At 41.6% G+C, this 72,089-nt stretch overlaps 2 protein-coding genes and 1 long non-coding RNA gene across 9 annotated transcripts; 2 read left to right on the forward strand and 1 right to left on the reverse strand.

Moving 5' to 3' along the window:
- The first annotated feature begins 318 nt into the window (after positions 1–318).
- Positions 319–30,466, forward strand: LOC139582260 (sorting nexin-14-like). Of its 7 annotated transcripts, none has more exons than XM_071412266.1 (29): positions 319–455; positions 679–799; positions 969–1,045; positions 9,858–9,948; positions 10,034–10,077; positions 10,179–10,266; positions 10,464–10,548; positions 10,683–10,839; positions 11,089–11,164; positions 11,316–11,360; positions 11,449–11,529; positions 12,506–12,620; positions 16,740–16,895; positions 17,070–17,194; positions 17,373–17,431; positions 17,843–17,869; positions 18,785–18,914; positions 19,218–19,392; positions 23,289–23,384; positions 23,546–23,646; positions 23,876–23,987; positions 24,276–24,316; positions 24,522–24,641; positions 26,059–26,182; positions 28,603–28,767; positions 29,054–29,149; positions 29,924–30,015; positions 30,115–30,171; positions 30,312–30,466. In XM_071412266.1, the coding sequence occupies exons 1-29, from the start codon at positions 319–321 to the stop codon at positions 30,354–30,356; spliced, it is 2,838 nt and encodes a 945-aa protein (XP_071268367.1). In that variant the 3' UTR covers positions 30,357–30,466. The 7 variants fall into 7 exon arrangements, with proteins under 7 accessions (XP_071268367.1, XP_071268368.1, XP_071268370.1 ...); XM_071412267.1 differs by having other exon boundaries at positions 30,315–30,466; XM_071412269.1 differs by having other exon boundaries at positions 9,870–9,948.
- Positions 28,422–47,439, reverse strand: LOC139582263 (5'-nucleotidase-like). Its single transcript, XM_071412281.1, has 9 exons — positions 47,020–47,439; positions 39,081–39,303; positions 38,406–38,594; positions 37,216–37,413; positions 33,285–33,439; positions 33,084–33,192; positions 32,744–32,893; positions 32,327–32,527; positions 28,422–31,918 (listed from the first exon to the last, which is right to left on the reverse strand). Exons 1-9 carry the CDS (start codon positions 47,350–47,352, stop codon positions 31,752–31,754), a joined length of 1,725 nt encoding a protein of 574 aa, XP_071268382.1. The 5' UTR covers positions 47,353–47,439; the 3' UTR covers positions 28,422–31,751.
- Positions 47,440–51,320: 3,881 nt separating this feature from the next.
- LOC139582366 (uncharacterized) lies at positions 51,321–52,105 on the forward strand. Its single transcript, XR_011676328.1, has 2 exons — positions 51,321–51,433; positions 51,584–52,105. It is a non-coding gene; the product is annotated as an uncharacterized lncRNA (long non-coding RNA).
- The last annotated feature ends 19,984 nt before the right edge of the window (positions 52,106–72,089 follow it).

Consider the following 72,089-nt stretch of genomic DNA (forward strand, 5'->3'; position numbering starts at 1 on the left):
CAATACTTTCTGAAATGGGAAATAACAAAAGTGCTAACCATAATTAAAAGGAAGAACTATCGTTGAAGAAATTAGATAACAATGTGAAACCTGCACAAAGTTATGACATGGTTCGCTGTTTGAAGTACTAGTTGATGGGATTATATTGTGTATTAGTAAATAGCTGAAGTCGCGAGCCTTCCTTGTTAACTTTAGCATACGGATCAAACGTTATATAACGTTAGACCTAGCGAGTACATTTTAGCTGGTGTTATGGGTTACTTGTTTAGGGTGTCCATATAGCTTTTTAATGTTTACTTCAACAGACCCCATTGTAAAATGGAACGTATTCGAGTTTATCTGGAGAATCTGAAGCAAGGACTGCAAATTGATGTCCTGAGGGAAGTTGGACGTCAATACCCTGTCTTTTGCTTTCTTCTGGTTTTCATGTTTTCATCAACTATACTTCTTAATAGGTAGGTTTTGTTGACATACAGTGGATATTTGTTCATGTGGGATATCGAATGTTTTGACTCAGTCATAATGTCACTTGAAGTACCTGTAGTTAAAGTTCTCTTGCTCATTCTGGAGTGTTAGTTCAGCATCCTGTCTAAACTCATAATTTCAGAATGTTTCTTTTTTAGTTCCGGTATTAACCAGACATCTAGCTATATGTGTCTGACCAGGTTTTTCTTCCAGGTATCTCCACATTCTGATGGTGTTTTGGTCCTTCCTGGCTGGAGTGATTACATTCTATTGCTCCCTCGGCACAGAATCCCTCCTGCCCAACATCCTCTTCACCATGAAGCCCAAGAACAAAGTAAGTTGAATGTTAAAAACACTAAAACCAGTAGTTGGAGGGCAATGCAGTGTCACTCCAGTGGTGAAGTGACTCAGTTGCTTAACTTTTCTAACGGTCAGTTCCCATTTGTCAGTGGGATATCCAAAAGTACGTTTTGTAGCTTTAGGATCTCCCTCTATTTCTACAGCAGCAGGAGCAACAGGAGCTGTTTCCATTGGGACACAGCTGTGCAGTGTGTGGGAAAGTAAAGTGCAAACGTCACAGGTATGTCAGCACACCAGTGATTTTAGGGTTGACTCATAACCCGCAGTCCCTGCGCCTGCGTGTTAAGGGTCATTAAATATTGTGTAAGTAAAGGGCGGGTTGCGGCCAGGTTTTATAAAGAGAAAACAATGCATAAAAAATTCATAATGTATCATTATTGTACAATTCATCTCTATAGGCTACATTGAGGTTTTTCTTAATTTATTTTTATTTTTGGTGTTAGGCCCTAAAGCTTAGGTTTATACGCACTTAGGCTTATAACTATGTGCGCCAAATACACTTCAATTGCCAAAACTTTTCTGCCCAAGTTCCCAAAAGCATAACGTTGATCCACTGATGCAAAGAGGACTTTGTCACAGTTTAATTCAATAATGAAAGCTGAGAAATGGAGAGTTGAAAATAAAGAGAAGGGTGGGTCAGAACAATAGCCTAATGTTTTGGACAGTCACAGGACAGGGTCATCAAATATGGCACATGAAAGGAACTGTACTGTTCAGATGGGTTAAATATAATACTAACTGAAATATGGACATTGACTGTAGGTCTATAACCTCTCACATAGCCTAATATAATATTAACCGTAAAATCATACACCAAATGTACATTTTGACTCTGGAGAGAATAAATGCGTGTAACGGCTCTCATGTGGCACATCGACAAAGGACACAGTGCTGTTCTCTTTTAACGGTTTATTCTCCAAAGTTGAACAACTCTTGCACATACATACACAACACTGTGTAAACTTCAGAACAACTGCAAACCCACCTAGCAAAGTTGAACAACTCTGGCTGGATGCTGCGTGATCATGTGCATATATACAGTACCAGTCAAAATGTTGGACACACCTACTCATTCAAGAGTTTTTCTTTATTTTTACTATTTTCTACATTGTAGAATAATAGTGAAGACATCAAAACTAGGAATTAACACATATGTAATCATGTAGTAACCCAAAAAGTGTTAAAACAAATAAAAATATATTTGAGATTCTTCAAAGTATCCACCCTTTGCCTTGATGACAGCTTTGCACACTCTTGGCATTCTCTCAACCAGCTTCACCTGGAATGCTTTTCCAACAGTCTTGAAGGAGTTCCCACATATGCTGAGTACTTCTTGGCTGCTTTTCCTTCACTCTGCGTTCCAACTCATCCCAAACCATCTCAATTGGGTTGAGGTCAGGTGATTGTGGAGGCCAGGTCATCTGATGCAGCACTCCATCACTCTCCTTCTTGGTCAAATAGCCCTTATAAAGCCTGGAGGTGTGTTGGGTCATTGTCTTGTTGAAAAACAAATTATAGTCCCACTAAGCGCAAACCAGATGGGATGACGTATTGCTGCAGAATGCTTTTACCATGCTGGTTAAGTGTGCCTTGAATTTTAAATAAATCACAGAGAGTATCTCCAGCAAAGCACCATTACACCTCCTCCATGCTTCACGGTGGGAACCACACATCTGGAGATCATCCGTTCACCTACTCTGTGTCTCACAAAGACACGGCGGTTGGAACCAAACATCTCAAATGTGGACTTATCAGACCACAGGACAGATTTCCACCGGTCTAGTGTCCATTGCTCGTGTTTCTTGGCCCAAGCAAGTCTCTTTTTCTTATTGGTGTCCTTTAGTAGTGGTTTCTTTGCAGCAATTTGACAATGAAGGCCTGATTCACACAGTCTCCTCTGAATAGTTGATGTTGAGATGTGTCTGTTACTTGAACTCTGTGAAGCATTTATTTGGGCAGGTAACTAATGAACGTATCCTCTGCAGCAGAGGTAACTCTGGGTCTTCCTTTCCTGTGGCGGTCCTCATGAGTGCCAGTTTCATCATAGTGCTTGATGGTTTTTGCGACTGCACTTGAATAAACTTTCAAAGTGCATTGACTGATGTTCATGTCTTAAACTAATGATGGACTGTCGTTTCTCATTGCTTATTTGAGTTGTTCTTGCCATAATATGGACTTGGTCTTTTACCAAAGAGGGCTATCTTCTGTATACCACCCCATACCTTGTTACAACACAACTGATTGGCTCAAATGCATTAAGAAGAAAATAAATTAAAGCTGTCAAGGCAAAGGGTGGCTATTTGAAGAATCTCAAATATAAAATACATTATATTTTGGTTACTACATGATTCCATATCTTATTTCATACTTTTGATGTATTCACTATTATTCTACAATGTAGAAAATAGTAAAAATACAGAAAAACCCTTGACTATTAACCCAACAAGCTTCCCCCAGCTCTTCAAGTGTCTGATGGCTGTAACTGTTTCTCTTACTCTTTCCCTTTTTGAAGGCCTGCGTTGTCTCTCCACATAGAATAGCACACGAGAAAGGGTCCTATCGTTGAGTTGCTCATCACAAAGCTCCTTCTCAGAGTAGGCAGGTAAGGTGTCTTGACCAGGAGATATCAGTTGAGGTAAATGATGCACGTGTTCTAGCTCCTGTTTCCTAGTTGTCATGTGACGAGTATGGCTGATGTATTTGCTGCCAAGGACTAAGAACACATGTAAACAGACATGGAAGTTCTGTGAGCTTACACATTTGGGGCTGCCTTTGAGATCACTTGACCTCCTGAAGGCATCTTGGACTGAAGTGTTTGACACTGCCTGAACGTCACTAAGGAGTTTTTCCATTGGGCTCACAAAGCAGTCTGTTGCGAACAGCTTTGATAAAGGGCACTCGACTTTAGCATTAGCAACCATATTCTGAGGACCTGGCACGTACTTAATGTCAAAATCATAACTGGCTAACTTGGCCACTCTGCGTTGCGCGCAACAGTCCAGCGTCAGCTTGGTCATAATGTGAGTAAATGGATTGTTGTCAGTCCAAACAGTAAAGACATGACCTTTCAACCAGTGACTGAACTTGTCACAGATCGACCACTTCATTGCCAGGAACTCTAACTGCTAAGCTGGGTAGTTCTTCTGAGACAGACAAGGACTTGCTAGCAAATGCAATGGGTCTGGCACAAGTTTCTCCATCTTGCAACTGTGACAGGACAGCACCAATGCCGTCCATGGACGCAGCTGTCGATAACATGAACAGGCGGGAGAAGTCAGGATGTGCCAACACCACCGTGTCTACCAGAGAGGTCTTACATTTTTTGAAGGCCTTCTCATGTTCAGGTGTCCAGTCTGCGACGCTCAACTTTCGACGCTGAGGAGTGCTTTACTTTCTGACGACCCTTGGGTTTTCTCTTTGATCCAGTCAATGAGAAGAGGTTTGGCTATTGCGGAGAAACCAGGCACAAAGTGTTAGTAGTAGTTTACCATGCCAAGGAATGACCTTAACGGTTTCTGTGAAGGAGTCACCATCAAATTCCATCAGATCACCAATGCTTATCTTAGGGATGCTGTCGGCTTTATTAGAATCTGTAGACACACCATTTTCATAAATTATATGACTTGACAGACTTCCTGAGAAAAAGCACTTCTATGGGGCCAACTTCATGTTGTGACCATCTCCAAGGGTTCGAAGGCCGTCTTCTCGTCTGGGCCAAAGACCAACAGATCATCCAAGTAACACAGCAAACACATGAAGTTCTGATCTCCGAAGATACTGGCCATCATGCGCAAGAAGCTTCCAGGGATGTTACAGGAGACCCTGACGTAGACGGTTATATTCAAAGAGCCCCATTGCTGTTGTGAAGGCTGTATACTTCCTGACATCTTCGTGCAGTGGCATGTTATAGAACCCAGAGGTGAGATCCATTGTGCTGAAGAGAGAGTTGCCGCCGAGCGCAGCCAAGAAGTCCATCTAGTGCGGGAGAGGATGTGCATCTTTCAGGGTCTTCTTGTTCAACCAGCGGAGGTCTGTACAGATACGAAGGTCTCAATTTGTCTTCTAGACTAGCACCAGGGGAGATGCTTACTCGCTTGTCGATTTCCAAATTAGATCTTTTTCCCCCTTCTCACTCAAGACCTGGCGCATCTTCTGGTATTGACATGGAGGCACTCTTTGGAACGGAAGCCGGAACTGTCTATTGTCGGTCCTGCGGATTCTGTGAACAAATCCTTTAGCTTCTCTACAATCAAGATGGTGACGTGAAAAGATATCCTCATAGCGCACTACTAGGTCAGCCAGTTGACTCTTGCACTTCTCATACACATCACGGGCTGAGGTCCAAAGCACTCAACTCCAGCAGTCTTAGCTTCTCTTCCGTGGAACGTGTCTCTTGTGGCCCGTCACATCGGACTCAGACGTGGCTTGAGGACAGCTGACCAGGTGGACTACACTGTTCTGGTTCGGTGACTTGTATGTCCTCCATTGCTACACATGGGAAGATGTCTGCAAGCTTTACATTGCGCTTCAGCCACACTGGACAGCCAGACGTGTTGATCAGCTTCAGTGGGACCCATCTGTCTCCCCACACAGGCGTAACAATCCTTGCCAACATGATCCCCCATAGTGCTGAGCGAGACGTAGTAGGTTCTGTCATCACCGCGCTGCCAGGAGACGCAACAGTGGTTTTTGTTTAGCTTTTCCCAAACCAGATACTCGCGACCACGGTCAAGGCAAATGGCTGAGTTACATCTCACTGTTCCTATCTCGTTAGAGATGTTGTCGCCTCTCCAGTGGTTGATTCCAGCTAACATGGTGAGAAACTGCTCAGATTCCATGTCGTCTGTGATGCAGGGGGCCGAGACTGCTTTCCAATAATTGTCACATTGTTTTGATTCACGGAGGATGTGCTTGATCACGTTGGTTTCCAGTATTAGTTCATCATGTTGACCTTCTACTACCAAAGTTGGAACAACCATCTTGCATCCATAGACTTCAATGTTTGTTGAATGCAGACTTAGGCCTCATAAGGCGTCCTCCACAGCCAACAAGTACGACATCTGAGTTAAACTGGCTTTTCACCTACCCCAGCATCTATAAACTTCAGCTTAGCCATCTCACTCATTGTGCACGCCATTGACCCACTGTCAAGCTTAGTACCGAGAGTCACTTTGTTACCAACAGGTGTGTAAAACAGACTTTTGCTTCTTCCTACTATATGTGTGTTCTGGTACACAACATATCCAGTCATGTCATTAGAGTCTTTGGCTGACATGTATAGAGCTTCGGCATTGGGAGTATCTTCATCTTTACCTGTACTGCCTCCCTCAAAACACAGACTGGCTAGTTTTCCTCAGCCGGACTGGACTGTGACAAAAGCCTTGGGCATGCATCTCTCGTGTGACCAGGAGTGAAACGGAGGAAGCACATACACTCTCCCTTGCAATGAGACTGTGTTGAGTGCCTAGTATCATTACACACCCTGCAGGCCTGGTCACTGGTACGATGTTGAGACCTTGGGTTGTGTGCAGGGGGGTTGTGTTCACGGGAACCACTTTTGTCGCTGCACTTTCTCCATCATTAGTTCCAACATGTCCATCTCATCTGGCTGCTGCTGTGCATTGAACCAAGGCAGGAGTTATGGAAGTATTGCAGGAGGATGGGGTAGATTAGATCTAGGTTCTGTTTGATGTCCAACGACTCTTCACTACATCCCTGGCTTTTCCCATTAACCTGCTCATGATCTCTTCTGCTTGATCAGGCACCTCACATCTTTGCTTTTTGAAATAGTCTGTCATATCAACCCAATCCTGAACTGTGTACCCGCGCTCCTAACACGATCAGCTAATGACTGATATATCCCCACTCCCCGACCATGAAACCCACTGGACATTGCATTGCTACCTGTATGTTTGCCAAACCAAACACCCCTCCCCTTGGCAATAGTAGGAGTAATAAAATCTTCAACTATTTCACTATCAGTTGAAGATTTGTGAGCCCTGACACCGCCCTTGGATGAAACAAATTAAATGTCAAAGAAAAAGTTAAAGAAAAATTGACAGAGAAAATAAAAACTGGAAAAAACACAACACTGAAATGACAAAACAGCAGCCCTATGGCATGAAACAAAAAATCTGACCAGAAGAGCACACTTGATCTTCACTTCCCCCGGTGATCTGCGTCAGGCTGATCATGAGGATCATCCGGGTCACGGCACCAGTGTAACGGCTCTTGTATGGCTCATCGACAAAGGGCACAGTGCTGTTCTCTTTCACGGTTTATTCTCCATCAAATTTGAACTCTTTGATGGATCTGCAAATACATTCACAACACTGTGTAAACTTCAGAACAACTGCAAACCCACCTAGCAAAGTTGAACAACTCTGGCTGGATGCTGCGTGATCATGCGCACATATACAGTACCAGTCAAAAGTTTGGACACACCTACTCATTCAAGAGTTCTTCTTTATTTTTACTATTTTCTACATTGTAGAATAATAGTGAAGACATCAAAACTATTAATTAACACATATGGAATCATGTAGTAACCTAAAAAGTGTATTTTATATTTGAGATTCATCAAAGTAGCCACCCTTTGACTTGATGACAGCTTTGCATACTCTTGGCATTCTCTCAACCAGCTTCATGATGTAGTCACCTGGAATGCGTTTCAACTAAAAGTTGTGCCTTGTTAAGTTCATTTGTGGAATTTCTTTCCTCAATGCAGTTGAGCCAATCAGTTGTGTTGTGACAAGGTAGGGGTGGTATACATAAGATAGCCCTTTTTGGTAAAAGACCAAGTCCATATTATGGCAAGAACAGCTCAAATAAGCAAAGAGAAATGACAGTCCATCATTAGTTTAAGACATGAAGGTCAGTCAATGCGGAACATTTCAAGAACTTCAAGTGCAGTTGCAAAAACCATCAAGCGCTATGACGAAACTGGCTCTCATGAGGACCGCCACAGGAAAGGAAGACCCAGAGTTACCTCTGCTGCAGAGGATAAGTTCATTAGAGTTACCAGCCTCAGAAATTGCAGCCCAAATAAATGCTTCACAGAGTTCAAGTAACAGACACATCTCAAAATCAACTGTTCAGAGGAGACTGCGTGAATCAGGCCTTCAAGGTCGAAATGCTCCAAAGAAACTATTACTAAAGACACCAATAAGAAGATGCTTGCTTGGGCCAAGAAACAAGAGCAATGGACATTCGACTGGTGGAAGTCCAGTTTGGAATTTGGAAGTCCAAATTTTGAGATTTTTAGTTCCAACCGCCTTGTCTTTGCGAGACGCGGAGTAGGTGAACGGATGATCTCCAGATGTGTGGTTCCCACCGTGAAGCATGGAGGATGTGGTGTGGGGGTGCTTTGCTGGTGACATTGTCGGTGATTTATTTAGAATTCAAGGCACACTTAACCAGCGTGGCTACCACAGCATTCTGCAGCGATACGTCATCCCATCTGGTTTGGGTTTAGTGGGACTATCATTTGTTTTTCAACAGGACAATGACCCAACACACCTCCAGGCTGTGTAAGAGCTATTTGACCAAGATGGAGAGTGATGGAGTGCTGCATCAGATGACCTGGCCTCCACAATCACCCGACCTCAACCCAATTGGGATGGTTTGGGATGAGTTGGACCACAGAGTGAAGGAAAAGCAGCCAACAAGTGCTCAGCATATCTGGGAACTCCTTCAAGACTGTTGGAAAAGCATTCCCTGTGAAGCTGGTTGAGAGAATGCCAAGAGTGTGCAAAGCTGTCATCAAGGCAAAGGGTAGCTACTTTGAAGAATCTCAGATATAAAATATATTTAGATTTGTTTTAACACTTGTTTGGTTACTACATGATTCTGTATGTGTTGTGATGTCTTCACTAGTATTCTAGTATTAGTATTCTAGTACACTAGTATTCTAAAATAAAGAAAAACACTTGAATGTGTAGGTGTGTCCAAACTTTTGACTTGTACTGTAAGCCTATCTAAATTGGTCTTATAAAAAGAAAATCCCACACCCCTGTCAAAAAATTGTTCCGACATCTCTTACTGTGCAGCACAATTTCTATACTTGTGGGTTAGGGTCGGGAGCAGGGCTCATTTTCACTTTATCACATAGTCTGGCAGTTGCAGATGGGTTATTAGCAATTGTGTGCAGGTGGGGTGAGCAAACGGCTGACACGCGCATCACTACAGCTCACCACTCACGTTTACATTGTGAATGCTTAAGAATAAATCTTGTGTTTAGCAATGAACAGCAGTGGCATTGATGAGTAACATGCCAAGAAGGATTTTTGCCCCATTGGTTAGAGGTGCATCTGGAGTTAATCTGCCATCTAGTGGACACAAGATTACGGTTACATTAACACTATGCGATTGTGAATTGTCAGATTAATATAGCGTAATAGTTTGAATATAACCTTTACATGCTTTGCAAGAAGAACGATTTCCCTAATAATCCTGTTTACATGGACACATCTGAAATCAGGCTACCTGATGGCAGAAAATCGCCAATCAAAATAAGTTCTACCACTGTGACCATGTTATTTTTGGGAAGCATTTCACATTGAGTTCGGACATATAAAGTTTGTTTGTGAGAACTACTTCTAAGACGCATACATTCAGTTGTTCCGAACTCACTTCACTCACGCTTGAGGAAGCTCGCTCAGCTGGTGTTAGCACATGCGCAGATCAAATACACGGCTGGAACGACGATTTTAAGGTGTTTACATGTCCTAATAATTTGAAAGATTGCTCAGAAAACCAGGTGATTTAATTGTATGCTTACTTTGATTTTGACCGTATGCCGATTTAAGATGAGCAGAGTAAGACGTTTACTTGACTTGCGTAATCTGCCTACTGCCATAATCAGTTTATTATTGAATTATTACTTTGCATGTAAACTTATGTGCTGCACAGGACCGACTGACACATTCACACATCGCTATGCCATTAATTGCTTGCAAATTATTGTGTGATAAATATATGACTGAATTGTGATTTGAAATGTAAAAATACAATTTTTAAATCTTGAAATATAGTGTCCTTCACAGACCAACATTACTCCTAGAAAACTATCAGCCATGGTTGGACTTGAAAGTCTACTCAAAAGTGGATGCTTCTATGTCAGAGGTAGAGTAATGGGTCATTTCAAAGATATAATTTTAATTTTGAAAATCACAAATGCAATTAATAATTATTGATATTTGGCCCTTAGTTGCTCGAGTTGGTTCTGGAGAATTTTGTATATCCCTGGTACAGGTGAGTAGTTTCTACCACAGTTTTGAACGATTTAACTTGGGTTTTCTGTCTGGATTTTGGAATGCGTATTTCATTATGCTTTTTATTACTTTACTTTATAGGGACATCACCGATGATGAGGCATGCGTAGATGAACTGAGAATGACTTTTCGTTTCTTTGCATCTGTGTTAGTTCGACGCGCTCAGAAGGTGATATATAGTTCTGTCTATTCATCTCTTTCACCCACATTCTGTTCTCCGAGTAGTAACCTTTGTCAAGAAACCTTAGCATATATTAGAGTTGTTGTATGTCATTTGAATCCACATATTGCTAATGGGTAATACCGTGTTAATGTGCTGTGGCTATTTTTCAGACTCTATGCTAACTGTGTAATTGTTTCACACAGGTTGATGTCCCCTCACTTATTTCTGGCAAAATGATGAAAGCTGCCATGAAGCACATTGAAATCATTGCAAAGGCCAAACAAAAAGGTTTACAATTTGTTTTGTAGATTTGCATGTTTTCATTCTCACAGTAGTATTCTGCACTGCACGATGTTGGTCAATAAAGAAAACAAAATGTGTACTGGCTGTGCAAGGTTTAATACTCTGTGTGTGTGTTCTAGTGAAGAACACTGAAGGTTTGCAGCAGGCTGCTCTGGATGAGTATGGCCCTGACCTGCATGTTGCTCTGCGCAGTCGCAGAGAGGAGCTGCTTTATCTCAGGAAGGTGACGGAGATGCTCTTTGCCTATCTCATGCCACCCAAAGCTACTGACTGCAGGTAGGCCCACCCAACCAGGCAGTCCATGCACCTCTGTCAGTCAAAATCGTATATATTTTATCATTCTTATCACTATCTTGTTATCAAAATGATAGACATTTAACTGTTTATTATTGATCTTAACCACTAAATATACTGAGTGAACATTTTTTCTGTCAGATCTTCCTCAAGGAAAAACGGAGAACTCTACTGTTAAATACATTTGACATAAGGCACTTTATCTGAATCCTATGTCTTCCTGATTGTCAGATCTTTAGCTCTGCTGATGCGAGAGGTCATGGTAGGGTCTGTGTTCCTCCCCACCTTGGACTTCATGGCTGATCCTGTAAGTAGAATGTTGTGTGCTTAGTGATATAGGATATGAATACGAACGGATATAAATGAGCAGAACATATACTTCTGGAATGGTAGCAATTTAACTGAGCGGTGGTTGACATATTCCATCTTATTGATGCATTCCTCCTGTTGCTTTTCAGGATACTGTGAACCACATGGTTCTAATATTTGTTGATGACTCTCCAGTAAGTAAATTGGGCACTTTACCAAACCTCATGTGGAAGCATCATGCTGTAATGCATTTGTGATTTATTCCTCAAATTGTTTCCCCAGCCTGAGCTGGCCATGGATCCACCATCTGCCCTGGTTCCATTCCTGCAGAAATACGCTGACCCTCGTACCAAGAAGACATCTGTAAGTACCGTAATTTCTGGACTATTAAGCGCACCTGAATATAAGCCGCACCCACTGAATTAAAAAAAATATATGTATTTTGTACATAAATACGCCGCACATGTCTATAAGCCGCAGGTGCCTACCGGTACATTGAAACAAATTAACTTTACACAGCCTTTAAACGAAACACGGCTTGTAACAAAAATAAATAGTCTTTTAAACGAAACACGCCTTGTAACAAAAATAAAAAAATAGCAGTAAACAGTAGCCTACCAAGAAAGTCTGCTCTCTGTGTGTTGACCCAGGCTTCAAGCTCATTTTCTAGTTCGGGCCATTTGGTTTTCTTCCCTCTGAAAGCTTTTGTTGTCTTTTTGCACTGAGTCAGTTCCTCACGCTGCTGTTTCCAACGTCTTATCATCGACTCATTAAGGCCAAGCTCCCGTGCAGCAGCTCTAGTTCCTTTTCCAACAACCAGATCGATCGCCTTCAACTTGAAAGCTGCATATATGCATTTCTCCGTGTCTTTGCCATGATGAGGTTGACAAAATGACTACCGTAATCAGAATGATGGGAAGTTTGAGCGCGCTCGATTTACGTCACATTATGTGACGGTGCTCAGTTTTTTGGCGGCATGAATCTTGTGAAAGCGGGAAAAATCCATAAATTAGCCGCGTCATTGTATAAGCCGCGAGGTTCAAAGCGTGGGGAAAAGTAGCGGCTTATAGTTCGGAAATTACGGTACTTAGTACCTTCGGCATTTGGAACAGAAAGCCCTTGTTAGTTATGTATCCATTCCACTGACAATTAATACCTGTACTACTGTACCCTCCTAGTTCTAACAAGCACAATTAGAAAGGTAGTCAGTGAACTAAAACAGAAGACATGACAAAATTAATAAAAATGAAGGCAATAGTTAAAGTATTGGTTTAGAGTTTTGCATGGACAAGCACAGTTTCTGAACTCTGTGGCTGTCCTCCGGCCCGTGGATTCCCAGGTGCTGAAGCTGGAGCTGAAGGAGATCCGGGAGCAACAGGACCTGCTCTTCCGCTTTATGAACTTCCTGAAGCAGGAGGGGGCCGTGCAGGTTCTTCAGTTCTGCCTCACTGTGGGTAAGGACAGCACTACTTTCAGAGATCCTCATACAAGGCTATAAAAGGCATTTTGTTTGCCTCCTACCACGTTCTCACCCCATAAAATATTTTTTGAATTGAGTTGTTTGTCATGAAAGAAATACATTTGTACTGCCATCTTTCCTGCATGCTACTCCCATATTGAGAGGCATGTATATTGAAGACCATAAGTCCATGATGACACAGAATAACCATAGCCAGTGATGTCTAGAGAGTAACAACACTCAACCCCACTTCTCTTTCTTTATTAGTGTGCTTGCTGAAGGCAAGACACTATATTTCTTATTCGACTTCTTCAGGCCCACTTTAGAGCTTAAAAGATGTAAGCTATTAACACGAAACCAGATTGCCCCAGTTTAGATTGTTTGAGAAAATATTTTTGATGGCATTTATACTTTTTTTACTACTGAAACATTTAAATGAGCTCCCAATTAATTTCAATCGCAAATAAACGGCCCATAGACTAAAATGGTTTAAAAAATATATAATAATCTAGACCTATCAACCCTTTTACTGTTTAAGCTATAAACTCCAAACCAACATTGATATGTTCAGACTGACCCTACTTAGATTGCTTGTCAAAAACCTGTTGATACTCTATATACTTTTTGAACTATAACCATTTAAAATGTGTATACATAATCATGGGTTTGAATGAGATTCAAAATGTGCCCCTCTGTATGTGTAGCCCATTTATCTGATGATGTCTGGTCAAAAAGAGTATGATATTGTTGTCGCCTAGGGCTGTTGCGATGACTGTATTACCGCCACATCGGCGGTCACGAGTCAAAAGGCAGTCAAATTCCACGTGACCGTTTAGTCACGGTAATTAGGCTTCTCCAAGTTCTAATGATGCTGATGGTCATTAGTAGCCTACCAAACTTGCTAACTGCCTGGTACTCAGCACTCTATTGTCCCTCTAATCACTCTGACATCAATGCAAACGTGTTTGAAAATCTAATCAAACATTTCAGGAGAGCCCATGAGCTCCTGTTGCACAACATTTCTATAGGCTATGCAATTGCACGAGAAAACAGTGATGGCCTCTATTTTAAAAAGAGGAGCATCCCATCTTTCTATAGGCTAGGCCTACTATATTTATTTCTCAACTTTCCTAATATTAAGCACATTGTTTATCTTTACAACAGGAGTATAGCCTACCTGGCTGGCATTTAAAATGAACCATGGGAAAAGCGCCCTCCATTCGCTACTTAAGTGCATAGATGACATGTATTTTTTACCGCTGCCTCTGTTTCGAGACAGGTGCATGATATTGGGCCATTCTAAATCAAAACACATTTTACACATATATTATTTAGTACATGTAAAGACAAGATTAAGTCAAGAATAGTCTGATGGGTGGCAATATTAGCCTATATATTATCACTTCTGAATGATGCCCAGCATAAGAAACTGCCTTCCCCCCGACTTTTTCTAATCATAGTCGCACACATCCTGTAGCCTAGCCCATAGGCCTATATGTTTGATTAGGTTTGTATCACAACTAAAGTGGCCAAATAACTTCTAAAAATGATGCACATTAATCTGCTTTACAAGGGGTTTAGAGCATACATAAGTAGCGCATTAGTTTCAAGTTTGGGGAAGATCATTTTCACCATAAAAATGCACCTTTATAATAAAAGCATTACATACATAATCACATTTGCGTCACTTTTGATAATGGTTTTTTCCCGCTAATGGAACATAAGCGCTTATAGCCTACTGTCATGTGCGCATTGCTGCGCTTATAATGTGAAGAAATAGCCGGATATTTCTAAATGTTCTGATCTGTTGCGTCAGCCACATTGCTAGTGGTTGTATTAATTTGTGATCTATTGCATCCCACAACTGTCCCAGACTATGTTTGGAATATTTATTTCTCGCACAGAATTGAATATGTCGACTTTTGTACTATGGGGGATAGTAGATTGACATAGGCTAGTGCTTTTACTGTTCGTTAGGCCTACTCATCTTGTTGGCTGACGAAAAGTAAATGTGGACAGTTCTTTCAATATGCACCTCGAAATTGGATAAGGACGTGCGCAGTTGCGTCCCGGATGTGTCGGTCTTCACTTGTAGCCTGTGAGAAAGACCCAATCATGTGATGGAGAGCCATGTGAGTGAGCGGTGCTTAGGAGCGTACAGCAGTCAGGGCACAATGGCCACTGGCCGCAAAAGGCATGTCTTTTTTACGGTGCATTACGGACACAAAGGGGATGCCGGCGTGAAATTCAAGGCATTATCAAGTGCTTGTCTAATTGTGAATGAGAGACTAATGAAGTGTGTACAGCTTGCGCAAAAAAACAAAGCAGAGCTCATGCCTTTCAAGCGACTTTTTTCAAATCATTAGTTGCATCATGCAGCCTTACAATGTATTAAAAATCTAAACATATAGCCCAACATTTGTAGAACAACTAAAGTTACATTAATAACTCTAAATGAAGCATATAGGAGTACCTCATTTATATTAAGCGCTCAACACAGAATAGCCGCATGTGCGCACGCCCTCAAATCGTTTGGGAAAAATATTGATATTTTGTTTAGCTTTGTTTAATTGTATTCTTCATACTATAAAATAATGCCATGGAATTATAAGCAAGTCTTGTTTACTAAATGAACTAGTGTAGCCCACAGCCATTTGGCATAGCCAGTTCAGGACCTAACATAAGGACAACTCAAGAGTATGCTATTCTGTTCTTCTGAAATAGACTAGATGTTCTTCATATCATGCTTCTTTAGACCTATATTACATGGATTTATTAGACTTTATAAGGCTATGTGTGGAAGCCAGGAGATGCTAAATGTGTATGTTAATATACGGTCAATTACTGTGAGCCCGACAGTTATTTGCTTGACAATCACAGGCTGACTGAATTTCGTGACCGCCACAGCTCTGTTGCCGCCCGTAGCATTGAATGCAAGGAATGCCAGCTAGCATTTGTTCTCCCTTGATAATCAATTATACAATAATAGGCAATCAGCTTTGAGCTAAACTGAGTGAGCTCAGCTGTGAATAGAACTATCAAGGGAAGCCAGTTTGGATTTGGCTTCACACCAATCACATCAAGCCAAACTTAATTGGCAGAAAAAAACTTGAATTGTTGCATCTCGTTGTGTTGTCCTCCGGTGGCTAGCTAGCTAGCTGAAATTGGCCCTTTCCTAAATTAGCCATGGACGGAGGTAGGAATTTCGACTTGTGGCTTTACTTACTTCTCTGTACTGGCCAGTGATTATAATCCAACCATAAATTCAAACATTGTGCCTGAGAGGATGGAAGTTCAATATGTAGTAGGCTAATCGTTGCCCATGAAGTCAGACTACCCAGCAAGCATTTTAGCCAGGTAGCCTAGGACAACAAAAACTTAGTGTGTACTGTATGACAATCATAGACCGTTTCGGCAACATGAAAGAGAGGAGGATGACATTGGCGTTTTTCTACACGTAGGGTGAGTCAACATGTTTTTTTTACTTACTTACATACACACACGTGCACACACACATCAGTACCATGGACAGCCACATATCTAGCTTATGTTGATTGGACTAAATTGTTTTTGAAATCTTTTAGTTGTCACTGTATTAGACTAAGCATAGGTGATTTGATGATGTTGAAATGGTGCTGGAATAGTGGAGGCAGCTCCCTGTTTTCTTTGCGACTTGTGTTAACCCTACGGTGTTCTAAATCAATAGTTGTTTAGTAGTCTGAAAATGTCGGAAACATTAACTTGCTTAACCATGCTGTAGGTCATGTAACTGTTTGTTACATGCAATATGTTTTGTGGACTTCACCGGACAGATGTTGCTCTCTGGTTTTGTGTTGAAACAAAGGTGTGGTTGAATTTATTCTGCCACTGTGCCTTATTGTCTCGGCCTTTAAGCCTATATATCAGGGTCGCAAGGCATATGAACTAACAGGTTATAGAACAAACAACGCAAGTATCACAACACAGGTCGTAATATGGCTTTTTCCCCCTGGCTTGGCTTCCCCAGTGATTTTACCCACGCACCGCTACTGTGAATTTGGAAGTTTTATAAAACATTGATCAATCAAGTAACACTTTAACAGCATTCATCTACTTTTCCTTCATGTCATTCCAGAAGAGTTCAATGATAAGATCCTGTGTCCGGAGCTGAGTGACTCTGAGCTGCAGCGCCTGCATGGAGAGGTGCAGCACCTCTATGAGACCTACTGCCTGGAAGAAAGCATCGACAAGATCAGCTTTGACCCCGTCATCATCGAGGAAATACGAAACAGTAAGCGCTGCTAGATTCTCAGTACACAATCATCGTTCAACATAGTGTGACGTGCGCCGCCTTTTTCAATCAGATATGTGCTATTTTCTCAAAGTCCACAAACCTTGAAAATATATATGACTTGCTTTTTAATTTTAAATTTATTTTACTGCACTCTGTCATAATTGGCACTAGTTGCACAGGGGCCGTACGAGGGAGTGGTGAAGCTGCAGACCATGCACTGCCTGTTTGAGGCCTATGAGCATGTGCTGTCCCTGCTGGAGAGCGTCTTCACCCCCATGTTCTGCCACAGCGATGAGGTGAGCCCAAGTACAGCACTTACACTGTACTATACTATCGTCTGTGTTCTAAATTGCACATAGGGCAAACATACAATGACAGAGTCAAACGATATACAAAAGCAAGTTTCGGTATACAAAAGCAAGTTGACAAATGGATAATATTTTCCCTCATTTATAGCTCTCTTTCTCTCTGCAGTATTTCAGACACCTTCTGAGGGGGGTGGAGTCTCCAAAAATGGACTCCAGAATGAACAGGTTTGTGCTCCTGATGGCAATGACTACATTGGAAAGATGTCTAATGTTACTCTAAGCTGAAGTGTTTAGTGTAGTTAGTTTTCTAGTTTTTTGTTGTTGTCATATAATATAGTCCACAAATGTTCCCTTTACATCTAAATAGAGACTTAATTGGAGAGCTTTAATATTCTTCCAAACAGAAGTGTTAAGACTAGTTTCATTATGTCGTTCATGTAATACACAGAATGCCTCCAAGTCTATATCAAGTTCACATCAACACTACATTAGGGTGGTGTATTATTTTTGGCCCCAGTAACAGACCTGTTGACGCCCACCACATCCCCACAAAGGGCACTGAGGCTAATTTATACTATTTGTGGGCTGGTCCTGTTTATCCTGGCATCCTGTAATTCATTGTGCCTATTATTCCAGGAATAGTCTGAGTTTGGATGATATGAGGTGAGTATGTGTTTTGAAGGATGCAGGCCAAGCTAATGTCCCTCGGCTGGCTGCCGTTGATTTAGCTGCATGCAAGAAATGCGACTTAATATGCCCAGAATGAAGTGAAGGAACCAAAATTTGCCTGAGAACAAAAGCATTGTGGGGCAATAAGCACTTGTCTTCAGTAGGCTTTTGCAATCTAGTGTTTGTATGTGTTTTTGTATTGACTTACTCTTTACCGTGTCGAATTGCTAAAACTGAACAAGATTTGGGGTTATAGGCCTATGTACCATTTTGGATAGATGCATTGGTCTTTATTTTAGTTGCACCTTTGAATATACAAAGTCGTGAGTGCTTGAATGGAGGAAGAGGAGAACGATGGCGTTGCCCATAGCCCCATTACTGATCTCTTCTCATGCCTTTTCTCTCTTGGTCTATCTATCCATGTCTTATGTGAGTGTCCATAGTTTTCTTGTGCATAACAGCTGCCCGACCAAGTCCCCCTTTTTGGGGCAGTGTTGAAGGGCCTCAATTTCACGCCATCTCTCTTCAACCCTCATTGGTTGTCCCCAATATTTAGTCTGTACTAACTTTCCCATCCAACATTTCAAACTTCTATTGACATATGGCTAGCTATGAGCCTCAGTCTGTAAGCATGGACTCCTGTAATACACAACTTCAAAGTACCTCATCTGTTTTCGTCTGTCCGTTAGTTGAATGTGCAGCGCTTCATAATGTGTGCTCTCGTTGTTCAGCATGGCATTTTGACATGAGGCAAGGCTGCATTAACATCAGACGTTTGCATAAGTGGCCTCAACAACTGTTGACAGGAACACATGCAGTTGCACACAGCTCCCTTTCCGACTCTCCGTTTCCTAGTTGGTGTGTTCACTTGTGTTGTTCACGCATATGTTTTTGTGTGTGCCTGTGAAGGAACATCTCAAAACGGGGGGAGTCCTTCGGGATAAGCAGGATCGGCAGCAAGATCAAAGGTGTCTTCAAAAGCACTACCATGGAGGGGACTATGCTGCCGTACGCCATGGTCAACGCTGAAGATGAAGTGGTGAGCGCTTCCCCTCCAAATGGCACTTTATTCCTGATATAGTGCAATACTTTAAAACTGACACCCAAAGAGAAACCAATATCACTTCCTCATCCTCCACTATCTGTATATGAATAGGTGGTTTTCATGTTTATTATCACCAAAGGGTTTATTTTTTAGCTAAGTACAATTAAAGGGGCGTTCTGCTATTGGTACATACATTTTTTGACTTTTATGTAAATTATATGATTCTAGAAGAATATAACTTCTAAGTGCCTCATGAGCTTAGTTCAACTGTCGTCCCACACCTCCCATGTGTTGCAGATTGAGGAGGCCACTATGGTGGTGGAGGATAACACCCCAGTGGAGGCTTGCAGTACTTCAGGAGTCCTGAGGAACCTGTCAGCCTGGAGCATCACCATCCCCTACGTTGATGAGGTCAATAGGGAGAGGGTCCCTGTGTTCTGTATCGAAGTGGAGCGCAACGACAGGAAGGAAGGTGAGGGCACAACCAAAGATGTTTATGAGTTAGTCCCAAATGGCACCCTATTACCTACATAATGCACTACTTTTGATCAGAGAGTCCTGGTCAAAAGTAGGGCACTAAGTAGTAGGGCTGGGGGATATGGCCTAAAGATAGTTTTGGGTGATTCAAGATATATCGGGGTTGTGTGGTATACTGGTATGAAAGTGAATACCGGTATGACGTTGTGCCATGATGTGGATTTTGCCATATCATGGTAAATTAATAAATGTATGAAATAAGGCGTTTTTGTTTTGTTAAAAATTTCACGTCGAGTGATACAGCCTAGTGGGCTAGTTCAAATAGTTTTATCTTTTACATAGCTTCTTCTTTTTAGCAAAGTAGGAGCATGGACGTTACACGCGATCTGCCTGCCAATCAAAGTCAACAAACAAACATGCAAGCAAACATTTAGTGAAGTAAACTCCTTTCGTTAGCAAAAGTGTCTGAAACTCAAGCGCAAAAGTGTAAGCAAGCATTGAGGATGACTGAAGAAGAGGAAAATAATGCTATTGAGGTTGATTTGCAGGACGACGAAGAATTGGTTCAAAAAAAGGGGGCCTCTGTCGTTTGGAACTGGTTTGGCTTTAAGATATCGGACCTCAACCAACAAACAGTATTGTGTAAGTTGTGTAGACGCATTGTGCAAGCCAAAGGTGGAAACACCAGCAATCTTTTTCACCATCTGAAAACCCTGCATGTGCGCGAATATGAAGAATCTACCAGAATGCGTGCAACAAACCCCCGGAGCAGCAGAGCAAGTCTCAAGACGTCTTCAAGCCAGACCCGCACTCAGCTATCACTCAACGCATCAATCATTAGTGGTAATCCCTATGACAAGAAGTGGAATGAAATAACGAATGCAATTACGTATCACACAGCGAAAGACATGGAACCAAATCAAACTGTGGAGAAAGACGGTTTCAGAAAGTTGATTCGAACTCTAGGCCCAAGATACGAGATCCCGAGCAGTAAATAATTCAGCAAAACACGTCTACCAGAACTCTACACAGAATGTCCGGGCAGAGTTGACAACGAAATCCGTGACGCTGCATTCTTCTCTACCACAGCCGATTTATGGTCAAGCTCGACCAACGAGCCATACATTGACAACAACTGGAAGCTGCAAAGCAAATGCCTTCAGACCTCTTATTTCCCAGACGACCACACCAGAGAAATAATTGCAGCTGGGCTGAGGGGAGGCACTTTCAACCTGGGGCTTGAAAGAGTCGCGTCAAGTATGTATGACTACTGACAGCGGATCGAACATGGTCAAGGCATTGGAGCTGAACAAATGGACAAGACTAGGGTGTTTCGGACAGAGGCTACACATTGCTATTGGTAAGTTTCAACATCCAAAACACACAATGCTAGGTAGACAAATAACGTAACTTATAAACAACAATTTAAAATAACTATTGTATTCCTTATCTGTTTGAAGTTATTCTAGACTAGACTGCCTGTTCCTTATTATATGTTAAGCCGAATATATATATATATATATATATACATACACACAGCTATGCAAATCTATAATATTTGTAAATGTGTGCAATATCCAAACATTTCATGGATTACATTGCTTTTATTTAATATTGATACGTTAGGCTATGGTTTCAATATATTAATTTTTCTTCTCTCTTTCAATAATAAATAGCCTACTCAATAAATGATCCCATTTTCTAAAGCAACATAGCTCTCAATCACAACAGTTGTATGTAAATCTATATATGGATTAAATGTGTAATTATGTCCAGTGTCCATGCTGTAAATTGTTGTAATTACAGCAGATGCAATGTTATTTCTATTGAATAATTGTGACTCATATGTAAATCTTTTTCACCTTTTTATTTTTCAGAGAGGAGAGTCCAAAACGAACCTTGGGTTTCCCAGGCCACAGGAGTGTGCAAGAAAGTGGTCAGCATTTTTTCCTACGGTTGGAAGAAGCAGAAGGCCCTGACAAGTACACAGGATAAACTGAGCCTGCCCCTCCACAAGCTCATCACGGAATCCCCATCTGTATCTCGACTGCAGATGATGGAAAGAGTCCTGGTGCAGGAAAAGGCCGTCACACAAGTCCTGGCAACAGACAAAAAACACGTCACCCTGCACCCTCCTGGCAAGACAGCGAGGTCTTTGAATCCATCACGGCAGCACCTCCAGGATTTCACAGGATTTTTAGAATGTTATTTATTTAACCTTTATTTAACTAAGTCAGTTAAGAACAAATTCTTATTTTACAATGACGGCCTACCCCGGCCAAACCCTCCCCTACCCCGGACAACGCTGGGCCAATTGTGTGCCGCCATGGGACTCCCGATCCTGCACGGGATCGAACCAAGGTCTGTAGTGACGCCTCTAGCCCTGAGATGCAGTGCCTTAGACCGCTGCGCCACTCAGGAGCAAATGTCCTGTCAGGAGAGACATACGTGAGTGTGTCGTATCTGAAGCCGGTCCTCCATTTGTTCAAGACGGAGGTTCTGAAATCAAATGATGGCGATGACCGGCGATGTTATGCGGAAAAAACACTGCACTTCTTATATTTGGCAGGAAAAAGTAAAAAAAAAAAAACTACAATTCTTTAAATCCTGAGTGCATTAACAATTTTTTTTAAATTTTACTGCATATTTATTTAACTCGTATACCTTTTATGTTTCATGTTTGCACAGGTTTACCACAGAAGTAAAAAAATATATATACAAAAATGTGTAATGCCCCCTTTCTGTTTTTATAAGGTTCAAAGCAATATTTTGTAATTTATTAAATTTGAAGGGCTCATGAAATGTTTTTTGTTTACAGTATATCGTTATCGTCCGGACAGTGGAAAATATCGTGATATTATTATTTTTTCATATCGTCCACCTCTACGATAAATATCTTGATTATTTTTTTTAACGTTTAAATAAGCTTTGTTGCACAATTAAAGGTCAAATACACTGCATTTCAAACAGTCAGCAATAATCGAATGAATTCAGGGCGTATAAAATTATACCTAGGCTAAAATATAAGCCTTCTACCATAAGCTTTCTATTTGCTTGCTAATAAGGTAGAACAGTTTAACTATTATGAATACACCCTCCTGTCCGTCTCAACTGTTTGAACAGCATAGCCTGTTCACTTTGTTCAGTTGTTGAAATCAAGTGGCTTACCTGGATAAGAAGGTGCTTATTTCTCAGAATGACAATGAGTTGCCAATTCCTTAAATATTATGCACATTGCACATGTATATAAAAAAAAAAAGACAAGACAGCTAGTATATAAGTCTGTGGCTAAAATGCTGCTAGCAGTAGCGCGTCAGAAACTGAGCATGAATTTTCCATGATCATGTTTATTGATACTCCCGTTTTAGTAGGGTCTGCTCTGTTATGAATGTTGGGAGTTGAGACATATAAAAAGAGTATCGTTCTCCTCTATTACAGAAAAATAATGTCTTAAGTATTTCGGTGTCCATATGACCGATTCTGTTGGCCCAAACCTCAAATGCAAATAGCAAGTTTTAATAGCTTGTTGTCAGAGAGCAAGAAGTTATCGTTTGTCGTTGTTGTGCGTGGCATGGGGAGGGGCTTAGTGTCTGTGTGCGAGTGAGAAGGTGCACAGAAGGAGCGAAGGAGATGAGACCAAAAATACATAAACGCTCATAAAAACAGGGGAAAAAATGTACTTTTGATTCTTGCGATACAAGCATTTGGAACATCGCGCTAAAACATAAATTCAAATCAATCCAATTAATTCTATATATCGGCCTACCTACTATGCAGGAAATAAAGTGCCATTTGGGAAGCAGCCATACATTTGATGATTATTGACAGTTGGGAATGGGAAATATAAAACTGCAATATTGATGTTGGTTTTCAATTCTGTTGATTCTTTAGCGGTTTTCTCAGTGGGGCATGAAACGGAGAACTGGTCCATCTTCAGAAGATACATGGAATTCTACGTTCTAGAAAATAAACTCACAGAGTTCCATGGTAAGATGTCACTTATACTTTCTCACACATTTCAACAGAGGAAGTGTACCTTTTTTGGCTTTATTTCAGTCCTGTGGCTGGTGGATGCTGACAGAACTTTTGTTTCCTTTTTTGACACTATAAATGTCACTAGTAAATTGACCTTGTTCTCTTTTGCACAGGCTCATTTGCAGATGCACAGCTTCCCTCCAAAAGAATTATTGGACCAAAGAACTATGAGTTCTTGTCATCCAAAAGGGAAGAATTTGAGGAATATTTGCAGGTAATGATTCATAGGCCTGTTGCTCTGCATAGTGTGCAGTAACAGTAGTGCATTCAAGGCTTTACAAAAAACAATAAAATGACTCTAATATATCTTCATCTCTCTCGCTTTTGGTGAGTCCTGTGCGTGTGTGCATATGCGTATTTGTATTGTGTGTGTGTGGTGTGTGCATCTATGCGTGCATCCGTGCCTGCATCCATGCCTTTATCTGTGCGTGTGTTGGGAACAGAGACTGATGCAGCACCCAGAGCTAACTAACAGTCAGTTGTTGGCAGACTTCCTATCGCCTCACAGCATGGAGTCTCAGTTCATGGACAAGATGTTGCCTGATGTCAACCTCGGTATGGAGCATTTTCACATTCACATTCACACAGTACATCAATAACATCTATGGAACATTTTCTAACACATTCATACATTATGACACGAGGAGGGCTGAAGATGCCCTGGAGAAGTACATGTTCTGGGTCCCAAATGCCACCCTATCCTCTATATAGTGCACTACTTTTGACCATGCATTCATACAGAATTTATAGGGCTGAAAATGCCATGGTGAAATACATGAGAAATTCATCATTGATTAGCTATGTAGCTCCACGTGGATCTGTATTGATTTTATTCCTTCTCAGGTAAAATATTCAGGTCTGTCCCTGGAAAAATTATAAAAGAGGTAAGGCATTTTTCCAATGTGCTTTTAATAGTAGAATATCTCTTGGAGTTCCGGCCAATACCAATATATCAATGTTATAGTTAATCTCTGAGACTAAATTTAACTGGAAAAGGAAGTAGATATGATCAGACAATATTCCGGCTCAGTCGACTGATATTAATCACAATGTTCTGTCTTTGCTTTCCTCTGCATCTCTGCCTGCCAGAAAGGACAGAACCTGGAGCCCTTCATCCAGTCCTTCTTCAACTCCTGTGAATCTCCCAAAGCCAAACCTAGCAGACCAGAGATGACCATGCTCAGCCCTACTGCTGAGAAGAACAAGAAGGTGAGGCTAGGGTTGCACAATTCCCCAAAGTAACCAAAACATTTTTCCTAAAGTAGGGTCACGTTTTACCTTTACAATTACTGTGCGTGCCAATGGTGCAAAACTCCCCATTTGCCCTGGGACCACGTACACACGTACACACTTCACAGTGAACACTGATTGTATACATCCATCCCATCAATCTCAGATATATCTAGGGATGTGTCCTGCTTCAGTGGACAACCTTGACCAATGTTCCCTCTAAGGCTTGTTTTGAGATCAAAGCGAGAGCTGCATGTAGCCACATGTGCACATTTGTTCATATCCTTTGCTAGTTAGGGAGTTATTAGCCTAGTTATAGATAATTTGTAGTCAGCAATGGGGGAGTGATTGCTTCCTACAAGAGCATCTTTGAAAAGTGAGTCAGGTAAAAAGCTTTTTCTTGTCTTAAAGGGGCAGTGTTGTATTTTGAGACAGGCTTGAATAAGCTAAGTAGCCAATAGGCAAAGTGTAGCATAATATTTTTGATTCTCTATAATAATGATATGGGAACAAGAATACATTTTATTTTGTAAAGTGGTTTAATTTTCAGTCACCTTCCTTGTCTAAAGGACAACTGCATAAACAGGTTAATGTCAAGCCCTACATTTTTTTTCCAAAAGTGTCCTGGAATGTGGGCCTACATTGAACACCAAACATTGCCTGCTACTGTAGGCTGAATGATAGAACAGCTATTTCTGTGTTAAAATGTTATGGGATGAATTTACTCCATTTTTTTGATGGTAGGCCCTTCTGATAGGCCTACATTATGATCAAATAGCCACAGTAGCCTACTTGACCTCTGTCTGAAACTAACTTAAAGTGGGTACAGCCTCAGTGTTCACAGTAAACGAACGCTGGAAGTTGCACTGCATTTTCACAACATACAAGCTTGCGCTCAGCAGACCTGAAATTTGCTCAGTGCCGAAAAACATTTGAAGGAGCATTGGCCTTGACCCCAACTAATAAATTAAAACCATTTCTCTTAACTCTCAGGCGTTTTTACAAATGACCCCACGATGAATGCTGGAACCAAATATTTTAGTGTCTTCCGTTTAAAAAAAACAACATTTTTGTCACAGTGTCAAATACTTAGCCCTGCCCTTTGACAGGATGTGCTCATTTCAGTCACAATGATGAATATTTGCATGTTCCTTCCACTAACCAAAATGAGAGAATGTTCCGGTCATTCCAGGGTTTAGCACTTTTGAAAGAACATATTCCATGGAAATGTTGCATGTAAAATCTCAGATTTAAATGATCAAGTAAGTGTCAGACTGTTAGTTAGAAACTGCTTTAACTGACTGGTTTGACTCACTCTGAGCTTCCTTGAAAGACTGAGTTGTGTGTTTTGTAGTCTTTAATTTCTCGTGAATATAAAAGATTCCTATCTCCCTAGCTATTCACTGATCTGTACAAAAACAACGCTAACCTGCCTGAGGGCCTGGAGAAGAAACACAACCGGAACTGCTTTATGGAGGTGATCTCAGTGGAAGGGATGTATGACTACATGATGTTCATGGGTAAGTGACCAGGCACCAGGGAAGAAGTAGTCCCTTGTGACTGAACCATGATTTGAAATATGGTAGTCACACAAATAACACAAACATCTTGAGCATAATACGGCTGTCATTAGAAGTGAATCTAGTGAAAGAATATGGAGGGTTTTAGTATTGCCAGTGATGGCCACTACAGTACATGTAATGATATGAAGGTTGTAGGTAGGCTTGTGACTGTAATTGAATAACCGTGTAACTGACGGTAATGAATGAAGTCCAACATGACAGTAAAATAAGTCTAAACATTTTATTTAGGCCTACATTCATTTTAGGATTTTTAAAATCTTTTAATGAACTTTATTTTCATGTTTATTTTGTATTTCACCTTTATTTAACCAGGTAGGCTAGTTGAGAACAAGTTCTCATTTGCAACTGCGACCTGGCCAAGATAAAGCATAGCAATTTGACAACAACACAGAGTTACACATGGAATAAACAAAACATGCAGTCAATAATACAGTAGAAAAAAAGAAAACAGAAAGTCTGTATACAGTGAGTGCAAATGAGGTAGGATAAAAGAGGTAAGGCAATAAATAGGCCATGGTGGCGAAGTAATTACAATATATCAATTAAACACTGGAATGGTAGATGTGCAGGAGATGAATGTGCAAGTAGAGATACTGGGGTGCAAAGGAGATGTAGATACACTTGACCTAATAGCGGGAGTGTTTACTATTGATTATAAGGAATTGTTTCTGTAACTTAGTATGTCTATTAAACGTTTTACATCTCCTATTTCCATCTGTCCTTTGATGCTACAGCAGCTAATCACTAGATGAGCAGGAGTGTACAGCATTATAGGCTATGACACTTCAGTCAAAAAATTGCTTGATTTGTGGACTTTCTTGTTATACATTGCACGTATTTGTTGTTTGCTAGTAAATAAATAAATCGTGTCTTTTAAAAAAGGTTTGTGTTTGACTATTCATTAGTTATTGAACAGCAGTTGCCAAGATTAATCTGGCTCTGAGGCCTAGAATGCGCTAATGTTGTGCAAAAAAATGGACAATGCGCCAATCCTCTCCAACCTGGTATGATATAATAACAATCTTTATTTAATTTATAGACTAATCAACGCTGATCAGCCCCGGTCCTGGCTGATATGCCAACCTAAGCGAGACGACAAAAAAATGCTGTCATCCTATCCCTGCAGAGTAGAATAGTAGCCTAAGCTATACAGTTTTGCCCGCAATGCACTTTTATGAATGCCCATGTGGTAGCCAACCGTTTGTAAAACCGGCAATTTACTATTAATCCCTGTCATTTGGTTACATTAATTTCTGTTAATACATGTATTAATTACAGTAATTTCATTCTTGGAGTGGAAACGTTGTTTGCAGAGTTCACAACCTGCTACAGAATAAAGTTTTGGTTGATTTCATGCCATCGTTTACGTGCACCATGTGAGCAATGAGCATTTGTCTGGTTTCTCTGTCCTGTTAATGTTGACGGAGCGTGGGCGCCTGAGCACACATAGAAGTACCTAGCCTGCTTCTTGTAAATGTCAAATGTAGGAAAGTGCCCAGCTGGGCTTCTTAGTAATGTTTTTTTTACCTTCACCTTTCCAGTACTTTCCCCCCCAATGATAAATAGGCTATGTTGCGTGTATTTATTATTGCAATTGTTTTTGTTTTTTAAAAGATATAAAGACAGGTGGCAGGTGCTTTAACAGGGGTGTGCGTATGAGTTCGCTGATTCTCTCTATAGGCCTATATGCCCATTCAGAAAGTTTCCTCAAGTAGCCCATCTGAACTCTCTCTTTTAATAAAAATCAAATACTCCTGTCATGATTTAATCTTGTAAATGGCCTATTTGCTTTGATTGATTTGACTTTCTGTAGCTTAGGCTACCTAATTTTTCTCATTACGGCATCCTCTCTCTGAAGAACATATGCCAATGCCATCTAATGACAGCAGCAGGGTTTGTGACGTAATGCGAATATTTCGGAAAAAGCGTGAGGAAACCCATCGGCTTTATTTGAATCGTTTTGTGCATCAAAATAGGATCTGTATATAAAAATAAATGGTATGCAGAAAAGCCAACACAAGGACAAAGTAGGCATATATTTATTTTGTCTCCATTAACGTTGTCAATACGAAAATGCGACACTCTCCAACCTGGCATTTCTTAATTTGGTGATTCATATTTATAAGTAACCTTAATAATAATAATGAAATGGAATGATGATAATAACAAAGTGTAATGGCTTTTTTAAAATAGCTTTTATTAAGAACCATATTCATGCAAGCAAGTGTACAAACAGAATTGTGACCGTCACAGCGCTAGTTGTAGCCACCTATTGCCCAGCCATGATTCTTCTCATTGTGTTTGGTGCTGTGTTTGTGACAACTGCTCATGTAACGAAATGATTGTTTGACTGACAGGTCGAGTGGTGTTCCACATGCCAGACTGGTTGCACCACATCCTGTCAGGGGGACGGATCTTGTTCAAGAACACGCTGGAGGCCTACATGGATAACTACATCCAGCACAAACGGGACATAATCCTGCAGGAACACCATGTCGTCTCTCTCGTCACCATGCTCAGAGGTACGGTGAATGTGTGCGTTTTGCTTCAGTAATGTTTCCCCCTTTATAAACTTTATTCCCCCTTTTGACTGTTTTTCTTCCCCGACCCCTCCTATTTCCTTCCTAAGGCTCCATCAAAGGGTTTTAGGGCAATACACACAATCACTGTAGATGTTGCTGTTCCACTTCAGTGCTTAGCCAATCTCACTATGTTGTTGTTGTGAATTCCTGTCCATTATGTTCTGGAATTGCCTGGCCTTGATCCACTTCTCCCAGACTCATGATGATGTTTTCTGCCCAATCTTAGATGCTGTGTTCTGTGAGACCAGTGAGGAACTCGCTACAGGAGACAAGCAGAGAAGAGCCAAGAAGGCATTCGAAGAGATGATGAATTATTTGCCAGGTTCGACCCAAGCTTTTAGCCTGGTCATGGCATGATATGACAAGGAGTTGGTATGATAGCAGAAACAGACTGGCACTCGCCGACGGTGTCTCAGGGGGAGTTGGGATATGCAAAAAACATTTCCAATTCACACATGCGTGAAATAAGAAAATATAAGCACCCACCAAATTGTTATTATACAAACAGACTGGAACTCAGGCTACCAAGCATTGGCTGACAACTGATATGTTCTCTAGTATTCTTTTGCTATATTCATCTGCTTCCAACTGTTGCACAGATCCAGTATGCACTCTCTACACAAGATATCTAGCTCTCAGCATGATGGATTCATGTCTTAACTACAGTTCATTAGCCACCGAGCAAGTTCCGTTTTGTTACATTGTATTGACAAATGACATCCAGACACAGAGAATAGTTTTCTCCAAGCCCAGATATTTTCCATTTCATCATATCAATAAGTCCCATTGCCTGTGCATATGCCCCTAGTCAAAAGTAGTGCACTATAAAGGGAATTGGATGCCATTTTGGGACACAACCTGTGTCTGGTGAACACTCCCTGATTTATCGGTTTCATTCTAATCTCTGGAAGCCTGGTCCTACTTTTGAAAGCATGTCCTGGCAGAAACGCTGCATGTTGAACAAGTGCAATGGCATCATCCATGGAAATAGTAATAATAATTTGATGGAATCACCTGCCAAGGTATAGTTTAGTTTTTATGGATAAAGTGGGCCTCAGTTGTACTGTATTGATGTCTTTGTCTTTTCACCTCATAGACTTTGTGGAAAAGTGCATCGGACAGGAGGCCAAATACGAGGGCATCAGGCTTCTCTTTGAAGGTTTTCAGCAGCCACTTCTTAACAAGCAGGTAAAGCTGAAAGCCAAACAAGGAGACAATTTTCTCTGCAGCCAAGGTCTCATGGTGCATTATCTGTTTTCTTTCTTGTTTCTGTCCTCTGCCCCTCAGTTGACGTACGTTCTGATGGATATTGCTGTCGAAGAACTGTTTCCAGAGCTCGGCAAGGTAAATTCCTAAGAATCGGATACACAAGCCAACCATGTCTTTTCCAAACTATTTAGACACGCTTATTTATAAAGTAGGAAGGTACCAGGATGTAGTTTGTGTACCTTCCTGCGGATACCGTGACAATGTTGTCTATTCAGCAGGGACAGAGAGAGCCATCGGCCGATAGTAACCAGTGGATGTAGATAACAGCACGCTTCCCTTCCCTGGAACGAAAGTGCAGTGCAAATTCCAATGTCTCTGGGATCTTATCAACATTCCAATGTACAATAATAAAGTATATTTATTGATTTTACAAGGTGGTCATATTTTATCTGGCTTAAATAATTCCTTGCTGACTGCTGCGTCAATGTAAGAGGTCTTCCCTTTGTGAGATGATGGTTATCCAGACTGTATGTGTTTTGTATGGTAACTATGGTTTAATTTGTGTATTTTTACAGCAGAGATGGAGGCTGGAGCAATAATCTGAGCTTAGACCTGTGGTTAGGGGCATGTTTAGTTTCTCACATCCAAGTCAGCTTCTCAGTTTTCTAAATTGAGGTTGTGTCCTAATACATTTCCATCTGCCCTCCCTTGGAATCTTGTTTCTCTGTGGAAAGGAGATACTTTCCATGGTAATACCACGTGCATTCCCAGTCCACTGGTGCAAGCGGTGGGTGGAGATGAATGGCTTGCACCTGTAAAGAATAAAGCCTGTGGGAGGTTGAGTTCCTTTTCCTCAGAATACTACTCTGCCTTGAAACAGTTCTGATCAATGGTGAGAGCAGCAAAGCCACATCCCTCACACAATTGAGTCACTTCATATTGTTTCCTTTTTGAAACGCTACATTAGATGGAATGAGGCATTGTACTTTTTTTTCATGAGCCAGTTCAAGATCAGAGATATCTGCTAGACAAACATTGACACATCTGGCTAAATGTACTGCTATCAAGCTTATTTCAATATCACAACGAAGCCAAATATAAAACATTACATTTCACATAGGCTATTTACATGACCTCTTTGGTTCTCAATGTATTTCTCTAGAATTAACAGAGGGGGATTTGAAACAAGCTAATCAGATTTTATAGCATTCATGACCATAAAAAAGTCGCTAATTTGCCCTGTAAAGAATACCATAAATATTTACACAAGGTTGATCACCAACTCGTTTATCTCCTTTCAAGATACCTCTCTGGTCCCAAAGAGCTTTAAAACAGAGCTCGTTGTTTGTATATCTTCTCCCATAAACTAATGCTGGTTAAGCAAGCATACTCTGCCCAGTGCACACATTAAAACAGGCAGTGGTCATCTGTTTCCATCTCTGCTGAAGTTTGCACTGTATGTGGTACTATTATATAAACAGAATTTCTGAGCAAGAGCGTGACAGCAGTTACTGTACATGAGACTTGACAAAGCAAAACCTGTCTAGAGGAGTCCAGTGTGTAATTTACATAGAAATATCTAAGCGGCTTGTTAATGGATATTTCACCAATGTCCTTCAAATTTGTACTCTAGTTAGTCTAACTAGAGTTGAGCTCTTCCCTTGGATGCTGAGAAGAACACATCCAATGGCGAGCTAGCGTTGCAGGCAGGGATCTCATAGGCTCCTAGACAGAGCCATCACCAGCCCTATCAGGATTAACAGAGTTGTGTGTCCAGATCCTCCTGAATTTGAGTTGGAAATCTTGATACGTCCTTCTACAGCTGGATGCACCTTCTTCCTCTCAGTAATGTAGCTGGCCACCACCGAAATGTCCATGTCACCTGTAAGAGAAACTATTTTCAACCCCCATGAACCAGTTACCAGATAAGTTGTTGGCTAAGTAATAGTTGTGCAACCACAGTGCAACAGAAAATGCTCAAGGCGTTCCTGTTCATATGAGTCTGCAGAAAGGCGCTCATCCCTAGAGATACATTATCTGCGTCCCAAAAGGCACCCTGGCCTATTCCTTATTTAGTGGACTACAGGGTTGGGGTCAATTACATTTCAGATTGCAGACAATTCAGGAAGTACGCTGAAATTCCAACTTCAATTCTCTCTTAATGCTTTGAGGAAAATGTAGAATTTGGTTTACTTTCTGAATTGACCCCAATCCTGGTGCACTATACAGGGAATTGGTTGTCTCCAATGGCACCCTTAGTGTTCTAATCTATTCAATTCTGTGAGCTCACCACTGTCGTGTCTTAGCTTCTCCTCTTTGATCATGGAGAATCCGTCTCCTCCTTCCACCAGGTAGGAGGGCAGGACCACCTTGTATAGTCTGCTGTCGTCCAGTGGCTCATAGACGGGCACCCGGCAGTTCGTACAGATCACACTGATACTCCTGGCACGTTCCCCTGGGGGCCTTGACATATCATACTCTACATGGAATCCTATTGAGATTATAGGAGTGAAATAAAGTCAGTCCAAAACACTTGTCCTCATTCCTCTCCATGTAGTTTGACTAAGAGGGAAAAGCAAAACAATAGTACATTCAATGTAGGTGCACAGGTTCTTGGGGCTAGATAGCTGGAGACAAGTACCGGATGTCAACTGGTTTAGGTCACATTATGACCCTCTTTACCAATGAAAATGAAACAGACTGATACCTGATACTTGAAGGAATTCCCCTGTGCTCCCTCCATATCTCCTGACAGAGTGCTCAAAAGCTTTCCTCAGAGTGGAGCCCTTCAGCTGCACCAGATCATAGGTGCCTCCAAACGGCAACACAGCAATCAGGTCTTCCATCGTGATGGAACCTAACAAAATAGATTTCACTCAGTTTCCACATTGAGGGAAAAAAAACAGAAATGGCAAACACACAAGGCTAGTTTCCTGGACAACAAAAAACAGGCTCAATGGAGAATCTCCATTGAATTTTCTGCTATTGTCCAGGACTAAGCTTAATCTGTGTCCGGGAAACAGCCCCATAAAAAGGCATACACTCACCATTTCGGCTGCGTTCATCTATGGATGACCGTATTGATCCCCCTTGGACGATGCAGGAGCTGACATGGTTCCACTGAAGCTCATCTGCATATTTAATGTTGTGGTGTACCTACAGCAAAATAACAGGATTTCATCAGTAGGCTACAGACTGACCGAAAAGGTACCAGGTTTGGGTAGCTGTCCTGGGTACTATTAACTCACCATAGCGTCGCAGATTAGGTTTCCCAAGTTGCACTCTCGGAACCTGCACTCTTCAAACGTTCCATTGAGATACACCAGGGTCTCCCCCACATACTGGGAGGAGTAATTTGCCAGGGCCTTTTTCCACTCGTTTACGTCAGCAAGAATACTGGGGTCTGACAAGAGGAAATCATATGCAGTTACTGGGTTAATTCAGTGCCTTTTGAGAAGTGTAACTTGATTTCACCTCAATTTAACATTCGGTCATGATGAACATTTTAAAATGACATGTTTTCCCCATCTCAAGAGGTTAAATAAAATGACTATTGTAAGTGCCAAATAAAGTGGAAGCTTGTGTGCAACAGGGAGTGGCAATTGAATGCAAGCTTCACAAAACAGACAGATTTAAAACATTTCTAGCCTACGGGTACCCAGCTAGCAATGGAAAAAAACTAAAAGAAATGTAAAAATTCAGTCCAAAACTAGACCTCTTCTGGGGGGCTGGAACTGATTGAGTCATCCCAGAATTGGGTGTTGCACTTGGCCCGGAATCAAAATGAATGACTGCCCAGAATCGGCCCAAGTACATCGGGCCATTTCCATCTACTGGAATTCAGTCAACTTTGCCGGCATCTTACCAGAATTCCCCCAGAAGCGGCCCGATGCAAATTTAAGTGACTGTATACTAAATTACTATTATACATTTTATGCATACAAATTATACCCATCCACCCAAAAGAAAAAGTATGTCGGAAGAAACACCGTACACCTGGTGACCGTGTCAGCGTGCGTGCGCCTGACCCACCACAGGAGTCGCTACAGCACGATGGGACAAGGACATCCCGGCCGGCCAAACCCTCCCCTAACTCGGACGACTCTGGGCCAATTGTGCGTTGCCTCATGGGTCTCCCAGTCGTGGCTGGCACGGGTATCGAACTAGCATCTGTGGCAACGCAGTTTGCACTGCGATGCAGTGTCTTAGACCGCTCCCCCACTCGGGAGGCTCCAGCCACAAAATTAATGCTTATCAATTGCCTTGCACAAAGTAATACTGCCGAAGGCAGCCCAGACTCAGGCCACATGACGTCGGCCGAGTCTGACTCTCACCCGGAATCGGCCCAGATCCACTGTGCTAGCTGGGTAACTAGGTTGACGTGTTATGCTTGACCCGCTCAGTTTTCCACCAGAAAATGGCCAAAAAGAGTAGAACTTGCTCACCTGCTTTTACTCTGATTTGACTATTCGATGTTCAATGGAATAGTTTCACCTTTTTAAAACGAGAGTTCAGTTCACCTTAAAATAAGGGACAGATGTAAATGAATCACTAATCACATTAAATAAATAATGATCTTCAGAAGTGACTGTCGAAGAAAATAAATAACTAGGGCTTTACAATGATGGTGAAACTTGGAGACAGTGGATTAAAATCTTCCTATAAGTGACAGGTTTGACAGATGCTGAATTTTGGCACTTTAGCAAGCCTTTATTCATATTAAAAATATTTATTGAATTCTCCATGTGTCTATATTAAAGTGCACTTCATTTAACAGAACAGGCTTTTAAAATTCAATATTGGTGCACAATTTCTACTTTAATGTCAAAGGTATTTTATTAGGATCCCCATTAGCTGTTGCAAAAGTAGCAGCTACTCTTCCTGGGGTCCACACAAAACATAATACAGATTAGACAAGAACAGCTCATGGACAGAACTACATTAAAAAAAAGGCACATGTAGCCTACATATCAATGCATACACACAAACTATCTAGGTCAAATAAGGGAGAGGCGTTGGGCCGCGAGGTGTTGCTTTATCTTTTTTAAACCAGGTTTGTTTATTTGAGCAATATGAGATGGAAGGAAGTTCCATGCAATAAGGGCTCTATATAATACTGTACGTTTTCTTGAATTTGTTCTGGATTTGGGGACTATGAAAAGACCCCTTGTGGCATGTCTGGTGGGATAGGTGTGTGTCAGAGCTATGTGTAAATTGACTATGCAAACAATTTGGGATTTTCAACATGTTATAAGAAGAAGAGATGCAGTCAGTCTCTCCTCAACTCTTAGCCAAGAGAGAGACTGGCATGCATAGTATTAATATTAGCCCTCTGATTACAATTAAGAGCAACACATGCCGCTCGGTTCTGGGCCAGCTGCATCTTAACTATGTCTTTCCTTGCAGCACTGGACAATCAAGATTAGACAAAACTGGAGCCTGCAGAACTTGCTTTTTGGAGTGTTGTGTCAAAAAAGCAGAGCATCTCTTTATTACGGCTAGACCTCTCCCCATCTATGCAACCTTTGAATCTATATGTTTTGACCATGACAGTTTAAATTACTTGGCGTTACCTTAAATTGTAGTCTCCTCAACTTGCTCAACAGCCACACCATTCATTACCAGATTCAGCTGAGGTCTAGCACTTAAGGAATGATTTGTACCAAATACAATGCTCTTAGTTTTAGAGATGTTCAGGACCAGTTTATTCCTGGCCACCCATTCCAAAACAGATTGCAACTCCTAAGGGTTTCAGTGACTTCATTAGCTGTGGTTGCTGATGCATATATGGTTGAATCATCAGCATACACGGACACACATGCTTTGTTTAATGCCAGGTCATTGGTAAAAATAGAAAAGCGTAGAGGGCCTAGAGAGCTGCCCTGCGGTACACCACACTTTACATGCTTGACATTAGAGACGCTTCCATTAAAGAAAACCCTTTGAGTTCTATTAGATAGATTGCCATATCGTGGATTCAGAGCGGAGGTTGAAAAGCCAAAGCACTTAAGTTCTCAACAGGTTATGGTCAATAATATCAAAGGCTGCACTGAAATCTAACAGTACAGCTCCCAATCTTCTTAGCAATTTCTTTCAATCAGTAATTTGTGTCAGTGCAGTACATGTGGAGTGCTCTTCTCTATAAGCATGCTGAAAGTCTGTTAATTTGTTTACAGAGAAATAGCATTGTATTTGGTCAAACACCATCCATTTTTTCCAACAGTTTTCTAAGAGCTGGCAGCAAGCTTATAGGTCTGCTGTTAGAACCAGTCAAGGCCGTTTTACCACTCTTGGGTTTGCGGAATTACTTTGAATTCCCGCCAGGCTTGATGACAAAGACTTTCCACTAGGCTCAGATTAAAGATATGACAGATAGGAGTGGCTATAGAGTCAGCTACCATCCTCCGTAGCTTTCCATCTAAGTTGTCAATGCCAGGAGGTTTGTCATTATTGATCGTTAATAATTTGTCCACCTCTCCCACACAATTCAAACTTGCACTGCTTTTTTTTTTATACATGAATATAATTGCTCACTGTTTGTCATGGGCTTTTCCTGCCTAAGTTTGCCCACTTTGCCAATGAAATAATCATTAAAATAATTGGCAACATCAAATGGTTTTGTGATGAATAAGCCATCTGATTCGATGGAAGATGGAATTGAATTTGTCTTTCGGCCCATAATTTCATTTAAAGTACTCAAGTTTTTTTCCATTCCAGTCTTCACGTTAAAGTTCTAATAAATAGCAGATTGGTAACAGTGAACTCATGCTTAAGACACAGTGAAACGCATTCTCATTGAATTAGTAAATATAAGCCTGAAGTAGAAGGTCAACGATGGTATGTGTCCACAGTAATGTTCAGTAGTGTTCTCCACCAGACATTCAAATGATTACAAACAAAACATAGGACAGTATCACCATGCTATACAGAGTCAAGAAAATAACAAGTTTGGTTTTCACACTTACGTCACAAGTGATATAAATAACAGCAGCACTGTTGATGCAATCGGAAGTCCATTTCACTGTGTAGGTCTGAAATGGCAACCCTATTTCCTATACTACTTTTGATAAGGGCCTATAGGGCTCTGTTCAAAAGTAGTGGACTGTAGAGAATAGGGTGCCATTTTAGACACACTTACTGGCAACTTCACCTCATGTTACTCAGTAGTACTGTACTCACCCTCTGGTACAGAGCTGTCCAGCAGGATGGGGTTGCCTGTGGACTGGACCACATTGCCAGCCTCATCAAATGTCACCTTGAGGTAACCCAGATATTTCCCAAAAGCAAAGGCCTGCACCACAGGGACGTCCCGCCCATCCTCTGATTTCACCATGACGGGGTAAGGACCTGCCGGAACCTCAGAGGAAGGTTTCTCTCCTATCGAAACAGTGAATGTAAACAATGGAATTAATGAATGTTTTCTATATCAATCATCAGTTGCATTGTAATCATGCTTAAGAAAACAGCCTAGCAATTAAACAACGCCTAAATAACTGTATGAATGCATTAAGATAGACTGGGTTTCAATCAGCTGCTGTATAATGGAATGAATCCAGGCCATAGACTTCTTGGATTCTTATGTTCTTACTTTCCCACCACATCAGCCTGAACTACACTGATTTACAGCCGGAATTACTGAACACAGGGCTTACTGTTTGTGGTTTAGTGAACTGTTCTAAAGTGTAGGCCTCACATCAAAGGGAATCCTTATAGCCATCACAGAGTCCTCTTTAAAATAAACAGCATAGCATAGGTACTGAACTTGCAAGCATGGGAACCAGCCAGTACACTGATTCTAAACAATATGAATCATGGCTGCTGTTGTGGAAAAAGCTCAGCACAGCACAAGCTAACTGGGGCTACATCCCAAAATGCACCCTAATCTCTTTGTAGGGAGTGCCATTTGGGACGCACACAAAACAAAAGGCCAGGATCGGCATCAGGTAAGACAGGTGGCAGATACTCATTGTTCCAGCTTTTTGATATTGCACTAATTAAGGATGTGGATGGCCTCAAATCACAGACCAAGAGCTGCTGAGGCATAAAGTAATATACTGCCTGTGTGGCAAAAACAGCATGGTGTGGTTGTTGGTTGAGCTATTAGTAAGCCTTTTTCCTTCAGGACTGAAGGCAGAATTTATGTGCATTGGTTGGACACATGCATGTTCAGTTCGGGAATCAACTGTAGGTTCCACAATTCCTTACAAAAACTTATGACAGTTAAAAAGATGAAGGTGTTCGTTCAGATGAAATACAATCTCTCCTATGATTGTAACCAAAACTCAGAGAGAGCCCTGGCTGGCAGATGAAATTACTATGATTGTAAATATTAAACAAAAGTAGTCTGTGGTAAACAATGCATACCGTACCTGTGTACAGAAATGTGTTGCTGTGTCCTCCAATGACCACATCCACACCCTTCACCCTTCTGGCTATTTCTTTGTCCGTAACGAAGCCAGAGTGACCGAGGGCGATGATCTTGTTGACCCCCAGGGTGATGAGTTTGTCGACCTGAGGCTGAAGGGCATCAATCTCATCCTCAAACACTAAGTTAGGTCCTGCAGCAGAATGGAACAAAAATACATTTTATATCAGGGAAATTATTCAAATGTATCTGGGGCAGCGTTTCCCACACTCGGTCCTCAGGACCCCAAGTGGTGCACGTTTTTTTCCCCCCCTAACACTAGACAGCTGATTCAAATGATCAAAGCTTGGCGATTAGTTCATTATTTGAATCAGCTGTGTAGTGCTAGGGCAAAAAACAAAACGTGCACCGTTTGCGGTCATGACGACCGAGTTTGAGAAACCCTGATCTAGATGAAGGCATTATTAAAATCATAGTGTAAATATTGGGAGCAAACACGAAGCAACCGGGACAGAGCGATCAATATGGATTATTGTGACGAAAGTAGGAGGAGAGGAGCGAATGCATGAATATGAAGCTGAATAGAGGGAGAATAAAAGGAAGATACATTAAGAGAGGGGGGATGTAGAAAAGCTAAAACTTCAAGCAAAACCTTAATCAAGTCAAAACATAATTGTACCCGTTTGTGACAGGGCAGGTGTTTCCTTTGAAGTGTATCCAACCACGCCCACTTTCTGAGAGCCGACATCAAATATCTTATATGGGAAATAAAGACCGCTGATGCGTGGCGAAAGTGTGTCATCTGCTTTGATGTTAGCACTGAGGACTGTGCAATTCACCTCCTGGAGAAATGGCTTGATAAGTCCCTCCACGTTATTGTCAAACTCATGATTCCCCAGAGCCTATAAAGTTACAAACAAAGGCAAAGGTCAACCACAACATTTCCCGATTAACAACAATGTTCAACCAACCATACTGTTCTGGTGTTGTTGTGCTGCCAAGTCCATTTTAAATGAGTTTATCTAATGTTTTTCTTCATCTAATTGCTACGTAAGTGCATGTCCACCAACAACTGATGGAAAGAAAAAAAAATCTGTTATTTGTTTTATACATGACTAATTAGCGTCCTCCTGGGGTAGGCTTCCTGATCATATTATGAATATGGCTTCAATTATTCCCAGCCAGTGTCACACTGAGAATTGAAGACCTTTGTCTGGACTAGTCTTGTCCACTACATTGACACCTTGCTCCAGGCTACTTGTCCCTTGTACGTCACAGATTAATACACCGCGGAGTACCCTATCCCTAAAGACCCTACGGAAAATATGTCTCTATACACCAAGGTGCATCCCAAATGGCACCCTTTTCTTATTCTCTTTACAGTGTACTACTTTTAACAAAAAGGGCCCTGGTCAAACGTAGTGCACTCTATAGGGCAGGGTACTCAACTCTTACCCTATGGAGGTCCAGAGCCTGCTGGTTTTCTGTTCTACCTGATAATTAAATCAAATCAAACTTTGTCACATACGCCGAATACAACAAGTGTAGACCTTACCGTGAAATGCTTACTTACAAGCCCTTAATCAACAGTGCAGTTCTTAATCAACAGTGCAGTTCAAGAAGAGTTAAGAAAATATTTACCAAATAAACTAAAGTAAAAAATAATAAATGTAAAAAAAGTAACAATAAAATAACAATAACAAGGCTATATAGGGGGTACTGTAACCAAGTCAGTGTGCTGGGGTACAGGTTAGTTGAGGTAATTTGTACATGTAGATAGGGGTGAAATGACTGTGCATAGATAATAAACTTTGAGCAGCAGCAGTGTACAAAACAAATGGGGGGGGGGGGGTGTCAATGTACATAGTTTGGTGGCCATTTGATTAACTGTTCAGCAGTCTTATGGCTTGGGGTTAGAAGCTGTTAAGGGGCCTTTTGTTCCTAGACTTGGCGCTCCGGTACCACTTGACGTGCAGTATCAGAGAAAACAGTCTATGACGTGGGTGACTGGAGTTTCTGATCATTTTATGGGCTTTCCTCTGACACCACCTATTATATAGGTCTTGGGTGGCAGGAAGCTTGGCCCCAGTGATGTACTGGGCCGTACGCACTACCCTCTGTAGCGCCTTACGGTCAGATGCCGAGCAGTTGTCATTCCAGGCGGTGATGCAACCGGTCAGGATGCTCTCGATGGTGCAGCTGTAGACAGACCTATATCTATCCTACCCTGCCTTTCTAAGGTCTTCGAAACCTAAGTCAACAAACAGATTACCGACGATTTCGAATCCCACCGCACCTTCTCCGCTATGCAATCTGGTTTCAGTGCTGGTCATGGGTGCACCTCAGCCACGCTCAAGGTCCTAAACGATGTCTTAACCGCCATCGATAAGAAACAATACTGTGCAGCCATATTCATTGACCTGGCCAAGGCTTTCGACTCTGTCAATGACCACATCCTCATCGGCAGACTCAACAGCCTTGGTTTCTCAAATGATTGCCTCGCCTGGTACCCCAACTACTTCTCTGATAGAGTTCAGTGTGTCAAATTGGAGGGCCTGTTGTCCGGGCCTCTGGCAGTCTCTATGGGGTGCCACAGGGTTCAATTCTTGGTCTGACTCTCTTCTTTGTATACATCAATGATGTCGCTCTTGCTGCTGGTGAGTCTCTGATCCACCTCTACGCAGACGACACCATTCTGTATACTTCTGGCCCTTCTTTGGACACTGTGTTAACAACCCTCCAGACGAGCTTCAATGCCATACAACTCTCCTTCCGTGGCCTCCAACTGCTCTTAAATACAAGTAAAACTAAATGCATGCTCTTCAACCGATCGCTGCCTGCACCTGCCCGCCCGTCCAGCATCACTACTCTGGACGGTTCTGACTTAGAATATGTGGACAACTACAAATACCTAGGTGTCTGGTTAGACTGTAAACTCTCCTTCCAGACTCACATCAAACATCTCCAATCCAAAGTTAAATCTAGAATTGGCTTCCTATTTCGCAACAAAGCATCCTTCAGTCATGCTGCCAAACATACCCTCGTAAAACTGACCATCCTACCGATCCTCGACTTCGGCGATGTCATTTACAAAATAGCCTCCAACACCCTACTCAACAAATTGGATGCAGTCTATCACAGTGCCATCCGTTTTGTCACCAAAGCCCCATATACTACCCACCACTGCGACCTGTACGCTCTCGTTGGCTGGCCCTCGCTTCATACTCGTCGCCAAACCCACTGGCTCCAGGTCATCTACCTGCTAGGTAGAGTCCCCCCTTTTCTCAGCTCGCTGGTCACCATAGCAGCACCCACGTGCAGCACGCGCTCCAGCAGGAATATCTCCCTGGTCACCCCCAAAGCCAATTCCTCCTTTGGCCGCCTCTCCTTCCAGTTCTCTGCTGCCAATGACTGGAACGAACTACAAAAATCTCTGAAACTGGAAACACTTATCTCCCTCACTAGCTTTAAGCACCAGCTGTCAGAGCAGCTCACAGATTACTGCACTTGTACATAGCCCATCTATAATTTAGCCCAAACAACTACCTCTTTCCCTACTGTATTTATTTATTTAGCTCCTTTGCACCCCATTATTTCTATTTCTACTTTGCACATTCTTCCACTGCAAATCTACCATTCCAGTGTTTTACTTGCTATATTGTATTTACTTAGCCACCATGGTCTTTTTTTGCCTTTACCTCCCTTATCTCACCTCATTTGCTCACATTGTATATAGACTTATTTTTGTACTGTATTATTGACTGTATGTTTGTTTTACTCCATGTGTAACTCTGTGTTGTTGTATGTGTCGAACTGCTTTGCTTTATCTTGGCCAGGTTGCAATTGTAAATGAGAACTTGTTCTCCACTTGCCTACCTGGTTAAATAAAGGCAAATGTTTTTATTTTTTTAAGTTTCCAGTGGCTGAAAACACAATCAGAGGGATGAATGAGTGACGAATTTCCAGCCAAGAGTGGTCCATTTAAAAATAATTCCTTCCTTCCTCCCTCGCCCCTTGCGAGCGGTGTATACTCGTCAAACGTCATCAGAAGTAAGTGTCCACTTAATTTGAGGGCTGAGGGGATAGGGGGTGTCTTTTAAATGTTTGGAACGCAACCTAGGTTTTTACTCCAACCCTAATTAAGCACACCTGATTCTAATAATTAGCTGGTTGATAAACTCAACTGGAGTTGGAGCAAAAAACCTACAGGAGGATAGCTCTGGGTTGGGAATCCCTGACTATATAAACTCAGCAAAAAAGAAATGTCCTCTCACTGTCAACTGTGTTTATTTTCAGCAAACTTAACATGTGTAAATATTTGTATGAACATAACAAGATTCAACAACTGAGACATAAACTGAACAAGTTCCACAGACATGTGACTAACAGAAATGGAATAATGTGTCCCTGAACAGTGGGGGGACACATTATCAATCCTTGAGTCCAGCCTCTCTCAGCATATTGCGGAAAGTCTGATAACTGATGGAGGGATTGTGCGTTCCTGGTGTAACTCGGGCAGTTGTTGCCATCCTGTACCTGTCCCGCAGGTGTGACGTTTGGATGTACCAATCCTGTGCAGGTGTTGTTACACGTGGTCTGCCACTGCGAGGACGATGTCTGTCCTGTCTCCCTGTAGCGCTGTCTTAGGCGTCTCACAGTACGGACATTGCAATTTATTGCCCTGGCCACATCTGCAGTCCTCATGCCTCCTTGCAGCATGCCTGAGGCATGTTCACGCAGATGAGCAGGGACCCTGGGCATCTTTCTTTTGGTGTTTTTCAGAGTTAGTAGAAAGGCCTCTTTAGTGTCCTAAGTTTTCATAACTGTGACCTTAATTGCTTACCGTCTGTAAGCGTCTTAACGACCGCTCCACAGGTGCATGTTCATTAATTGTTTATGGTTCGTTGAACAAGCATGGGAAACAGTGTTTAAACCCTTTACAATGAAGATCTGTGAAGTTATTTGGATTTTTAAGAATTATCTTTAAGACACGGTCCTGAAAAAGGGACGTTTCTTTATTTGCTGAGTTTAGAAATAATGATGCTCAAATTTAAAATCATGACAAAAAGGTCCAATGCAGCTGTTTTTATGTCATTATTAAATCATTTCTTGGTAAAAATGCCACAGGCTTCTTAGCAAAGGGCAATTTCTCAAGCAAGAATTTTGCTCGGACTGTCTGGCAGTGGTCTGAGTGGGGAGGGAAAAACTGAAAATTTGCTTTTATTGGTAGGGGTTTATAACTCTTTTTTATTGGTCTATTAACTGATTTACCGCATGGTGATGTCGCCATGGATGGCCAAAACTCCATCCCACCAAAACTGCCAGAAACTTCAGGCAGCCTTTTCAAACAGCTCTTACACTGAAAGGGGATTACCATCATTTTCACAATATTATTCCAACCTCATAGTGTGGAAATATGTATAAAACACATCGCAGTTGACTGCACTGGGTCTAAGAGTTTAGTTGGTTAAAAGTGCTAATTTATCTCCACTAGTTAACTGTCTTAGATACAGTATGATTGGAAAAAAACATGAAAATATATCCTAGCCTAACCATCATGCAATATTGTATGGGGAAAATATGTTTACAATGTTTTAAAGGTCTAATATTATAAAAAGCGTGTAAAGCTCAAAGACCAGTACCACGGGTGACCACTTCTCTCGACTTGTGTAAGACATTCCCTCATTTTGGCCCTTTGTCCCGCATCCCACAATCAAACATTTTATCAACAAATTGAATTCCACAAAAAATAATGAATACAAAATATAAAAACATATTACAGCATGTGAATCGTAAATCATTTCCCAAGCGATTCCTGAACAATTCATCAACGTTCTGAGACCAAAATGGCAGCCGTCATTTAACACAGTCCTGTCAAATTGTATTTTCCTCAGTACAAACATGAAACTTGGACCGAGTAGGCCAACAGCAGATAAATACAGAGGGCTGTATAATTAGCTACTGAGAAATGTACTCACAAAAAGAATGATAAAATCAACTCAGTTTTTCAAAACAAGTGTTTCCTTAAATTACTACTAATGCAAGTTTGTTCAGCAAGAAAAAACAATAAAGAGGTCAATTTGTCCCGTATTTCATTCAACATTCCAACCCGTCTCTTGCAGTCACATTGCGCTTATAAAAATATTTATAAACTGGGTGGTTCGAGTGCTGAATGCTGATTGGCTGACAGCTGTGGTATATCAGACCATATACCACGGGTATGACAAAACATGTATTTTTACTGCTCTAATTACATTGGTAACCAGTTTATAATAGCAATACGGCACCTCGGGGGTTTGTGGTATATGGCCAATAAATGGCTACGGGCTGTATCCAGACACTGTCGTGTTTGAGAACAGCCCTTATGTAGCAGTTTAACTTTAGTCCGTCCCCTCGCCCCGACCCGGGCGCGAACCAGGGACCCTCTGCACACATCAACAACAGTCACCCACGAAGCATCGTTACCCATCGCTCCACAAAAGCCGCGGCCCTTGCAGAGCAAGGGGAACCACTACTTCAAGTTCTCAAAGCGAGTGACATAACCGATTGAAACGCTATTAGCGCGCACTACCGCTACTAGCTAGCCATTTCACATCCGTTACACTTAGCCATAGCATATTGGCCATATACCACATATTGTATATGGGCCATATACCACATATTGGCCATATATTGCTTAAATATATCATAAGGATGTGGTACTGGTAATGTTGAGAACCCTGACTGACATAGGTATGTGGAGCCAAACAGGACCAGAACATCTAACCTTGGTGCTTTCTCAGTTAGGCAGGAGACAGCTTCCTGCTGTAGATGAACAACCCAGAACTGTGTGTTTGCCTCAAAAAGTATCTTGCTTCAATCAGTTTATTCCAGTTCAGAATAAAAATGACTTGTATTTTGACAGCAACGGTTCCAACCTAGACTTGTTTCCAACAATCATTTCTACAGTAAGATGTACAGTAGGCCTGATAATTTTTCATCTGTACTGTTACTTAGGGTTGAACTATCAGTAGCTAGCTAACTTGCTTTGCCTAACGTTAGCTATTAGCTGTGTACAAGGCCAGGGGATTGTTTGAAAGAGAAACTCACAAATACCACTGAGATAGTACTCCCTTATTTATGCTTATCATCACCTTTTATAAAATTAAGTTACTAAAGACTTCCCCGCACAAATCACATTGAGGGAGCTCCTCGTTAATTCTCAAAGTTTGTATGAAAGAGAGGAACTCATCGGTGTATTGGCTTTTCGTGACGATTGAGCTCAGTCAGAACTTGTTGCTAGCATGAGTCCATTTGGCGAGTGGGAATGACAAGTCAGTGGCTGACAGCGCATCACCTGCTGTTAAACGACAGCGCTGCAGCTTGTGTCATCGAGTGAACGTCAAGAAAACTTCAGAAAAAGATCTGGTAAACCGCGAAGCACACCGGCAGCTGCCAAACTGAGCAGAGACCGCTGCTAAGCAGTGAGCGCACTGAACAGAGACCGCGGTTGCACTTGGCCAAATCAATTCACTAAATAATTATACATTTACTCTGACACGTCGCGACCCATACTTTAAGAAAGGCTGTGTTGGAGATTTTTCCAATCGTTGTTGAGATCTGATATTCTGCATAGTGCAAGAGGAGAGGTAGGCCAGACAATATCATAGGCCTATCATATCACATTTCTCAAATCCTTTCGGCTAAATTCAGGCAACGCTTGGAGAGGACAGTTAGGCCTAACAATAATACTTACACAACGCGTGCTTGTGACGAAGAGCTACCAAGTAAGTAACTGAAAGATAGTGTATAAGGTAATTTCTTCAAACTTGTGAGGGTAGCATATTCTCCGCTACTTCACTCAATCCCGTTTTAAAAAGGATAATTTCCTAACTGTTTTACATTCCCTTACACCAACCAGAAAATGTTTCCTTGGACACATATTTCCAGATTTTCATAAACCAGATACACATGTGGTCAAGATTCTGCGTCGCCAAATTTTGCCCGACGTATTTGAGTAGGCTATTCTTGGTGCGCTTCAATTAGCTCGTTCAATACAGCGGAGCAGGGGTAGCGTCGCACCGCCACTTCTCACAACAGTGGTCCTTTAGTAAAGTTTGATCAAAGCTGAATCAATGTCTTGGAAGATCATAATGATTTATTAGTATTCTACATATCGGATACAAACATCACAGCGTAGTATAACGTTACTGTTACACCAAAAACACCACCTCATTTTGTTATGAGATTTTAGGATGGTTAGCTAGATAGCTGAATAGTAAAAAAAATATTTATATAATAATATATATGGCCAAAACATAACAGCGCGCGTCACTAAGCAGAATGTGCTTTTATTTAAACAAAATACTGGACGTTTAAAACCATCTGCTCTAATTTGCTCAGAAATTCTAAATTCAGATATTCCCATGAGGGTAAAACGTTTAGAATTATCATTCACGATTGACAGTGATGATGGCCTATTTTGAAATAGTGATAGTGTCCGGAGAATGTCGTGCCAAATCATCCTGTTGTCACGCATTTGGGTATTTTAAAATGTGGTCACCCAGAGAGCACCCTCCGTTATGAAATGATACAGTCGCCCACATTAATATTCTACTGGAATGATGTAAACTACTTACCATCGCATCGTAGCCAAGTTTATTCATAAAATAAGCAGCCTCGGCTCCCTTATATACATTAAACCAAACGGTTCCCTGAAATTGGTCGCCTGCATCCAGCAGCATCACGTTCTTCTCCCGGCTCCGGATCTCCTGTATTTTCGTAAACCTCCTTGCCACACCAGCAAAACACGGAGGCTTGGTGCATTTGCCGTAACTGTTGCTCGTTTCCTCAACCCTTGCGTGGACGTCGTTGGTATGAAGCAGGGTGAGTTCCCACGCTTCCACAGTAGAAACATGACTACAGATGCAGAGGTAGAATAGAAGACCCTTCATAGACTCACTCACTCCCATCCTGTCGTTGACAGCGCACTGTATAGAACACAGAAGTTCACCCGTACATTGACTGCACCAGAAGGCGTGGACACAAGAAGGGGTGTTCTTCTCCAATCGTAGCATATACATTACATGGCTTGGGTTGGTTTATGTGTTTACAGTGTCCAGTAACTTGACAAGGAATGCCCACACGCAATTCAATATTACTTTCAACCTAATAAATAAAAGGCGTACAGCCATGCACAAACACAGTAAAGTGATACAGCCCACTCAACCATCGCATTGAACAGGTACAACTCTGGGTGATGACATCATCAAATGGGAAAGGTCAAGGCCAATGCCAATAATAACCATGAACACATGAATAGTAATCATACTATATTGCAGGTAAGTACAATAACATATTCAATGTAATTATTTATATAATGTCCACACTATAACACTTCTCCCCCCTTAATTTCAATCCCCCTGTGAGAAAAGAACATATGATTAACAAGTGAACCACATCAGTGTTTTCTTTTCAACATTTTAGAACTTCTGCTAGTGTTACTGTAAATGGAAATAAACAAAAATTGACAGTCCTTATTTATTTTCAACTAAGTCTGCTGTTCCAAACAAACACAAACACTAACACCACAAGCCTCGTCGTCTCAACTACAGAGTTAGTCTTTCAGGACGCTCGTGACTACGCTGTGATCTGCGCACTACTCCTGGTGTGCAACAAGAGTAAGAGAGTAAGGTAAGGCGTGTCCCAGTGGAGCTGGGTCTGAGGGCACAGGAGCTTGTTGGGTGTTTGTTAGAGGAAGTCCATCACCCTCTGCAAGAATCACTGAATGCCCCTGTTCCTCATGAACTGTTTCCTGTGGGGTTTTCACTTGTATACTACCACCCGCAGCTGTTCCGTCTGAAAACATGCCATTTTCTTTGTCATAACGCAGGAGAATGTGGTCCTGGTGTCTGTGCATGAATCGACCATCAGTCAGTTTGACCACAAAGGAGACTGGGCCACTGACTCAGAATGGTACTTGACTCTTTAGAATTGGTTATATGGAATATTCTATTTTAGCCTTTTGGGGTGAAAGCTGTCTGCCCTCAGAATCCAAAATTTGGGATCCTTCTAATAACCATTTCTTTGACCGGATTATATGGTGGGGACGCTATATTGATGGAGATTGATGGAAATTATGTAAAAATGTACCACTAGCCACTTTAAACAATGCCACTTAATATAATGTTTACATACCCTACATTACCCATCTCATATGTATATACTGTACTCTATATCATCTACTGCATCTTGCCATCTTTATGTAATACATGTACCACTAGCCACTTTAAACTATGCCACTTTATGTTTACATACCCTACAGTACTCATCTCATATGTATATACCGTACTCTATACCATCTACTGCATCTTGCCATGCCGTTCTGTACCACCACTCATTCATATATCTTTATGTACATATTCTTTATCCCTTTACACTTGTGTGTGTGTATAAGGTAGTAGTTGTGGAATTGTTAGGTTAGATTACTTGTTGGTTATTACGGCATTGTCGGAACTAGAAGCACAAGCATTTCGCTACACTCGCATTAACATCTGCTAACCATGTGTATGTGACTAATAAAATTTGATTTGATTTGATTTGATGATGTTTGCCTGTTTTGGTCCGGCTCAGAAGATGAACTTATTTCCTTCCACCAATACCTTAACAGCATTAACCCTAACATCAAACTAACTATGGAGTACAGCAAGGATAACATTCATTTTTTGGACCTCGACATTAGTAAAAATGACAAAGGTTGTTTGCACACATCAATCTTTAGGAAGCCTACAGATGGGAATACCATTCTGAGGGCAGACAGCTTTCAACCCAAAAGGCTAAAAGAGAATATTCCATATGGCCAATTCCAAAGAGTCCGCAGAATTTGCGATCAGGAAACAGACTACAGTGTCAAATCTGCTGAATTGGAGAATTGCTTCTTGAATCGGGGCTACAGCGTTCAGGTCCTGAAAGATGCAGGTATAAGGGCTGGATTACTTGACAGAGAGAACTTGTTGCGAAGGGGAGTTCCTCGTGATACATCAGAGAGAGTGTATTTTGTTACAAAATACAGCACTGAAGCAGAGAACATTAAAAGAATCATTAAAAATAATTGGGGAATCATCCAAAGTGATACGCTACTACGCCAAGTCTTTCCTGAGCCACCAGTCATAAGCTTTAAGAGATGTCCTACCCTAAATGACAAATTAGTCCACAGTTATCTGCCGGGTGACTCTCAAAAAACTTGGTTTGACCACAAACCCAAGGGCTCTTGCAACCATTGCAGAAATATTGCACAGAAGAAGTATTTTGTTGACACAGCTTCCAAAACGGAGTATTATGTCAAGCATTTCATTAACTGCAAAACCACTCATATCATCTATAGATTGGAATGTCCACAGTGCAAGATGTTCTACATTGGACGGACAGAGACGCCTTCAAGACCGCTTAGCGGAACACAAGTACGCCATACGGGTAGGCAATGAAGACTACCCCATGGCAAGGCACTTCAAGTCCTTACACCATGGCAACTCTGCCTCCCTACAAGCTATGGGTATTGATCATATTCCGGCCTCTATTAGAAAAGGGGACTGTCTTAAACAGTTAAACCAAAGGGAAAGTTTTTGGATTTACAAACTACAGACCACTAAATACCCTGGTTTAAATGAAGATATGGATTTCTCACCCTTCCTGTAGGGTCGTGATGGGTCCATTTGCTGTCATCTAGTGGACATTTTGCTCAATTGCCCTCAGCTATGTTTAGACTGTTGTTCATGTTTTGCTGTGTTCTAGTGTACTATGGAATATATTGCTTTCTTATTCTTGACACTTCTCCCAGTCATATTTAAGGTTAGAACTACCTTTAAGTGTTCTGACACTTCTAGCTTGGAGTTGTATTTTTATGATAACATAGCTACAGTATTTCACCTTTTAATGTGTATAGTATTGCTTACTAGGTGTGTCCAATCAATTTTGTAACCACTCCCTCTCCCAATTAGGGCTAATTGGAAAAGCTGTTCAAAAGAGGACATTGTATTCCTTTTTTTTGGTACTCCCTGACGAAGGCCATGCAGCCGAAACGCGTCGGTTTTTGTTTCTATTGAACATGCCGTACTAATAAAGGCATTTTAATTAATTATATGAAGAGTGCCTTGGTCCTCCTTTCTTTTTGATTACTTTCCTTTACTTTCAACCGAATAAATAAAAGGTGTACAGCCATGAACAAACGGTACAAACACAGCAAAGTGATACAGCCCACTCAACCACACTATAACAAGAATAAACTGTTGCCTCTTACCATAGCCAGCTATCTAAGATTGCTAGCTAGCTACATATTAGCCGTCATGTTGCTAGCTTTTGTTTCAGCACCTTGCTTGCCCGATCTGTCTCCCCTTTTACAGAGAACTGCTCGCACACGCCTGCTAGTTTTTGCAACAGTAACTATGTGGGAGAGAAGCAGCAAATCAACATCCCAAAGTTTTTTTGAGACGCAGATTGGTGCGAATGTCAGTCAGATGTTAGCAGTCAGATCTGGTATCAACACCGGTTCAAACCCTATTGTGTCATACATACACACCTAGTAAGACATACATTATGTAAAGGCAATTATCACGACAATTAGTTTCTTCTAGAGATTGTTGAATTGAGTTATAGCATTTACACAAATGTAACACTTTTGCATTCTCTCTGACACCGATTTACATGCCAGCACAATGTGTCTGTGCATTATCAAAGAGCACGAACACGTCACCGGATGTTAATGTTGGATGTTAATGTTGTACTCAATTTTCTCATTCAAACACTAGGAAAAGAGTGATTCTCTCAAGGTATGCTTAATGCTCTTTTTTTAAATTTTATTTTTTACATATGATAGCAAGGCTCTGCACCGGTGGCCTGGCCACCAAAACACTATAAAATGAACCTTATGCTAGTATGCAGGTTCTTGTGCCACCTATTGTGAGAACGTGAGGCTAGCGTATCTAACAGGTTTACAAGATAACACGGGACACAATCTTGGAGAACCATGCAAAGAAGGGTCGCAAGAGTAGAGAACAGGTAAAAGTAGTTTCTGTGTAACATTAGGATTATTACTCCTGTATTACTCCCTGTCCTTGGAATACAAAGTGCATACATGGCCCTATTACATGTTTCAAGTTATATATTACATGTTTCAAGTTAGAAAATTAAAACAGACATTGAATCCAGGTCGGAATGGATCGCCTTCCATGGGAGCAGACGGAGGCAGCGAGGGAGGAACAACGTCGACACCGGGGTTCGCGACCTCGCAGCAAGCACGAGAGGCAGCCCCCCAATTTCTTTGGGGGGGGGGGGGGCACACGGGGAGATTGGCGGAGTCAGGGTTTAGACCTGAGCCAGTTTACCGTGGGGAGTGAGTGACCGGTCAGGCACCGTGTTATGCGGTGATGCGCACTGTGTCAAACAGACGATGTACGCCTACCATGCTGCGCCTTGGTCCACTCTTCCTTCTACAAACGAGAGCCGTTACAATAGCCTCCAGTAATTTGTTGTAATACTAATGGCCTCATCAGAACTGCATTGACAGTTTAACTGAAAATAACACTATTCATGAGTTTGATACAGGTTTTATCCAAAATTCCGTTTCCTACTTGAATTCACATGCCTGTAGCTCTGTGCACTGATAGTATCACATGCAAAACTTGAAGTTTGCTTGCAGTGGTGTAAATTACTTAAGTAAAATACTTTAAAGTACAACGTAAGTTGTTTTTTGGGATATCTACGTTACTATTTATATTTTTGACAACTTTTACTTCACTACATTCCTAAAGAAAACATTGTACTTTTTATTCCATACATTTTCCTTGACAACCAAAAGTACTCGTTACATTTTGAATGCTTAGCAGGACAGACTCTGGATAAGAGCGTCTGCTAAATGACTTAAATGACAGGAAAATTGTCAAATTCAAGCACTTATCAAGAGAACACGTGGTTATCCTTACTGACTCTGGCCTGGTGGACTCACTAAACACAAATGCATCTTTTGTAAATAATGTCTGAGTGTTGGAGTGTGCCGCTGTCTATCCATACATAAAAAATAAATAACAAATGGTGCTGTCTACTTTGCTTAATATAAGGGATTTACTTTTGATACTAAAGTATATTTTAGCAATTACATTTACTTTTGATACTTAAGTACATTTAAAACCAAATACTTTCAGACTTTTACTCAAGTAGTATTTTACTAGCTGCCTTTCACTTTTACTTGAGTAACTTTCTATTAAGGTATCTATACATTTACTCAAGTATGACAATTGAGTACTTTTTCTGTCACTGCTTGATTATAATGACCTTTGGGTAGGTGTTTGTGGGTGGTACATTGAGTGCATGTAGCCAAAGCCATGTTGAGCCCCTTTCAATCAGGTGGATGGAATTTAACTATGGTTTTCACAATAGTCCAATAATACTAATCATCTCAGTAATTTCAGAAGAAATTAAAAACTTTGGGGCAACTACAATAAAGTTAAGTGATAAAGGTTGTAATTCCCCTTCACTATCGCTCAGTCTGGGGTTGGTGGGGTTGGTGTTGTGAAGTTGAGATTTTATATGAATTATATGAATATGCATGATTTGAGACTGATGCATTTGTTTTCTGTGTTCTATTGGTTTTAAATGTGCGGAGAATGAGTGAGACCTTTGGAGAGGAGTTCATGTGGACCTGATGACCTATGAAGAGGATGGACTGCAAAACGGCAAACCAGTATGGTTCGTTAAGCCTCCTTACTTCCGGAATGATGTGCTCTCTGCCCTTAGTCAAGAACTACACATGGTGAGTTTTCATCAAGGCAACCTATATCCCACGGACCCCTCATCTCTCAACACTATTGCACCCCAAATGGAGGTTCGCCCTGTCCCAAGCTGAATGACTTCTGTCAGTACTGTGCTTGATTCTTTTGAAAACACTTTTGTTGATCTTTGAATAGGCTCGTTCATATTCCTCCATGTGAGTTATACCCCTCAGCCCCTTTAATCCATGTAGGCAGGTAAGCACCACATTCGAAATTCAAAGATTAATGAGTGTTCAAAAGACTTGCACAAAATACTGGCAGGAATCATCCAGCTTGGCCCAGAGCTAGCCTCCATGGGGTTACTTTAGTTTCAGGCCCTACTTAGCCTAAATGCAGATGTTATTACCCGCTTTCTCCTGCTCTACTTAAATTAATTGCCATCCTTCAGGAGGTGTACAGTGCCTTCGGAAAGTATTCAGACCTCTTGACTTTTTTTTCTTCACATTTTGTTACATTACAGCCTTATTCTAAAATATATTAAATATTTTTCCCCCCTCATCAATCTACACACAATATCCCATAATGACAAATTAAAAACAGGTTTTTAGAAATGTTTGCTAAAAAAAAAAATGAAATATCACATTTACATTAGGATTCAGGCCCTTTACTCACTACTTTGTTGAAGCATCTTTGGCAGCGATTACAGTATCGATTCTTCTTGGGTTTGATGCTACAAGCTTGGCACAGATGTGAAGCTTGGCATTCAGGCTAAAGAGTTCAATCTTCGTTTCATCAGACCAGAGAATCTTGTTTCTCATGGTCTGAGAGTCTTTATGTGCCTTTTGGCGAACTGTTTGGCAAAGTGGGCTGTCATGTGCCTTTCATTGAGGAGTGGCTTCTGGCCACTCTACGATAAAGGCCTGATTGGTGGAGTGCTGCAGAGATGGTTGTCCTTCTGGAAGGTTCCTGTCTCGGAGCTCTACAGACAATTCCTTCGACCTCATGGCTTGGTTTTTGCTCTGACATACACTGTCAACTGTGGGACCTTTATATAGACAGATGTGCCTTCCAAATCATGTCCAATCAATTGCATTTACCACAGGTCAACTCCAATTAAGTTGTAGAACCATCTCAAGGATGATCAATGGAAACAGGATGCACCTGAGCTCAATTTCGAATTTCATAGCAAAGGGGCTGAATACTTATGTAAATAAGGTAGTTCTGTTTTTTATTTTAAATACATTTTCAAAAATGTCTGGGTTATTGTGTGTAGATTGCTGAGGATCTGTTTTTATTTAGTCTATTTTCGAATAAGGCTCTAACGTAACAAAATGTGGAAAAAGTCAAGGGGTCGAAGTCGAAGGCACTCTATCTGTGTTTTACCCCCTTTTTCTCCCCAATTTCGTGATTACGATCTTGTCTCATCACTGCAACTCCCCAACGGGCTCGGGAGAGGCAAAGGTCAAGTCACGCATCCTCCGAAACATGACCTGCCAAGCCGTGCTTCTTAACACCCACTTGCTTAACCTGGAAGCCAGCTGCACCAATGAGTCGGAGGAAACACTGTTCAACTGACGACCGAAGTCAGCCTGCAGGCGCCCAGACCACCACAAGGAGTTTCTAGAGCGCGATCAGCCAAGTAAAGCCCCCCCGGCCAAACCCTCCCCTAATCCGGACGACGCTGGGCCAATTGTGCGCCGCCCTATGGAACTCCCGGTCACGGCTGGTTGTGACACAGCCTAGGATCGAACCCCAGGCTGTAGTGAAGCCGCAACAGTACCTTAGACCGCTGCGCCACTCAGGAGGCTCTGAGAGTTGTTTTAGTATAGCGATGTCATGGGGTGCTGGAAAAACCTTGATACTGCTGCTTGAGTTTTATTTCTGAAAAAGTGTAGGAACCCTGATGTGTGATAATAATTCAAAGTTATTTATTAATTCCTTTCTAATTTACTCAAATGTATTCATTAATTTAATAATTAATTGTGATTTTAATATACTAGTTACAGCCACTAAGGCAAGCTAGCAATGACTAGCATTAGCATTCAGTGGTGCGAATAAGCATGCGCAACATTGAGCAAATGCACGGCCATTTACTGACATTTATTGGAGAGACGTGGGCAGACGTAAAAGGAGTGCACTGGAATTTCAAGATGTGTCCTGGTTAATGGGTGTACGCGTGTGGTCGTTTCTGGGGATTAACTGAAATGTTTCTGGACATATACACATCCGTGCACAGGGCCGAACCCTGCTGGACACGTGCCTGCAAATTTGATAGAAACTGTACGTTTTCAGACTTGTGCACTGGAGTGTTTCGACCCGTAAATGTGCCTTTTCATCCAGTGGCTACTGCGTAAATACTGAATTGATCCCCTAATATTCATTTTCAAGGTGATGATTACAGTTTTCTTCCCAACACAATACTACAATAAATGTGAGTCCACATTTCAAATATTTTTTGGTGCCTCCAAATAACCTATCATTTATTTTCTGAAAACATTAATAAAACCTCAGAGAAAAACTTTCATGGAACCAAAGTAAAACATTTTCAAAACCTCCCTGCAACCTAAAAAGAAATGTTCCCAGAACAGGCAAATTTTTCATATCTATTCTCAAATCATTTTAAAAGAAAATATATTTTACAGGTATGGCTTCGCTCCCACAACCAATATGAAATGAAAAACATACGTTCCCACAACTTAAACGAAATGTGCCAGCTAGCACGCACGTGCGTGTGTGAGAGCAAAACCTTCCCAGAAATCTCTTATGCCTGCACCTCATGTAAACTCCTCTCTCTAAACAATCCACATACAGTATAGACAGGTGACTGCCTTTCCAAATCATGTCCAATCAATTGAATTTACCACAGGTGGACTCCAATCAAGTTGTAGATACAGTGGGAAGAAAACGTAAATGAACCCTTTAGAATTACCTGGCTTTATGCATAAATTGGTCATAAAATGTTATTTGATCTTCATCTAAGTCACAACAATAGACAAACACAGTCTGCTTAAACTAATAACACACAAACAATTATCATTTTTCATGTCTTTATTGAACACACCCTGTAAACATTCACAGTGCAGGGTGGGGAAAGTATGTGAACTTTAATAACTGGTTGACCCTCCTTTGGCAGCAATAACCTCAACTAAACGTTTTCTGTAGTTGTGGATCAGACCTGCACAACGGTCAGGAGGAATTTTGGACCATTCCTCTTTACAAAACTGTTTCAGTTCCACAATATTCATGGGATGTCTGGTGTGAACCGCTTGCTTGAGGTCATGCCACAGCATCTCAATCGGGTTGCGGTCAGGACTGAATGGGCCACTCCAGAAGGCGTTTTTTCTTCTTTTCAAGCCATTCTGTTGTTGGTTTCCTTCTGTATTTTGTGTTGTTGTCTTGTTGCATCACCTAACTTCTGTTGAGCTTTAATTGGTGGAAAGATAGCCTTACATTCTCTTGCAAAATGTCTTGATAAACCTGGGAATTCAGTTTTCAGTCGATGATAGCGAGCTGTCCAAGGCCCTGAGGCAGCAAAGCAGCCCCACACCATGATACTCCCTCCACTATAGTTTACAGTTGGGATGTTAGGTCTTTTGAGATCTTTTTAGTTAGAGGCATAGTTCACATCAAGCAATGCTTCAGAGATGGTTGCCTCGTTTCGCGTTCTTAGGAAACTATGCAGTATTTAAAAAAATGATGTATTATTTCTTACATTGTTACCCCAGGAAATCTTAAGTCTTATTACATACAGCCGGGAAGAACTATTGGATATAAGAGCCACGTCAACTTACCAACATTACGACCAGGAATATGACTTTCCCGAAGGGGGTCCTCTGTTCAAACCACTACCCAGGACAATGGATCTGATCCCAGTAGGCGAACCAAATCAACGGTGCCGCAGAAGGGGTAGATGGAGCGGCCTTCTGGTCAGGCTCCGTAGACGTGCACATCGCTCACCGCTCCCGAGTATACTACTCGCCAATGTCCAGTCTCTTGACAAGGTAGACAAAATTTGAGCAAGGGTTGCCTTCCAGAGAGGCGTCAGAGGTTGTAACTTTCTCTATTTCACGGAAACATGGCTCTCTTGGGTTATATTGTCGGAATCGGTTCAGCCACTGGGCTTCTCCATGCATCGCTCCAACAGCTATAAACACCTCTCTGGGAAGAGGAAGGGCAGGGGTGAGTGATTTATGATTAATGACTCATGGTGTAACAATACACAGGAACTAAAGTCCTTCTGCTCACCTGACCTAGAATTCCTTACAATCAAATGCCGGCCATTTTACCTACCAGGAGAATTCTCGTCAGTTATAGTCACAGCTGTGTACATTCCCCCTCAAGCGAACACCAAGATGGCCCTCAAGGAACTTCACTGGACTCTATGTAAACTGGAAACCATATATCCCGGAGGCTGTTGTAGCTGGGGATTTTAACAAAGCACATTTGAGAACAAGGCTACCTAAATTCTATCAGCGTATTGATTGCACGACTCGCAGGGCTAATACTCTCTACTAATTACTGCTACTCTAACTTCCGTGATGCATACAAAGCCCTCCCCCGCGCTCCCTTCGACAAATCCGACCACGACGCCATCTTGCTCATTCCGTCTTATAGGCAGAAACTCAAACAGGATTTACCATTGACGAGAAACGTTCAATGCTGGTCGAACCAATCGGAAGCTGGTGTGTTTACGGACATATTTAATCGCTCCCTATCCCAGTCTGTTGTCCCCACATGCTTCAAGATGGCTACCATTGTTCCTGTACCCAAGAAGGCAAAGATAACTGAACTTAAATTACTACTGCCCCGTAGCACTTACTTCTGTCATCATGAAGTGCTTTGAGAGGCTAGTCAAGGATCATATCACCACCACCTTACCGGACACCCTAGACCCACTTCAGTTTGCATACCGCCCCAACAGGTCCACAGATGATGCAATCGCCTGCACACTGCCCTATCCCATCTGGACAAAAATAATACCTATGTAAGAATGCTGTTCATTGACTACAGCTCAGCATTCAACACCATAGTACCTTCCAAGCTCATCATCAAGCTGGAGGCCCTGGGTCTCAACCCGCCCTGTGCAATTGGGTCCTGGACTTTCCCAGGTGGTGAAGGTAGGACACAAGATCTCCACTTCGCTGATTCTCAACACTGGGGCCCCACAAGGGTGTGTGCTCAGCCCTCTCCTGTACTCCCTGTTCACCCACGACTGCGTGGCCATGCACGCCTCCAACACAATCATCAAGTTTGCAGACGACACAACAGTAGTGGGCCTGATCACCAACAACGACGAGACAGCCTACAGGGAGGAGGTGAGGGCACTCGGAGTGTGGTGTCTGGAAAACAACTTTTCACTCAATGTCAACTAAACAAAGGAGATGATTGTGGCCTTCAGGAAACAGCAGAGGGAGCACCCCCTTATCCACATCGAAGGGACAGCAGTGGAGAAGGTGGAAAGTTTTAAGTTCCTGGGCGTACACATCATAGACAAACTGAAATGGTCCACACACACAGACAGTGTGGTGAAGAAGGCAGAACAGCGCCTCTTCAACCTCAGGAGGCTGAAGAAATTCGGCTTGTCACCCAAAACCATGACAAACTTTTACAGATGCACAATCGAGAGCATCCTGTCGGGCTGTATCACAGCCTGGTACGGCAACTGCACCACCCTCAACCGCAAGGCTCTCCAGAGGGTGGTGTGGTCTGCACAAAACCGTACAACTGGCAACCAAAGTCAGCGTGCATGCGCCCGGCCCACCACAAGGAGTCGCTAGAGCGCGATGGGACATCTTGGCCGGCCAAATCCTCCCTTATCCCGGACGACGCTGGGCCAATTGTCCACCGCCTCATGGGTCTCCCAGTCGCAGCCAGTTGCAACACAATCTGGGATCGAACCCGGCTCTGTAGTGATGCCTCAAGCACTGCAATGCATTCCCTTAGACCGCTGTGCCACTCGGGATGACTCAGACCCTTTGCTATGAGACTCAAAATTGAGCTCGGGTGCATCCTGTTTACATTGATCATCCTTGAGATGTTTCTACAACTTGTAAATTCAATCGATTTGAACATGATTTGGAAAGGTGCGCACCTGTCTATATAAGGACCCACAGTTTTCAGTGCATGTCAGAGCAAAACCCAAGCCATGAGGTCGAAGGTATTGCCCGTAGAGCTCCGAGACAGGATTGTGTCGGGGCACAGATCTGGAGAAGGGTACCAAAGAAATTCTGCAGCATCAATGTTCCCTAAGAACACAGTGGCCTCCATTATTGTTAAATGGATGATGTTTGGAACCACGAAGACTCTTCCTAGAGCTGGCCGCCCGGCCAAACTGAGCAATCGGGGAAGAAGGGCCCTGGTCAGGGAGGTGACCAAGAACACAATGGTCACTCTGACAGAGCTCCAGAGTTCCTCTGTGGAGATGGGAGAACCAGAAGGACATCCATCTCTGCAGCACTCCACCAATCAGGCCTTTATGGTAGAGTGGCCATACGGAAGCCACTCCTCAGTAAAAGGCACGACAGCCCGCTTGGCGTTTGCCAAAAGGCACCTGAAGGACTCTGACCATGAGAAACTGGTGTCTGGTCTGATGAAACCAAGATTGAACTGTTTGGCCTGAATACCAAGCACCACGTCTGTTGGAAACCATCCCCACGGTGAAGCATGGTGGTGGCAGGGATGTTTTTCAGCAGCAGGGACTGGGAGACTAGTCAGGATAGAGGGAAAGATGAAAGGAGCAAAGTATAGAGTGATCCTTGATGAAAACCTTCTCCAGAGCACTCAGGACCTCAGACTGGGGTGAAGGTTTACCTTCCATCAGGACAACGACCCTAAGCACACAGCCAAAACAACACAGTAGTGGCTTCGGGACAAGTCTCTGAATGTCCTTGAGTGGCCCAGCCAGATCCTGGACTTGAACCCGATCGAACAACTCTAGAGAGAAATGAAAATATCTGTGCAACGAAGCTCCCCATCCAACCTGACAGAGCTTGAGAGGATCTGCAGAAAAGAATGGGAGAAACTCCCCAAATACAGGTGTGCCAAGCTTGTAGCATTAAACCCAAGAAGACTCGAGGCTGTAAACACTGCCTAAGTTGCTTCAACAAAGTACTGAGTATAGGGTCTGAATACTTATGTAAATGTCACATTTCTTAAATGTCTTGTAAATTGAAATGCTGTTGTCAAATGTCCAGTGCCACATTTTCACAACGGAAACCCTCGTCTGGCGTCATATACACTCAACGGACAGTTTTTTAGGTACACCTGTATAGCCCCCTTTTGCCTCCAGAACCGCCTGAATTCTTAGGGGCAGTTATTCTACAAGGTGTCGGAAACGTTTATTGCTCAATTGGTACTAAGGGACCTAACGTGTGCCAGGAAAACATTCCCCACACCAGTACACTATCGCCACCAGCCTGTACTAGGCAGGATGGGCCTATGGTCTCATGCTTCTTACGCCAAATCCTGACTCTGCAATCCACATGACGAAACAGGAACCGGGATTTGTTGGATGTTTTTCCACTCCTCAATTGTCCAGTGTTGGTAATCGCGTGCCCACTAAAGCCACTTCTTCTTGTTTTTAGCTGATAGGAGTGGAACCCGGTGTGGTCGTCTGCTGTAATAGCCCATCCGTGACAAGGACTGACGAGTTGTGCGTTCTGACGTGCCTTTCTGCACACCACTGTTGTACTGCACTGTTATTTGTCTGTTTGTGGCCCGCCTGTTAGCTTGCACGATTCTTGCCATTCTCCTTTGACCTCTCATCAACAAGCTGTTTTTGCCCACAGGACTGCCGCTGACTGGATGTTTTTTGTGTCGCACCATTCTCGGTAAACCATAGACACTGCAGATCGTGAAAAGCCCAGGAGAGCAGCCGTTTCTGAGATACTGGATCAGGCACACCTGGCACTGATGATCATACAATGCTAAAATTGACTTAAGTCACTCGTTTTGCTCATTGGAACATTCAATCGAACAGAAACTGAATGTTTCCATGCCTGTCTGCCTGCTTTTTATAGTAAGCCACGTGACTCATTGTCTTTAGGAGAGATCCATTTTTGTGAATGGGGTGGTGTACCTAATAAACTAGGCTATACAGTGTATTCGGAAAGTATTCAGACCCCTTCACTTTTTCCACATTTTGTTATGTTGCAGCCGTATTCTAAAATGTATTAAATAGACACTTTTCCTCATCAATCTACACACAATACCCCATAATGACAAAGCGAAAAAAAATATTTTGCAAATGTATAACAAAAAAAAGAAATATCTTTACATAAGTATTCAGACCCTTTGCTCTGAGACTCAAAATTAATTGTGGCCTATTGCATTTGGAATTGTTGAACACTGATTGGACTTATAAAAGAGCTGTCTAGCAGATTTTCAGCTCAAAAGGTTTGTACTTTATCTGTATGCTGTGCGTGTGTGATAAGATACATAGCAAATATACACACACACACACACACACCAATTTAATTCCACAAAATTATGCAAATGAACCCATAGACTGATAAGCATGATCGGTCAAATATATTTACAGTGCATTCGGGAAAATATGCAGACCCCTTGATTAATAAATAGGCCTACAATAATAACAATGATATCCAATAATGATAAGGATCAAACTAATTATCCTTATAATTAAAACAACATAAATGACGTAGAATGCATGAAATGTGTTTATCGAAGGCAAAACAAATTCCACACCCAGCTAAAAAGAAATCCCCATATGTGGAAAACAAAATGATTCGTAAAAGCACATAGATGTGTATGAAACGATAAGCAAAAACGTTGAATTTGGTCATATGCGGAAATGTGCCTTACTGCCTTTTGATTTTTGTGTAGTCTAGTCAAGGAAGCATCATGCAAAATATATTGGCACACTCCACTTACCAAGACCATTGCCAAATAAGGTGCACTGTCACCTGGTTTTATAGTAAGCCTTGAGGTGTTACCACACAGCACATCTAGAAGGGAGTGTATTTCATACCGAACTCCTCCCTTGAAATGACGTAGAGGCTGCATCACAAAATGGTAGAGTTGAACCGCTACGGGCAAAAAGAGCTAAATTTACTAATAAAATACCAAAATATATCACTTTTGCAACGAACTGTCAAAATGAAGACCAGAATTGACTTGTTTCACTATAACTAAGCTTAAAACATCTGGTTTTCATAAAAAGAAAACAAAAATGTTTTACTCTTTTTAATCACGCAAACACCTTTATTTTTTTATTATGACACAGCATTAGTGAGATTCAAATGTATGATCTTTTGCTTTCTATCCATGGAATTAGTCCACTGCGCCACCAGGAGGGAGCTAGCATGACATGTTTTTTGACGTCGTTCATTTTATTCTATTCAAACAGACCCCATTTCAAAGGAAACAAGCACTCATTAAGATCAGGTGTGGCCAATTAGTGAACACGGCCAACACACTTAAGATAGAGGATAGAGTTTTTTGTTGATGCTGAGAACGGATTGTATATGTTTTTAAATAACATTCTTAGATTTCTTGTGTTTTTTTAATGTTTTCTTGTGCGTTTTGTTGTTTTTTATGTGAAGTTTTCTTTACATTCTAGGAACAATTTGAGAACATTATTTTAAATGGAACCATGAGGAAACCTGTAGGAAATGTTATGCTGAAGTACTGAAATTCCCACAGACGAAAGTTGTGTCTTAATATTCTCTGAACTATTTTAGAACATTCCCAATGTCAAACCAGTTGGAGAACGTTCTAGAACGTTACCAAAATTGTTTGAACTTCTAGGAAACGTTTTGTTAAAGTAATGAAATACAAAGAAAATGTTTTTTTTTGTCAAGTTCCTTAAATGTGAAGAGAATGTTCCAAAGCCAAGCAACTATCCTGCACCATTTTTAGAAAGTTGTCTGCAAAATAACCACAGGACAACCACGCTCCCACCAAGCTCTAAGAAACATATAATGTGCTAGTTAGGAGAGAGACACAGAGAGATGATTATACTTCATAAAGATCTAGAACATTTCTCCCTATTGCTGTCACCACCCACTGGATTATAGCAAAGTACACTGAGGGGAATTTGTCAATCGACTCTCTCCCTCCCCTAACCCATCTGTATCTGTGTGGGCTGCTACTGGTATCCTCATTTTGAATGATAAATGACCGTTTGGAACACGTTGTACAGGTAGAATAAGAGAGCTTTTCACTTTGTTTTATTTATTTATTTACATCTCCCAATAAATATTTATGTTTCACACAAACACAAAATACCATATACACTGTGCCATGTCTGCTGTGTTAAAATTGTCTGACAATTTTGACATCTGTTTTGAACCAAAAGATAGTTTGACAATAATTTGAAGGAAAGGGGAGGTTTTCCTCCTGACTTACACGAAGTGGGAAGAAAACTACAAAGTCTGCCAAATCATCACCACAAAGGGAGGAGGCTATAATCACTGCTCACAGTGCATTCGAAAAGTATTCAGACCATTTTGACTTTTTCCACATTTTGTTACGTTACAGCCTTATTCTAAAATCTATTAAATCGTTTTCCCCCCCTCTCCAATCTACATACAACTCTCCATAATGACAAAGCAAAAACATTTTTTTTTTTTTTTTTTGCAAATGTGTAACATTTTTACAACTGAAGTATCACAATTTACGTAAGTATTCTGAGCATTTACTCTGTTGAAGCACCTTTGGCAGCGATTACAGCCCTGGGTCTTCTTGCGTATGACGCTACAAGCTTGGCACACCTGTATTTGGGGAGTTTCTCTCATTCTTCTCTGCAGAACCTTTCAAGCTCTTTCATTCTCTCAAGCTTGTTCATCTTTCCCTCTCCTGACTAGTCTCCCAGTCCCTGCCACTGAAAAACATCCCCACAGAATGTTTCCTCCAGATGTGACACTTGGCATTCAGGCCAAAGAGTTCAATATTGCTTTCATCAGACCAGAGAATCTTGTTTCTCATGGTCTGAGATTCCTCTAGCTGCCTTTTTGGCAAACTCCAAGCGGGCTGTTGTGTGCCTTTTACTGAGGAGTGGCATCCATCTGGCCACTATACCATAAAGGCCAGATTGGTGGAGTGCTGCAGAGATGTTGTCCTTCTGGAAGGTTCTCCAATCTCCACAGAGGAACTCTGGAGCTCTGTCAGAATGACCATCGTGTTCTTGTTCACCTCCCTGACCAGGGCCCTTCTTCCCCGATTGCTCAGTTTGGCCGGGCGGCCAGCTCTAGGAAGAGTCTTCGTGGTTCCAAACATCATCCATTTAACAATAATGGAGGCCACTGTGTTCTTAGGGAACATTGATGCTGCAGAATTTCTTTGGTACCCTTCTCCAGATCTGTGCCTCGACACAATCCTGTGTCGGAGCTCTACAGACAATCCCTTCGACCTCATAGCTTGGTTTTTGCTCCGACATGCACTGTCAACTGTGGGACCTTATAAAGACAGGTGTGTGCACCTTTCCAAATCATGTCCAATCAATTGAATTTACCACAGGGGCACTCCAATCAAGTTGTAGAAAAATTTAAAGGATGATCAATGGAAACAGGATGCACCTGAGCTCAATTTCGAGTCTCATAGCAAAGGGTCTGAATACTTATGTAAATAAAGTGTGGTGTTCCTGTTTTTAATACATTTGCAAAAATGTTTTAAAAAACTGTTTTCGCTTCTTAATTATGGGGTATTATGTGTAGATTGATGAGGAAAAGGTGAATTTAATCAATTATTGTAACGATCGTCCTGGGAAGAATGAGACCAAGGCACAGCGTTCTTTGAGTTCCACATAATTTTAATCACGAAATGAAACTACGAAACAACAAAACAATAAAGAATACGACGACCGAACTGCTACGTCGTGCAACCTAGCGGCACACAAACAAAGAACAAGATCCCACACAGAAAGAGGGAAAAAGGGCAGCCTAAGTATGGTTCTCAATCAGAGACAACGATAGACAGCTGCCTCTGATTGAGAACCACACCCGGCCAAACACATAGAAATAAACCACATAGAACCAAGCCATAGAATGCCCACCCCAACTCACGCCCTGACCAAACCAAAATAGAGACATAAAAAGGATCTCTAAGGTCAGGGCGTGACAATTATAGAACAAGGCTGTAACGTAACAAAATGTGGAAAAAGGGAAGGGGTCTGAATACTTTCCGAATGCACTGTATATTTATATTTATAAATAGAGATAAAGACTACAGTTATGGCTCACAAACATAATTTCACTCTCATGTCTGCTGGCTAATGGGCTAGAGGCGATAACAGCATAGCTGTCTACAGAATGCTTGCACAGTATATGTCTGTGACCATTTGGGACATACAGGAGCCTGAGTATTTGTAGCTTCACATTAAAAGCTCTATGTAGTGGGTGTTGTCATCCATTCTTTTCTATGTACCGTACAAGTTTTCCAGAACAACTGAGAACAGCAAGACATTTAGTAGTTTCCTTGGAAAGGCTCTTTTTTTCAAGGAAGATTTGTCCTCAGGGCCCGATGTGGTAGACATTTATGGCCAGTTTCCTTGACAATTTCAATGGAGATTCTCCATTGGACATTCTTATTAGACTAGGACTAAGCTTAATCTCTGTCCGAGGATCCGGCCCCTAGGGTCCATCAAAGTGTGTGGTTATGAAATGCTGAACAAATTAAACATTGTACTCATAACCATGTAATATGAAGGAGAATTTCCCATGAATTAACTGTCAATTCACATTATTGCTCCCATAACAATCCTGTGTTTAAATATTATTTTTATCCTTCCACAAAGTCCACTGAATTCCCATGAACTCTGAGCAGTGATACATGTATTTACACCTCTTCTTTGGTTGTTCATAACACATTTACTAAGCCTTTATTTGGTATGTTTCAATGCTTTAAAAAATCGGAGTGATAAGTTCTCATTAGTTAGACATGCTGCAGGGACACCTTAGATGCACAAGGTGGCAGTACACATTAAATAATGGCGATATGTAGCCATACCCAGAGAGGAGGTAGGCAAGCTGCATGTGGCAGTATTTTGTAGTAATATAATACTCAGTTCTAGTAATACGTCTGTTGTATCATCAGCACCTCTCCAACCATAAGACATGGTAACAGTTGAAATAATAGGAACTACTACTTCACTGATTATTTTAAATAAAAGCCAGGCCTGAGGTTGAATGAAAAATTAAATAGATGAAACCTTTCGCAGAACGTCTAAGAGCTTCTCAAGAGAAGTCCTCTGTTTTTAAATGACAGCTGCTCACAAAATGAATGAGGATCTCTGTGTTTATGTGGGCTTGAACTGGGGAAAGCACACTGACAATCTCTCTCACCTTTCCACTTCATTGTTAACACAAAATGACAAACGTCCGCAACATATCGTAGACCTGCATGAGTGAGTTTCATTTTAGGCTGAAAGAGAGAGTGGAGGCACTACATGTGGAGAGGGAGGCCTTCCATTAGAAGCAACTCTCTTCTATTTCATGTCTGATGGCCATTGGCCAACCTTCTCATACACCAGGCTTAATATGATGATACCTATGATGATAGTGTTGGTGATAATCTGACAGACATGACTGATCATGGCCTTTTGTGCAAGGCCCCTGTAGCCACCCTGTAGCGACTCATGACTGGGATTATCAAGTCAAGAGAAGGCTTCTCATCCTCGCATGCCCGTCGCATGTCCTCAGTCACGGATGAGACCCATGGAGTTGACATGGGGTACATCCCAAATGGCACCCTATTCCCTATATAGAGTACTACTTTTGACCAGGACCCATAGGGCTCTGTTTAGAAGAAGTGCACTATATAGGGAATAGGATGTTAGAATGGGCTGGAACGCAGCCCATGGACCCATTGACATGAAGAGGCTCAATCACAGATGCTCTCTGAATAACACCTTGTTTTGAATAGGTGAGGAAGTGGACCTGCTCGAAATGAATGGGGATTGATGAGGCCAAAGGATGAGGAGCTCCGGGTGGGAAATTACATTTTCGCTGGGCTCCTAGGGAACTGTGGGTCGAAATAGAGTGATAAAATTACCTGCTGTGCCAGTACTGCGTGTTCTTGTCCTCCATCCAGACCTAAAAGTAAAGGGGGTTGGAGGAATTGATAGAATGATGAGGTTCTGAGACTGTCAGAAATGATAGCTGGAGGGGACCGAGGTGTGAGATTGAGACAGGAGGAGTTGAAAAGGAACATGATGCCATCAAAGGGAAAACACAAATATATTATTATAGAATTTGTTCTGAGAGGCACATTCATAATTGCAAGAGAGAAGTAATTTGTGTTGCCTTTGTGTTTTTTTTCCCCATAAAGACTGAGAATTCTTTATGCAAACCTTTGGCACAATAGCTTTATCAAAATATTACATTTACCTCTCAATTAAGTGTTAACATGCCAGATTGCAACCTTTTCTAGACTGATTTTCTTCTCGAGATAGATTGAAATGGAGGTAATTCAGTGCCTATTCTTCAAGAAAGGCATTTGAAAATATGTTTTCAACATGCCAGCTGTGACTTCATGACACTTCATTACAGCTTTCCATTGGAAGAACTTATGTTTTGTTTGATTCCTTGTGAGTTAATGAACACAACAAGTAGGTAGCCTTGTTTTTTGCAATGTGGAGAAGTTATGTGATAACAGTTGCTGTTTTAATTTGAAATGGTCACAACAGTATGGGTGGTATAATTGTATACAGTATTAGCAAATCCATAAGCATTGCACGATTTTGGACTTCTCAAATCATTACTGAGTTGAGACTTTTAGTGTTTGACTGAAGGTTGAGAAAGTAAGCAGTGACTTTGGCATCATCACAACAACAGAACATAGGGATGGTGGTGTGGGAAACCAGCCCTCTTGCCTTGCCCGATCCCCCTGCCAAGTTAAGCCACAAGCACCCTTGTGGGTAGAAGCATGGATCAGTGAGACTCTGGTACACAGATCCAAGCTTGTACATAATGTTATGAAAACCATCCCAGTGGGCACAGATGTCAGTTCAACGTCCATTTTGATTTACATTTGTGTGGTCAACTAATATGAATTCAACGTGAAATCAACATATCATTTCACCATGTCATTGGATTTAGGTTAAAAGTTGGGTAAAAAAAAAGACGAAATGCCCTGACGTTGATGAGTTTTTGGTAATCCAATCAGTTTCCCACGTTGATTCAACGTCATCACAAAGGTATTTTGGATTGAAATGATGTGGAAATCACACTGCCCAGTGGGATATGTTTCTTAGAGCTTGGTGAGAGCGTGGTTGTCCTATGGTTATTTTGCATACAACCTTCCCACAACTTCCTGGGAATGGTGCAGGATAGTTCTTTGGCTTTGGAACATTCTCAGCACGTTTAAGGAACTTGCCAAAAAAAACTTTATTTTCTTGGCATTTCATTACTTTAACAGAATGTTTCCTAAACTCAAACAGGGTTACATTTAATTTGGTAATGTTCTAGGAACCTTCTCCAACTGGTTTGACATTGCAAATGTTCTCAAATAGTTCAGAGATATATAACTAATAGATCACTGTGTTTTTTTTTTTTATATGTAACTTCAAAATATATGTTTAATAATTTATTTCCCTGAGCCTCCTTGGGCCACTGAAATGCTCAGTCTGATCGTGTGGGCATTAGGAAACAAAATTGAATATGAAATTAGATATTTACATAGACATCCTGATTGGCTGATCGTAAACAAGGTTATAATGATGGCATGTAAGTATCTTTTCAAGTTCTTGTTCTGGAAGATTCTCCCATCTCCACAGAGGAACTCTGGAGCTCTGTCAGAGTGACCATCGGGTTCTTGGTCACCTCCCTGACCAAGAACCTTCTCCCCCGATGGCTCAGTATGGCCGGGCAGCCAGCTCTAGGAAGAGTCTTGGTGGTTCCGAACTTCTTCCATTTAAGAATGATGGAGGCCACTGTGTTCTTGGGGGCCATCAATGCTGGCAAAAAATGGTGGTACCCTTCCCCAGATCTGTGCCTCGACACAATCCTGTTTCAGAGCTCTACGAACAATACCTTCGACCTCATGTCTTGGTTTTTGCTCTGACATGCACTGTCAACTGTGGGACCTTATATAGACAGGTGTGTGCCTTTTCCAATTTATGTCCAATCAATTGAATTTACCACAGGTGGACTCCAATCAAGTTGTAGAAACATCTCAACGATGATCAATGCAAACAGCATGCACCTGAGCTCATAGCAAAGAGTCTGAATACTTATGTAAATATTATTATATTTCTGTTTTTTATACATTTTGCTTTATCATTATGGGGTATTGTGTGTAGATTGATGAGTTATTTTTATTTCATTTGATCAATTTTAGAATAAGGCCGTAACGTAACAACATGTGGGAAAAGGGAAGGGGTCTGAATACTTTCCGAATGCACTGTATGTATAGCCAAGCCAACTGCTATAGTAACATGGCATGACAACTATCATACATAAGGAGTTAGCAAGACAGAATAAACAGATCAGGCTATAGCATTTCTATAACCTGCACCACCAGCTTGGTATGTACAGCAGCCACCACCAGGATCAGCCTAGGAGGGTTAGGGGGAACCAGTTCAGCTGCTTCTCTGCCAGTCGATGTTCACCTGTCTGTCCTGTGTGTGTGTGTGTGTCTTATACTCTTCATCCTAGTCTTTACCAAGTAGCTTCTCATCAAAAGCATCTTCCTCCAAGAAGTTCATGACTTCATTATCCTCCTCATCCTGCAGGCCTTCCTCAGCGATGACCCCTTTAGCACATCAGAAAGGGGATCGTGAATGAATGGAAGGGAATTGTCTAGTTACAAGTTATCAACCTGTTGGCAAGGTGACAAAGTTACATTTTATTGTCACTCACATTTGAGAAAACGTAACAATTTCATATCTGATAGTCCATAACTGAAATCATTTGATATTGTATGCCTGTAGCAAAGTCAAACCAGCTAGACCTCCAGCCTGAGCTTTCATTAGTCATATGATCTATCAGAAGGGTTATACATTCATTATTGCATTCAACAGCCAGAAGGTTAACTATTTTTGAAGAATCATATCACAGATAAACATACACCTAATGATATATCTAGCTAGCCAATAATAATAATAATAATAGCTTTCTTCTTGCTGGCAGGCAAGTAGCTACAAATCCAATCACAAGAAAACACAAACGTATAAAAGACAAGACACAAGATAAATCATGGTCCGTTTTGACTGACTGCAGCTTGAACAACAGTCAACAGGCTAGCTACCATAAGTTATCTCAGACTTTGGTAGCTAGCAGTCTAGCTAACATTATCTGAGGAGACACTATAATGGCTTGGAGATGCGCAAAATAAAGATGTTTTATTGTCACATAATGACATTGCTAAAGTAGACAAGTAATTAGCAGGAAAGAACTTTGCCATCATTACCATGTCGTCAAATTTAGTTTAGAGAGATGGCAATTGCCATCGCAAGAAAAGTTAGTCAAAAATAGCTAGCTAGCTATGCTAAAGTTAAATTTTTATTTAATTTTTTATTTAACCTAGGCCAGTCAGTTAAGAACAAATTCGTATTTACAATGGCGGCCTACCAAAAGGCAAAAGACCTCCTGAGGGGAAAGGTGCTGGGATAAAAAAATAAAAATAAAATATAGGACAAAACACACATTGCAATTTTTTTAAATTTAACTATGCAAGTCTTTTAGAACAAATACTTATTTACAATAACGGCCTAGGAACAGTGGGTTAACTGCCTTATTCAGCAGCAGAACTACAGATTTTTACCTTGTCAGCTGGGGATTCAATCTAACAACCTTTCGGTTACTGGCCCAATGCTCTAACCACTAGGCTACTTGCAGCCCCGGCTACATAAGAGAGACCTAAGACAACAACATAAACTCAGCAAAAAAAGAAACGTCCTCTCAATCAATCAATCAATTTTATTTTATATTGCCCTTCGTACATCAGCTAATATCTCGAAGTGCTGTACAGAAACCCAGCCTAAAACCCCAAACAGCTAGTAATGCAGGTGTAGAAGCACGGTGGCTAGGAAAAACTCCCTAGAAAGGCCAAAACCTAGGAAGAAACCTAGAGAGGAACCAGGCTATGAGGGGTGGCCAGTCCTCTTCTGGCTGTGCCGGGTGGAGATTATAACAGAACTATGCCAAGATGTTCAAAAATGTTCATAAGTGACAAGCATGGTCAAATAATAATCATGAATAATTTTCAGTTGGCTTTTCATAGCCGATCATCAAGAGTTGAAAAACAACAGGTCTGGGACAGGTGGCGGTTCCATAACCGCAGGCAGAACAGCTGAAACTGGAATAGCAGCAAGGCCAGGCGGACTGGGGACAGCAAGGAGTCACCACGGGCGGCAGTCCCGACGCATGGTCCTCCGAGAGAAAGAAAGAGAGAAGGAGAAAATTAGAGAGAGCCAAGATTTTCAAAATGTTCATAAATGACAAGCATGGTCAAATAATAATCAGGAATAAATCTCAGTTGGCTTTTCATAGCCGATCATTAAGAGTTGAAAACAGCAGGTCTGGGACTGATAGGGGTTCCATAACCGCAGGCAGAACAGTTGAAACTGGAATAGCAGCAAGGCCAGGCGGACTGGGGACAGCAAGGAGTCACCACGGCCGGTAGTCCCGACGTATGGTCCTAGGGCTCAGGTCCTCCGAGAGAAAGAAAGAGAGAAGGAGAAAATTAGAGAGAGCCAAGATTTTCAAAATGTTCATAAATGACAAGCATGGTCAAATAATAATCAGGAATAAATCTCAGTTGGCTTTTCATAGCCGATCATTAAGAGTTGAAAACAGCAGGTCTGGGACAGGTAGGGGTTCTGTAACCGCAGGCAGAACAGTTGAAACTGGAATAGCAGCAAGGCCAGGCGGACTGGGGACAGCAAGGTGTCATCATGCCCGGTAGTCCTGACGTATGGTCCTAGGGCTCAGGTTCTCAGAGAGAAAGAGAGAACGAGAGAATTAGAGAGAGCATACTTAAATTCACAC

This window comes from Salvelinus alpinus, chromosome 8 (genome assembly GCF_045679555.1).
Source record: "Salvelinus alpinus chromosome 8, SLU_Salpinus.1, whole genome shotgun sequence".
In the NCBI taxonomy this organism is placed as follows: Eukaryota; Metazoa; Chordata; class Actinopteri; order Salmoniformes; family Salmonidae; genus Salvelinus; species Salvelinus alpinus.

What these genes read in the sequence shown, in the direction of transcription:
- LOC139582260 (XM_071412266.1), top strand. Translation starts at nt 319, where the DNA reads ATGGAACGTATTCGAGTTTATCTGGAGAATCTGAAGCAAGGACTGCAA. An exon ending in CCCAAAGCTACTGACTGCAG is followed by an intron (nt 10,840 to 11,088) that starts GTAGGCCCACCC and finishes CCTGATTGTCAG; the next exon opens with ATCTTTAGCTCTGCTGATGC. An exon ending in GTTGCCTGATGTCAACCTCG is followed by an intron (nt 23,988 to 24,275) that starts GTATGGAGCATT and finishes ATTCCTTCTCAG; the next exon opens with GTAAAATATTCAGGTCTGTC.
- LOC139582263 (XM_071412281.1), bottom strand. Translation starts at nt 47,352, where the DNA reads ATGGGAGTGAGTGAGTCTATGAAGGGTCTTCTATTCTACCTCTGCATC. An exon ending in GGAATTCCTTCAAGTATCAG is followed by an intron (nt 32,528 to 32,743) that starts GTATCAGTCTGT and finishes TAATCTCAATAG; the next exon opens with GATTCCATGTAGAGTATGAT. An exon ending in GAAGCTAAGACACGACAGTG is followed by an intron (nt 31,919 to 32,326) that starts GTGAGCTCACAG and finishes TTTCTCTTACAG; the next exon opens with GTGACATGGACATTTCGGTG.